The sequence below is a fragment of the Phoenix dactylifera genome, chromosome 1 (assembly GCF_009389715.1).
Source record: "Phoenix dactylifera cultivar Barhee BC4 chromosome 1, palm_55x_up_171113_PBpolish2nd_filt_p, whole genome shotgun sequence".
NCBI lineage: Eukaryota > Viridiplantae > Streptophyta > Magnoliopsida > Arecales > Arecaceae > Phoenix > Phoenix dactylifera.
Window position 1 is genome coordinate 39,623,115 of NC_052392.1, and position 55,407 is coordinate 39,678,521.

A 55,407-nucleotide genomic window follows, 5' to 3' on the forward strand; every position below is an offset into this window, starting at 1 on the left:
TCAATTATTTTCTGGCTGGAATCATATGATACATATCATCTTGAGCCATTCAAACCATATCTTTTGCATGCATTTAGGCATGTCAACCTTTGTGCGGTCATTGTTTTGTAGGATGCCCAATTAAGTCTCACAAGTTTACACACACATACACACAGACACACACACACACACACACATATATATATATATAGCTCCTCTGCACCTATATATAATATTGATCATATTTTCCATACTATATATACATGAAGGCTTGCTTTAGAAGATAAGAGTTGTGAGGGATGAAATGAAGAGAGAAAAGATGGCATGCAAGCCTCATGTTCTTGTGCTACCCTACCCTCGGCAAGGCCACATCAACCCAATGCTCCAATTTGCGAAGCTCTTATCCCACCGGGGCCTTAAGACCACCCTTGTGCTCACCGTCGGCATAACCAAGTCCATGCACGGAGAAGTCGGCTCGGTCGGTATCGAGACCATCTCCGATGGCTACGACGACGAACACGCGAGGGAAAAGGACACCATAGAAGCCATCCTCCAACGGCTCCAGTCTGTGGGCTCCCGGACCTTAGCTGAGCTGATTGAGAGGATGAAAGCCTCAGGCCATCCGGTGAGCTGCATCGTGTATGATGCGATCCTTCCTTGGCCATTGGACGTCGCCAGAGATCTCGGCGTGCTCGGAGCTGCATTCTTGACTCAGCCGTGCATCGTCGACGCCGTCTACTACCATGCGTACCGTGGATCGCTGGCGGTGCCGCCGGTGGGCTCTACATTTCAGCTGACGGGGTTGCCGGAGCTCGGAGATTCCGATCTGCCATCTTTTGTTTCGGTCCCCGGGTACAGTCCAACTCACTTGAAACTACTGGTGAACCAGTTCTCCAACATGGAGACTGCCGACTGGGTCCTTTGCAACACTTTCCAGGAGCTGGAGAATGAGGTGGGTGCTGTATGCCCATGAAAGATCCATATATTTTGCCAAAATTTTAGTTTATAACATGGTTATGGATTCATAGCCGGGTTTTGGGTCTTTCTTGAGGTATGGGATCATATTTTGTGAATATTCATATGAGGTAGACTCGATTTTACTTGGTTGATAATATATATTTGATCACGCTTAACGCACTCAAATCTAGGATTCCTTGGAGGTTTTGGAGTCCAAATCATTATTCTTACATCTCAACTTTTACATGAATATGATCTTATTTTGCGGGAGGCATTTGTTGCTGAAAAAGAAAAGAAAAACGAGGAAGCTGGTAAAGAATAGGGCGGGCGAAGGGGGAAAGTGGACTTGGAAATTCTACTCAAAGCCTATGATTTTCCTTTAACTATTTACGTAACTTTTTATAGTCTTGCTGAGGCCATAAATTACTTTGTTAAATTTTGTGCAAAAGCACAAACAAGTGAAGATTTTACACTAGATCCAACCTTAGGTTAAGTACGGAGGAAAAAAATAGTTAATATATAAAATACTAGAAGCTAATTAAGAGAAAAGAAAGGGAGCGTTCATCATGATTTTGAGTCGTTAGACACACACACACACTCATACATATATATGTATGTATATGTTGAAAAGAAAGATTTCATTGAGACATCAATGAACGGGAATACAGCTCTCTCCTTAGAGGAGCGGGATATAGAAAAGATACAAAGGAGAAATTGATTACAAAAGGATTAAGAGGGAGGTGGTGAATCGTTAACTTTTTATCAAAAATTTAACAGAAAATGTAGAAGAAATCTCTCTCTCTCTCTCTCTCTCTCTCTCTCTCTCTCTCTCTCTCTCTCTCTCTCTCTATCTATCTATCTATCTATCTATATTTTGAGCAAAGCAGTATGTGAAAATTTCTTAGAAAATAAAAACTCAACATTCGGTAACTCTTTTTCTCTTTCATTAGATCAACTGATTCAAATAATAGGGAAAGCATGCATATTTACTAGCTTTGTTTTGATGAAACATGTATATTTACTAGCTGTTTCAGCAAAGAAAGGCTTCCGAGCATGTGTCTATATGGTTTGCTGCATTGAGATTATATCTTTTCATAAAGTTCCTACAATGCAAAAATTGTTTTCAGGCGATCAATTGGATGGCAAATTATATGCCAATGAAAGCGATTGGGCCAATGGTCCCATCCATATACATAAATGCACACTTGGATGGAGACAAAAACTATGGTGTTGATCTATGGAAGGCAGATGGTGCTGTCATGAACTGGCTTGACAAAAGAGAACCTCACTCGGTTGTGTACGTATCCTTTGGAAGCATTTCAAAAGTAGGGCCAGAGCAAATGGAGGAATTGGCATGGGGGTTAGGCAAGAGCAGTCACTACTTTTTGTTGGTAGTGCGAACAAGGGAGAAGGATAAGATTCCAATGAAATTTATGGAAGAGACAAAGGAGAAAGGATTGGTGGTGCCATGGTGCCCACAACCAGAGGTATTAGCCCATAAGGCAATTGGATGTTTCGTGACGCATTGCGGGTGGAATTCAACCTTGGAGGCGATAAGCCTCGGAGTGCCGATGGTTGCGGTGCCGCTGTGGACGGACCAACCGACGAATGCCAAATGTGTGAAGGATATTTGGAGAGTAGGAGTGCGAGCAGGAGTAGATGAGAATGGGATTGTGAGGAGGGATGAGATAGAAAGATGCATAAAAATGGTGATGGAAGGAGAGAAGGCAATAGAAATCAATGGGAGTGCAAGGAAGTGGAGGGAACTGGCTATGAAGGCATTGATGGAAGATGGACCTTCTAACAAGAACATCAATGATTTTGTAGCTAGACTAGCAACTAAGAAGGATCTGAAGAGCATAACTTCAGCTTCATGAAAAATTTTGGAAGCTTTTTTTTATTTTTTGTTTGATGAAAATAACTTGTTGGAAGCTGCCTGTCATGAAGAAAAAGGTTTTACAATGCTCTGTGTTTACTAGTCTATAATGAAGTCAGTTGACTTCCCTTCACTGTTATTGCTTGCGATTCTAAAATCGCGAAGGGGTTTAACTCCATTCAATCTTGAATGATGCTATTGCAATTATGTTGGAACCAGATGATAAAAAAATAAAAAGGGCAAGAATAAGCGTAGGTTGTTTATTCTAGAACAGGCGAACATCAACCTGTTGACTGTTGTTGCCTTGTTCTTGTCACATCCTCAGCTTGTTCGATGGAACCGTCTGTGACTCTGCGTTTGGTTGAAAAATGGACACTAAATAGTGCTAATTCTGCTACTCCATGCTGCGGATGTACCACCATCCATGCTTAGCATGATGAGAAAAATCTATCTAAACAAGGAGAAGATTTGATACTCTTTGCCAACGTAAGATGCCATCATTCAAGATTTTTCTTGGGTTGCACCATAAACCCCTCCACATTTTGGAGCCTAAGAATATAATTAGGGGTGGCAATCGTGTCAGATCAGGTTATATACGGGTTGGGTTGGATATAAGTCGGATTAAAAATTCATCAACCCAAATTCACCTTGTTTATTAAACAATTCAAAATTTCAAATCTGAATCTGGCCTATTTATAAATAGATAATCTGATCCGACCTACATAACCTATTTATTAAACAGATTAAATGGGTTAGACGGATTTTAAATAGGTTAAATGTTTTTAAATAGGTTAAACAGATTAAGCGAGTTAGGTTAAATAGGTTAGAAATAGATTAAATAGGTTCCAAATAGGTTAAACAGATTTTAAACAATTAAACGGGTCGGGTTATAACCCAATTCAATTATTAAACGGGTCAAAATGGATTAAACGGGTCAAAAGTTTAAATCTAAATCTAACCTATTTAATAAATAGGTTTAGATGGGTTGACCTATTTACAACTTAAATCCGTTTATGTCAAATCCAAACCTAGTTGAAGTGGATTGTTCATAAGTTAGATTGATGGGTCGGATCATAAATTATAAGCTCTAAATACAATACATTCCATAGGCTCTAAAAATGTGGAGAACCACCACTTTACATTGTCCAACCAGTTAGACGCAACTCACCTATCGAAGTTATATCTTCCTGAATCATTCTTTCTAAGGAAGAATTAGTAGGGATCCGAGTCTGATTAAAAGATATAGTTGGGGGATGACCTTTGCATGCAAAGAATCACTCAACTGTATGAGAGCCATAAAATAAACATAGCGAAATCCGCTTCTCAAGCTACTGCACTTGTTAACTAAGGCAAAGCTAAGGTCTAGTACCATATATTGTGTCTTTTCTTAATGGTTTTGGCAGCCAACAGCCATGCACAGAAAGTTTCATTCTATACTGCCAAGGCCAGAAACCTTGAAATCATAATTCAGGAAACATGTTTTTTCTGGGAGGAGAAGTATGACTCAAAAATCTCACTAGTTCCACCTTTCCGACTGATTTATGAAACCTCCGCAAAAAAAAAGAAAGACAAAGAAGAACACATCAGTTGAGCAACATCTTCAAGTATTTGAGCTACTTACAATCAAATTGACTACTTCGTTTTATCACCTCCACCAACAGTAACTAAGGTATAAAGGTTTCTGATGCATGTGTCAAATATTTTTTTGCTGGGTAACTATTTTGTCTATTTGGGATGTTGTTCATTCTAGATGTTTTCTTTTTTCTCTTTTTCTGATCTTTCCACTTGGGAAGTGTCCCATAGAAATTTGAAAGTTAAATGTGCCTTGGAATCAAGGTGGAGGATATTCTGAGCATGATCAGCCCACCCCATTAACCATGTTATCTATTGAGTTTAGATCCTCTCTGTTTAGGATTACACCAATCACCAGCCTCCATGCAGTGAGGAACAACTAGTGATTGAGTAGGACAAGTATTAGTGTAGGACATGTACCTTGGTAGCCCTGCTCATCCTTTTTTATAATAGTTGCACTCCTTTAATGTCTCTCTCTCCAAGTGTCCCTAGATGGTATACAAATCACACATTTATATCCAAACTTTAATTTCTTACAAAATTTCGCAAATTAGCAAAGTCTTTCCATTGAAGAATGATGATTTGTTACATAAAACCCTTCTGGCCTAGACGAGCAACTCAACTTGAGGGCATGTCTCTTTATCGTATGATTTCCAAACTTAGAGCTGCAACGCTCTAAACATAGAGGTTATATGATTTTAGTAAACAAAACACATCCATATACAAAAAAAAATAAAAAATACGCCTAGGATTAGCACACTATATATTAGGTATTTAGCACCTAAGCACGATTCTAATTATTAAATATTTAACTTAAGCAAGCAACGGGAATGCTAGAGTCCAATAATTTACACAACAATGTTGGATGCGTCAAATTTAGTGCTCGACTAACAACGGAATCACAATGTTTGGCCAGGGATTGTGGCTGCACCATAGGTGTAGCATGCAACTATTACATTTCCCTTCAAGACTAGACAAGGAAATTGCACTAGCATTATTTTTTTTAAAAAAAAAGAAAAAAAAATTCTATTGCGGGCCTTGGTTCCATTGGAGGCCCACACGTATGGGTAGGATGCAGTGGGCCCAAACCCCGCTTGCGTCCTTTTCTCGCAGATCCCTGTTCCCGCCGACCACCCGTGCCATGGCTAACTCCTTGCGTGTCGCTCACCCATTGGTTCGTCCGCTCCTTAGGACACGTGAAGGTCGGCTGGTTCCCACTCGGCCACCCGTTTTTGTTCTGCTGCCGTTTTCTCCACCGCTCTCTTTTTGGGAAAGAACGGAAGCCGGGGCTCCCCTGCATCCCTGCTCTCTCTGTCTCTCTTTAGTTCTTTGTTTCTTTTTTCTCTCCTCTTCTTTTTATCTTGCATCTTCCTTTCCTGTTAATCGAATCTTCTACGGGAACGAGCTCTGGCAAGGAAAAGAATGGAGCCACGGTTTCGATGCATCTAAATATTCTCGCATAGGGTCGAGGTACGTCCGTTTTGATGGGAAAACTCGAAGTTTTGATACGAATTTAGATGTTAGAGTGTTGAATTGTCTGCTTGTTATGAAATAGATGTCTAAGAACTGAAGCTTATTGTTGCAGGATTTGATTGATCATGGAGACAAAAGTTGCTTTTACTTTCGATGAATAGGCTGCTATTTGGTGCATATATTGTTCAATTTTAATTTTTGAGAGAGCTCTGAGATGATACGGTCATGTATATGATCTTGTGATCATCCAGGTCTAGTGATTTTGATTCAGGTACACCATACCGTGCTGAACCGGAGGGCAGGGGACATACCGTACTGTACCAGTATGAAGGAACCGGCCCCTGCATTGGGTGTACTGATATAGTAACAGAGTGGCATCATACGGTGATACGGCGGCTCGGTACTTAATTTTGATAGATGTGGATAGAAAGATCTTGGCTGAATTCTTATTATATTTAAATGCCTGTAGGTTTTTTTAAGTATATTATGGTCGATTCTGATTTCTGGTAGCTTATATTAATGTATGTAGGGTTTGAAAGAATTACAAACTTGTGCGCATGTTTGGATTTTTTTTTCCTTACAAAAATGCATATGTATGGTAGGTATCGGATATGAAAGCCACCTTAGCATAAATAAGGCGTGTTTACATTTTTTTTTCACAATATATAAGATTTATGAAACCCAGGAAAGGGTTGTTTTGGTAGTGCCATAGATATTTTCAAGACCAAGCTTCGCTGTCTCGACACTGGATCTCGTACTGATGTCACATTAGCATAATGTCGGTACGGTATGATATAGAATTTTTTGGCATACCGGATATTGGTACGCCACCTATACTGAGTACGGGTACCGAATTGGTACGGTACGCCCCATACTGTCCGATTCAAGCCGGTACGGCCTATCATGTTCAGGACAAACGACAAGTAACAAGCTACTTATGGAGAGATGGAGATGTTATTTGAGGCAACAATTCTTGGGCTAGAGTCGTAGTTTTAAATAACGGCATTATAACTGTTATAATGGCCATTATAAGAGTCTCGGCCAACTCCATTACATTATTAAAATAAATAATACGGAAAAATATAGCAGCCATTTTTTTTCATTATTTCCTGTTACAATGGACCTTTATAACACAAATAATAGCCATTATTTTGCCTTGTACTTTTTCTCATAAAATAATATCTATTTCAAATTTCTTTTTTTTTCAAAATTTCCTCCAAAAGTTATTGTATGGTCTAAAAAGTATATTGTTTATCTAATAACAAACAAAGGAAAAGATAACACTTCAATATCTGGACTTGGAAACTCATAATATCTAAGAACATAGTTTTTCTCTCAGGAAATTTCTTCTTTTAAATTCTCATTTTTAGCAGCAAACGTAAGAAATAAGTCATATTGATTTATTCTGCAAAAGAGCATGGAATTTTATTTATGGAAGTTAATGCACCCTAGTCCCACAACTGATTTTTAAGTCTACCAACAATAAAAAGGTTTATAATTGATGGTTTTTTCATTTAAAAGATCTAAGGTTTATGAACAGCAGTTTTGTTTTTTTTTTTTCTATGAAAAACATCTCAAAAGAAAATTTATATACAAAAACATCAGCATGTAGTAGCAAATTTGTGTAGCACTCAATCTACATGAATACATTACAATATTAGAAACCAAACAAACTGAACCGATCAACCTAGACAATTCAAGTAGTGCGAAGAAATATAAAGATCTTGTGCTATTACATCGGCATGAAAAGAGAAAGTAAGCAAGGAAAAGGAACAAGCTACAGACTATACATGGTCCACTCATTATAGGGCTACCCATACAGTCAAGCTGAGGAGGAATGTATCACTTTAGAAACAATATGTATATGGAATCTTATATCTGAATACAAAGTAATACTGCCCAATGACCCTGCCCTTTACTCCAACAATAAATCTCAATAACTGTTGCCTAAAGTAGAAGCCTTTAGTATCTTATTAAATACTTAACCTCTAGTAGAAGGTTTTAGTACGAGCTATCCCCTTCCTCTAGGATGTGGAAAATGGTTGTTTTGTTGTATATTCATATAAGTAAAGGAAAATGGATGTATAACAATCATTCACTCTGGCACTTTTTGCAAGTGAACTGATGAATTTGATGGTAATTAAGAAAAACAAAAACAGCTCAACTTGGGGTCAGATGCATGGATGTTATTTTGCCATTTGTTCCTTACTAAAGCTGGGTCTTTAAAATATAAATTTAGGTGTGTCTATATAATTCTTCACTTTCTTCATTGGATTTTGTTTGGTCTCATCTGGTATTCATTTCTTAGAGTATTGACTATCTGCACCAGGCATTTGAATGCAAGCAAATTATTTTTATTATCTTTATCAAATATATGTCATAAAATTTCACATAATTTTCTAAAAGCGAGATATTAGATTCAAGTGGAGAAAATCTTTTTACATTATAAAAAGAGTGAAATTTCTAAACACACAGATAATAAAGGCGTTCTCTTGAAATGTTTTGCCATCACTCAAGATTTGATAAAATTGAAGGAAATCATATCATTAATGCAGATACTTTGTTTTTTGTCTGATTCAGAAACTTGTATGTCAGCTTTTTTCTGAGAAGATCTATCTTAAGCACTCTGAAACCAGAAAGGGATGCTGTTATTTATGGAAAAATAATAATATCAGTTCTGTGTTTCATTGCAGCGAAGATTTGAGAAAAAGTAGTTGATGGCATGCCTGGAGCTGGATTCTCCACAACTTTTTTCAAATTTCCTATCGTATGATGGTCCCTTCAACCTGCATCTAGACGGAAGCATTTCTGCTGAACTTTTATCTGTGTCGGATGCTTGCACATCTTCTCAATCCCATTGTAGTAACATTCCCAAACCACCTCCACTCCCAGGAGCATCTTATAGCAGAAACAAATTATACAAAAAGCTACAGGGTTACAGTATTATTCCTGATGAAACGAAGCATGCATGGGACAGACTTTTTTATGAAGGATATGAAGCTGATGTCCATGTTCTTACAGATGATAAGGGCATAATTCTGGCACATTCAAGTGTTCTTGTAAGTACGTCGCAATCCTTTACATCAGTCATGTGCATGGTGTGCCCTACTTCTTGATATCACAATGTGCACTGTGCACCACATGATTGTAGGAAATGGAATAATTAGGAATTTTATTGGAGCTGATATATGGCCATACAATGTCTTGGAATGGCCAATCCTTTCTAACAAAGTCCTATGTTGTCTTTGATATTAGTTTTGAATAAAAAAAATATCCACATAATTTTGTAGGCTACAAACCAATGTAGCCTTCTAAAGAAGTCTTTCTTGCCATGAGGTCTATAATGTTTCTACTGGAGATCTCTAAGGTAGTGCAACTTACATGTTCCAAATAGGTTAATGATTGATCTGATGTTATAAATTACCTCAGTATAGGTGAAACAAGGAAATTGCCAGTAAACTTGTAATTAGTAGCAGATATTTCAAAATATAAAGATATGCATATGTTTTCTGTCATGCATCCATGGCATCTATCAAATGCTTTTAAATATTGAAATTTAACAGGTGCGCTATCTCATGATTAAGGACTAATCAAAATATTGTCTTCAATATTCTTGAAGTTTGTCTGTTCTTTCCTGTTAATTGGACTTTTACTAGTTTCTGCCCAGTGCTCTAGATATCTGTGAAGATTTCCAATATAGAAACCCACTTAAAGAGGCTATGACATTGTGCAGGAGAAGTGAAATCATAAGCTAATTTGCTGAATTTATGTTAGTCCCTTTCTTTTAGTTTTTTTGTTTTAGTTTTTTTTTTTCCGGGTTGGATTCTAGGTATCTCCAGCATTCCTCCAAGATTGTATATGCTAAAATGAGCTGAAGATAAGTGAACACCATTTATTCTTTTTTCCCTTTTCTATCCATTTTTGAAAAAAAAAAATCTTATAAAGGCTTGATTAATCCTTGGATTTACCTAGTGCACTTAAATTTTCTTTAGTCTTGAAGCCCAACATCTATCAACTGATTTTTCACTGAAGAATAAAATTTGGCATATCTCTGAACAGGGTATTACATCTCCAGTGCTGAGAAGCATGTTAGAACTAGCAAGAGTAAAAGGGGGTTTTCGATGTATTAAAATTCCTGGTGTGCCTTCAGAAGCTGCCCGTGCATTTATCCGATTTCTTTACTCGTCATGGTATGCCTTCATTTCCTCCTTTCTTTGCTGCAGTTTCTTGGGAATTTTAATGTTATCAATAAGGTTAATGGTTTAAAATTCACTGGTGCCATGGGTGTGTGGAAGGCATTTTGTAAATTTAATTCGTGCATCCAAAAATCTGAACATTGGACATGGAAAAGCTGATTTGACTCTGTAGAAGCACTATCTCTACTATCTTAATGAGAGAAGCCTTGATGACTGACGCTGCATCGCCCTAATGTAGCCTGACTTTTAGAGTGCCAATGCCACAATTCTTATAGATTTTCTATTTCAAAAGATCACCACCTTTGCTCCACATTTAGTAACTTAGACTTTCTGAAAATTTAATAAGAAAAACCTGTGCTCAGGTCTACATCTTTCCTCTTTTTCCTCCTCTTATCCATGTGCATTACTGGTGTCCTTTGTTAGTAAAATTTAATGGACAATGAAAGACTTGCTAAATATGTTTGCATCCCTGCCAAAGAATTCATTCACATGAGAATTGGTTTTTCTGAGAATTGTTCAATTAACATGTGCATGAAGCTAGAGTTTTGGATATGAAGTTGCATTAGTTGATTTGACTTGAAGAAATCGGTAACATGGCATTAATACATGGAGAACGCTGACCAACATGTTGTGTATTATGCTCTAAAATTCATTTAGACAATCTTGCCTAGAAATTGTTGATGTGGCATCTTGTGGTATGCCTAATAGTCCACAGAGATGCAGGGGTTGGAAGGTTTAAATCTGAGCTTCCAATTCCGCAATCCATGTTTTGTTCCATTGGAATATATTCCATTATTAAAGCTAGTAGTCTTGACGGAGAGTGGGACTCCGCCCCTATTGTGATGCGTGTCCAGATATGATGGAGCCTATCGGGCATGTCCTTTTCCATTGCCCGAGAGTAGTTCAGATGTGGCAGCAGGCTAGTTTTGACTAGTGCTTCCTACGATCCTTGAGCCCGGTGGCAGCTTTCCTTGAGTATTTGAAAGGTTCATTTGATGAGAACCTCCACTGACAGTGGGGGTGTCAGGTTTGCTTACACTGCTTATTATATATGGGTGGACAGGAACTCCAGAATTTTTGAGAGGCGACGTCAGAACTGTCCATGCTGATTAGTTCTTAGCTGAGCGGCTTCTTGGAGGACCTGAGGCTGCGAGGCATATCTGGGCTTCTCACAGTTTTTGAAGCACCTCGAATAATATTCGTCGCCTAGGAGGCTCCACCCCCAAACTTTCTCAAGATAAATTTTGACTAAAGTGTGTCTGATGATGGGAGGATGGGAGGGGCTGGTTTTGTGATCAGAGATGCTGATTCCAGATTGGTCACTGCTGGAGGTTGTCGGCTTTATGACACCTTCGTTCCTGAAGCTGAACTCAGAGCCGCTTTGGAAGGCATTACCTACATGCGGCTCACTTTGAGGGTGGACTAGAATCACTTGGAAGGCGACGGTGATTGGATGGATCCAGGGCCATGCCAGGTCTGGCGACAAGCACCCGTTGCTGTAGGACATCCGCAACCTGTTGAGGGAATGTGTGGCTACCCAGGTCACCCATATATATCACGAGGTGAATGGGGCTGTTGATTGGGTTGCATTGTTTGTTGCACAACACTCTGGTGCCTGGAGTTGTAATGGCTATGAAACTTCACCTCTCCCCCTTCGCGACTACCTCTTTTTTGACTTTTTTGGATGTATCCATACTAGGACGGCATGATCTATCTAGTTTACCAAAAAAAAAAAAAAAGCTAATAGACTTCTCTACTCATAGGAGGGGCTGACACTGAGCCCACCTGAGTTTATTAGAGTGTGGACTAGACTTGAACTAGGGCCACTAGTAGCCAATGCCTAGAGAGTAGTGACTTACCAACTTAGTCGCCGGCACGTTCAAATCTCAGAAACTTCTTATCTGGGATTCTTTCGCTAAAGATATTTATCAAGCTACATCCATTCGAGGCCTGGACAATGGACTTATTTATTTTGTTATGGTTGTGAAACTTGTTATGGTGATAAAGACCTGATCTTATTGAATTGGTATTAGACACTACTCAGCAGTGCATAAGGACTCAATTGGGTGATTTGCTGGGTAAGAGTTTATAAAAAGTTATATAGTTAAAGGTGTATTGATCTTTCTTTCAATTTCCAATGCAGCTATGAATTGGATGCAATGAAGAAATTCGTTCTTCACTTGCTTGTCATGTCACACACATTTTCAGTCCCTTCACTGAAAAGGGCTTGTATCAAAGAACTGGAAACGACATTGCTGACCAAGGAGAATGTGGTTGATGTGCTTCAGTTAGCCAGAGAATGTGATGCACCACGCCTTTCCTTTTTATGTACTTCTTTGATCATTAAAGAGTTCAAGGCCGTCTCAGTGTCAGAAGGGTGGAAAGTAATGAAGCAAGCAAACCCCCATCTCGAGCAGGAGCTTCTCGAGACTCTAGTGGAGGCAGATTCTGTAAGTTCAGTTCTTCTCGTGTTACAACTTGCAAGGTTCTATTACAGGTATTTATCTAATGTTTGCTTATTTTTCAGATATTGTTATGCGAAATTTGCAGTGGCACCGATTTTTATTTTCTGTTGCAAACCATAATTATGTTTCCTACTGGAACATGTGACTAGAAACACCCTTTGTTGATTTGGTACTTACCGCAATGCAGAACTGTAGGCACCCAATCCTTGTAAATTTGCTGCAGAGAACGGTTTGAAACTTGAGATCTTCTACATAAATTAAACAGTGAGGGTAATATAACATGCTTGTTCAATACATGCGTCCATACTTATTTACTGTTCTGTCTTTTCTGAATAAACTATCTTTTAATTTTCTGAGTAACTATCTTTTACTTTTTTTCTCCTCTTCTTTCTTCCTTCCTTCCTTTCTTTTTTTTTTTTCTTTTTTTGAAGAAAAAGAAGCCAATACAATTCAAACCCTCAGACTACCTAAATTGGTCCCTTCCTTTTTGCTCCCGGATATTTAGAACTAATTATATTCTGTGAGAGGTAATGATTGATAGGGAAAATCCTAAATTTGCGTATCTGCAGCGACGAACAGATAATAAGAGGCAATAAATTACATCGCCTATCCCTTATACCTTGTTCTAATTTTTATTTGTTGTGCATGTAGTCATTGGACCTGATCGACATCAGTCTTGGCACTGATGCAGAAAAAGCAGGAGAGGGCAAAAAAGATGGAAGAAAGAAAGGTGTACATGCAGCTGTTTGAAGCAATGGAGGCTCTTTTGCACATATGCAGAGATGGGTGTCGGACCATTGGTCCCCGTGACAAGATGCTCAAAGACAACCAAGCCGCATGCAACTTCTCAGCTTGCAAGGGGCTGGAGTTGCTGGTCCGCCATTTCTCAGGCTGCAAGACTCGTGTTCCAGGTGGTTGTGCACATTGCAAACGGATGTGGCAGCTTCTTGAGCTCCATTCCTGCATGTGTTATGAAACAGACTCTTGCAAGGTCCCCTTGTGCAGGTTTGTCACTCATTAGCTTGCTTTGATGGCAAATGCAGAATAACAAATTGGCATCAACTAGATGCTTCTTGCTGCGAGTTCAATGCTTTCTGCCTGTGATTATGAAGACTTCACCTTCCACTCTTGCAGTCATTTCAAGGATAAGATGCGGCACCTAAGCAAGAAGGAAGAACTGAAATGGAAGCTGTTGGTGAGCAAAGTGATGGCAGCGGAAGGCACCATCAGCTCCATCTCCGCCCGGAGACCCTTGGTAACATAAAACTTTACTGCAAGCAACAGGGGGAGGATCAGAAGTATGTCTACAAGAATAAGTGCTACAAGTACCGTCCACTTATCTGTATTAAAATAAGCATTGCATGCACTCATATTAGGTTGCCAAAGCTTGTTGCACTATTGACATGGTGCCGCCATATGTAAAGAAATTATATCAGAAGTAGCTATACAGTAACTTAAAATTTCAGTGCTAGCTTATTATATGTCATTTTATCCATCTTTTCCCTGGGGTGATCATGCCTGGATTTTGTGGTCTGGTGATTGTAAAAATAGTGCAGTGGTGGAATTGAACAAAATTTTGTATCACTGTGCATTCTGTGCCTTTTCCTATAATTAATATAAACTCATGTCCTTTGGATGTATTGTGGTGTTATTAATTCTACTGGTGAAAAGAACTGGGCATGGATTTTGTTACTTGAGAATTGAGTTGGAAGAACACAGATTAGGTTTATCAAGAGCATAGTTATGAATCGCCGTCATGCTGGCTTCAAATCGATGGCGGCGTGGCTCGAACCTATAGGTTGTTTTGTCCATCCTTATCGAAGTCTTTCTTGATAAAAATGTTCATTTTCCTTGGCAAGGCAGCTCCACCACTGGTGAGCAAAAATGAGGTAACGAGATTCTGCTACTCTGCATTTTCAGTTTCTACAATTGGCTCATATTTATCATCTGGTTTCATATTTTTAGATTTTTAGCATTCAGTCTAAATAAGCAAAAATATTTCGACTGGTGTTTCAGATCAACAAAAATATTTGTGTGGAAGTTATGGGAGTGGCATGGAACGGCCAGGACCACCGAACTCCCACTTAGGCTTGGTCCCCTGCCACACATTGATTGCTTTGAGAAGAGCGGTCTTCAACGGGATTATTGCAGATGAGGCGGGCTTATGCCATGGCAAATGATGCAGGTTGGATAGAGGATTTGTTTGATTAGATCCAATTCGTATAGATTCAATATATAAATCAAACCAAGTCTAGCTATTTGTTAGATTGGATCAGCTTCTTTTGAGAGAATGGGAGGAAGAACCGCCACTTGTTCTATTAACTGTCCAAGTCTTGACTTTTTAGGATGGCAATTTGAACCTTTGGTTGCTAAGAGAGAGATGATAATCGGAGCAAGCCTTAGTGCACAATTGGCTTGGGTCAAATTAAGTTGACATTTTCTTTTTTCCTTCAAATCTGACAAACATAAATGGATTGAAAGACCCGACTTTCATCTTCCTATTTTAGATAAAGTTATATTGTACACTTTATTCACCAATATCATCGTGCATCATTCTAGCCAGTGCATCTTCTTCCTGTAGGCTTCATTCATCATGCACTTGTTTTGCTGATTAGCCCATAGAAGGAGGTACGGTGAAAGGCATGGTACACAACCACATAGTATATGATGTAATTTCTCCTATTTTAAGGTTCGATTAGAGTTTGGGATAATTTGATAGTAAAAAATCTTCTAAATATTATTAGTTCTCATTAGTTAGACATTGTTAAAATTCTCACGGGCAACCAAAACTCACAATCTATGCATTATTACTAGCTATCTAGAAAATTTCATGAACGTATTGTGTGTTTCAGCAGGTCTAGATTTAGGCCCCGTCTATGATTTTCTATGGGTTAGGTTGACTCAAGGCTCATTGGCTTGTTGTCCAAACCAATCCATTGGACGCATCTGGTGACCAGCCATGCATGAAAGATCAAAGAACACAAATCACTGCATCTTCTTTCTGTAGGCTTCATTCATCATGCACTTGTTTTGGTGATTGGCCCACAGAAGGAGATATGGTGAAAGGCATGGTACACAACCACATAGTATATGATGTGATTTCTCCTTTTTTTAGGTTCAATTAGAGTTTGGGATAATTTGATGGTAAAAATCCTTCCAAATATTATTAGTTCTCATTAGTTGGACATTGTTAAAATTCTCGTGGGGAACCAAAACTCACTATTTATGCATTATTACCAGCTATCTAGAAAACTTCACGAAAGTATTGTGTATTTCAGCAGGCCTAGATTTAGACCCCGTCTATGATTTTGTATGGGTTATGTTGACTCAAGGCTTTGTCCGAACCAATCCACTGGACGCATCTGATGACCGTCCATGCACAGAAGAAATCCGAATCTTAAATCACTCTATGATGCACCGTTCTAATCTCATTTATCAGACGAACAAAAAAGGAAAAATTAGGCAACAATAAAGAAGGGAAACGAAGCCAGGTAAGACACCAGCTATTGTTTCTAGTTACTTATAGGAGCATGGATCATATTTAATATGAATATCTTAATTATTAATTGTGAACTCGGTGTCATCATTTTGCCTTTCCTCTTTCATCTAATAATTTCCAGCTTTAACAACAGGGGATTCGCTCCCTGCTCCTACTCCATTTAGGTCAACGCGTTGCCATTGACACTTGGACGAGGGCATTCTTGGAATTAAACAGAGGCCTTCACACGTTTCCCTACCGTGGCTTCTTCGTATTGGATGCAAACATAATCCTAAGGTTAGGATTTTTAAATTGACGAAAATATCCCCACTAGCCGAACGTAATCTAACCCGGCAAGGGATATTCCTCCGACGTCGACGATGTTATCATCCCACATCGCGGGATTGCGCAGCCCCGAAATTGGACGGTGGCCATTAGATCTCCACGGCTTGAGAGCAACGTGATGAGAAATGAACGGTTTGGATGCGGGTAAGAGGGAATGGATGGCCGACTCGAAAGTCGAAAATATTTACTTCTTCCCCCCCAAAAATCTCGCCTTTATTTTTTTTTCTTTCTAATTCTCTCTTTCTCACTCTCTCTTCCCCTCTCCTCTTCCTCTCGAGTTCAATTCTTCCGACCTCGAGCTATACGGATCTCTCGTTTCATCACTCGAATTTCACCATTCAAGGGTGTATAGGCGGTCCGAAATCGAGATTAGGGTTTCGGGTGGCTGGAATTTCGGTGGGTTCTCCGGCCGCCGCCGCCGCCGCCGCCGCCTTTTGTGGGGACTTGGTTTTCTGGAGCTGGTGCTTGATTCAGTCAGTGGAGTTGCTGAAAGTCGGCATTTTTGGTAGCCCACCGGCGCTGAGTGAGCTGGGGTTTGGCAAGTTTAGATCTTGGGACTTGTTTCAGGGGGAATTTCGGAAGTTAGGGTTTTGAGGGTGGTTGACTTGGGGCAGGTTTTGGGGGAGGAGGGGTTTGGATGGGCTTCTAGGGTTTGCGGGGGTGTTGAGAAAGGAGTAAGATGTTCTACTCTCAGTTTATTTTGGCCAAGAAAGGGCCACTTGGAACGATATGGATCGCAGCTCACCTGGAGCGGAAGCTGAGGAAGAATCAGGTCGCGGATACTGATATTGGTGTCTCAGTAGGTTGGTATCCAGTAATTCATCAGCTATTCTAACCTTCTCCTTCTTCGCCTTCTTGTCTGCTGTGTTCGTCGTTTTCTTGCCCTGTTACCCTTTTTGCTCATAGCTAACCACCATTTTGATTCATCCTAATCTTCTAATTTAAGCTGAGTATGCTAAAACATCGATTAAATGCATTTCTTTTTAGCATCTGCTTTTAAAATGTCAGTCTTTGGGAATTGCAAATTTGATGTACCTGCTGCTTAGATGTGTCAAAATTTTAATTTGATCACCATGCTCAGGTGTGTCAAATTTTTAATTTGATCACTACAACATTTTTGGTTTTCGGCTATAGACCACATAGAGTTTGGTTCTGGTGAATTCAATGAATTTAACTCCTGGTGTAAAATTTTCTCCACATTTAATATTATGTAAAATTTTTCTTTTCTGTTTATCCATTATAGGACTGTAGCTGAGCAAAAGTTCGGTTACAATTGCATCCATTGTTATCTGTGTCTGATTTATGAATGCTCTACCACTTGTAGTTAATTTCAATACACGAGGCTTTCTCCAATCCTCTTTACCCTTCCATCCAAGCCTTTCACTCTAAGGTTCGCCGAACTGGTACCAGAGGGCATACCAGCTAGTGACCGGTTTAGCACGGTATGGGTTTGTTCCATGCCGTTCTGGGGTGTCTAGACAAAGGGAGAGGGAGAGGGAGGGGGAGGGGGAGGGGGAGGGAGGAGGGGGAGGGAGAGGGAAAGAGAGGGAGAGGGAGAGGAAGGGAAGAAGAGAGAGGGGGAGGGAGGGGGGGGGAGAGAGAGGCTGAGAGAGAGAGAGGGTTAGAGATGGCTCGGAAGCCCTAATCGAAATAGGGATCCCTATTTTGATTAGGGATTTTGAGCCCGGAGAGCTCCCTCTTGGCCTCTCCACCTCTCCCTCTCCTGCTCCCTCCCTCCTCTCTCTTTTCCTCTTTCTCCTTTTTCCTCTCCCTTTGTTTTGAACCGAAGCTATGAACTGTGCCAATAGTTGACTGGTCCGGTTTGGTACACCCCGAATCAGCTGATTTAGCACAGTTCGGTGAACCTTATTTCACTCTTTTTCTCCTCTTCACACAATGATTGATAGAGACTCTCTTCCTTATAGTGATCATATCAAAATTTTCTGCACATTATCGGAATTCTCTATCAATTTATCCTTGATGTGATTGCCAGTTAGTTCCTTGATAAAATATCCAATTCAAAAAGAAATCCAAACAACATATGGCTTCCTTACCCTGACCTATGACCATATTAGACTTAATCAAAACAAAACCTACACAATATAGGACTACTATGGAAGCCATTTGACTCACTATAGATAAAAAATTGTGTTCTCAAGTAACAATAATTTTCTAATTTACATAAGAGTGAATTGGTATTAGGGTTTTGTTGCACCTAATTTCTTGGACAGGATTCATCGCCATACACGTCCTTGGAATGATAATGGTGTTGCTCCGGCAAGATGATTGGAGGAAATTGTGTATGGGTGAGATCAAGAACGCAAGCGAACTGAGTTACATAAATGACATGCTGAATAGTACAGCATGCATTGCATAAATGGGAATGTTGGTTTGTGGCAAGACTTTGAGAGTAGGATGCATTCAAAGAAGCTTTGGAGTTGCACTAGCATAGGCAACAATAAATGAAACCTATTGATATCATGTTGCATGCTGCATAAAAGATAGATATACTGTTTTACATGTAAGGACAGGGATTTCATGTAATGGTCCATGTATGGGAGAGGACTTGAGATAAGCTGAACAGAAGCTGTAGAAAGGATTTGCAAAACTATGCTGATTGTTGATGTATACGTTATAGTCTAGATAATTTTAAAAATCCAGCCACAGATATGTTGGATTATGAAATTGTGCTTAATCTCTGTTATGTGTATGGCAAGTATTATTAGTCCTATTACAACAAGAATTTGATAAATAAAGGGGTAGGTTGGCATGCTCTGGTTTGATAGCTATGATGAGATTTATGTTGTGATTAGTTGCATCACCAAGTAAAATATGTCAGGTACGGATAAGACAAAAACTGATAGATTTGAGTCAAGTCAGTTGACCATAAGTAGGCCTGAAATTTGGCAACTTGCTGTGTCAAAGGAGCCATAACTCTGTTGGTATTATTTTTTCGCACGTGTTCTACTAGTTCTATGTAGAAGAAGGCTCCACAAGGGTAAGGGGTTTAAAGGTAGACAACTTGTTCATCTACAGTTGCTGGTTACCACTCTTTCTTCCTGCAAATTAATAAATTGCATGTGATGTTGTAACTTTTTTCTTTTTGGGAATTTTGGAAAACTAAATGACTTTTCTGTGAGTGAATATGACTACAAGATGGATTTTATGGAGGCAGGGGATTGAGAAAGCTGTATAATTTCTATTAAGAGGACGCACAACTACAGATACTTTTCACTTGGAAAGATTTAAATTTCAATCTTTTTTATTCTTGTGCACAAGCACTTTTCAGACGATAAAAGTGTTAGATCCAGATTTTCCAATGAGGATGTTGTTTTAGTATCAGAGTGATTCTTTAATTATAATGTGCTTGTAGTTTTAAACAGTAATGCATATTTGTTTCCTCATTGATAAACTTGTCCAGCTGTTATGGTGAGACACATTATTGCAGTTTGTTAAAGGTTCTAATACATGCCTTTTATGGATATGTTATCTTATATTGACCAACATATTGCACTCTTAATGTTCTAATACATGCCTTTTATGAATATGTTATCTTATATTGACTAACGTATTGCACTTTTAATATTTTCCATTTGGGCATGTATGATTTTGTGTTGTCACTGTCAAGGTTTTAAATACATGCCCAAATAGGACTCGCCTTTACTGACATATGGTACAGTTCCAGTCAGGCACAGCAGCTGTATCATGTGTCTAGCGGTATACCGAGCCCTGGTACCATACCAGTACTGTACTGACTCGTATGCCCCGCATGGGCCGGTACTTAAAACCTTGATTATCATTTAGAAGCTTAAAGTAATTTAGTCCCTCTGTTGTCTTTCCTATCTCATTTTTCTCTAATTTTTTCAATGCAGATTCTATTCTTTTCCCTGAAGTCCCAATTGCACTGCGATTGTCTAGCCATCTTCTGCTAGGTGTGGTTAGGATATATTCCCGGAAGGTCAATTATCTTTTCCATGACTGCAGCGAGGCTCTGCTCAAGATAAAACAGGCATTTCGGTCAACTGCAGTTGATCTCCCCCCTGAAGAATCTACTGCACCCTATCATTCCATTACTCTTCCAGAGACCTTTCATCTGGATGATTTTGAGCTGCCCGATAGCGCGTATGAGGGGTCAGTTTTGGATTCTTCCTCTCGGTGTTCAATTGTTCATGCAATATATTATATCAATTTCTAATCATGCATTTCTACAGTAGGCTACATGTATGAACGGGGTTGTGGTGGTTTCATTTTGCTGTAACTGCTGAGATTTATTCCTTAAATGCAGTGACTTTGTCGACCGCCATGTCAGTTCGAAAGAGCAGATTACACTTCAAGATACTATGAATGGTACAGGATATTCAACATCGCAATTTGGACTGGATGGTCGGTATTCAGTTATAAAGCGTGATGCATTTAATACAATTTGGTTACTGATATCTTGTCCATGATAAATTAAGTTGTGTGTGCTGAATTTGTTTGTACAGAAAGATTTGGCGATGGAAATGCTTCACAGATTGGCTTAGACCTTGATGAGGTAAATGCTAATGCATGTGTGCATCTACACATATATGCACGTGCAGGCCTGTGCATAGTGTTCTTCCTTGTTTTTTGCCATGTACCATTTGATGGAAATTCTTCATTTAGTTTTTTCCCCATAATAATTCATTTCTGATTGCCGATGAATATATTGTGTCAAGGCTATCGTTATGTCCATTTCAATTTGCTAATGATTACAATTGAGGTAACTTCAACTTGTGTTAGCATTGAAGTGAAGTCATGCAATTGATCCTTAAATTTCATAATAGATTTTGAATCAAAAGGTCATAAAGGTCTGCAAAATAGACTTTATAGGGTATATCCATGAGCTAGGTCCTTGGTTGGTTGACGTTACCTAAGAATTGGATGATTTGAATATATCTTATCTTACTTTCAGTCATTATTGGTTAATGCCAGGCCCGCATAATTGTTTTGGGGATCTATGATGGCCTAGTAAGCCTCATATTGTATGTTTTTTTCTCCCTTTTGTATGGGCATGTGCATTCGCCTGTGCTAGAAACAAATCACCACCGAAAAAAGAAGAAGAAATCTTTTCTGGAGAGAGACACAAATGAAGTTCACCTTTTAAGGGAAAAGAGGGTATTATTATTGTTCTGATTTCTTACTTTTTATATTTTTGATTTGACCACTGACAGGACTTATTCTTGGACAAGCATCCCTCACCTCAGCATGCATCAACTCCACTGGGCTCAGATAAGTGGTAAACTCTTCTGTTTCATTCTTTGGCTTCCTTTAGTGTTAATAAAAATCTTTCTTTTCAGTTTTTTTAGTTGATTTGTTCTTTTTCCCTTAGTCTTTCTCTGATGTTCCGGCCTCCTTTATGCCCCTAAGTTTGATGATTATCTGAGAAATAAGGATTATGCAAATTCTTTTTTCTCTCATAAAAATTCATTTTTATCCCAGCATTTAGTTAATGGTGCTTTATGTTGATATATCATCTATTCTTGGCAACCTCAAGAAGCCTTTAGGGAGTTACTATTTGAGTCTTCTAGTTGTCTTTGAGGTTCGACGTAGCTTGACTGTTTAATAAATTGCCATAATGGAGATTGCATATTTATGCATGCTCATCAATGTGGTTTCGTTAAATATTCCGATTTTCCTTGTTATTTGAACTTCAGAATATCAAATTATACTCATTGCACTGTATTAAATGTTTTTTTACCAGTGTACTATATAAGCTATTCTCGTTGGAATTTTGCCGTGTGTTATTAACGACAACCTTAGGAACATCTGAGTTGTTTGTAACTTTAACATGTTTCCCCTCAGTGCTATGCATCAGGGTCCGTCCTTGTTTTCTCTTGCTGACATGGAAATTGATGAAGGTGAAAGTGGGTTTAATAAGGATAAGTGTGTTGAAACTCCAAATGATTTGTCTGAACAGTCTAATAATCCTGACAAGCATATATTTCCAAGAAATGATGGCACTTCACAGTCTCATGGGTACAATATTCAAACTCCTGATCTTAATGAAGTATTTTTTCCAAATGATCATATTGAAGGCCCCACTGCAGTACCCAGTCAAATTGATTTTGTTGGCACTGCTGATGAAGCTGCATCCACAGAGTTGGTTGAATGTGCTCAGGCTCCATCTACTCCTGGTTTAATGGAAGAGACAATTTCAGCTGCTGCACAGGGAAGTCCTGCTTTGAGTCCACAAAGGAAAACTTCACCAGTAACTGGTGAAGAGGCTGTGAAGTCTGATAAACCTAGATCGCAATTGGAATGTCGAGATTCAACAACTGAAAGTGGTCCTATACAAGCAGAAATAATGGACTGCGAGCCGGTTAATGTTGTGCAACTGACCTCTTTGCCTACTTCAAGTGGGTTTGTAGCTGTAGCTGATCAATCTCATTCAGAATGTGGACATAAGAGTGCAGATAATCTACAAAATGATATTGTTTGTGAAGTGAAAGACATGATGGTTGGCAATCAGATTCATGATGATGGGGATGCCATGCTTCCTGAAGTAAATCCCTTGGATGGCCTGGTATCTGTGGCTAATACTGAAGTAACGATCATCACTTCTAAATTATCTACTGAAAGTATACTGGAATCAAGTGTGACTTTAACTACTAAAAGCACTTCACTTGAGGATAATGCTGAGCCATCAGTTCTCAATAAACAGGATTATAAAGAAGATATTGACCATTGTCCCAATAGCAATGCATATCCACTTAATATTGATAGCAATTTGCAACTGAATCAAGCCAGTTCATTGTCGGCAGAAGATGGGGTTTTAGTAGAAAGTATCCCTGAGTTTTCTCGACAAGACCTGAGAGCCCGTTCAGGAACTCCAGTGAGAGAGGAGGCACTCAATGTTAGTGAATCTTCTTTTGATTTGCAAGGTAGGTTTGACAACTTTGGATGTTTCTTACTTGCTATGACTGATTAAAAGTAAGACAGTGGATTCCTTAGCTGTTATTGCTTTTACAGGTGAAGACTTCAACATAGCTAATGCAACAAACACTGATCTCAAGATGCACCAACAGTCAGGACATGCATTATCAGAACCTGTACCAGGTGTTAGCAACCCAAATGAACCATCGACTGGTCCTATTTTGAAAGATACCCAACTAGATCATTTTAACTGTTCTTCAAGTTCTGAGTTTCCTGAACCTGAAAAAATGCTTTTAGCCCCAGCTGGCAATGTTGACCAGGTTAGCGAATTAGGACAGCTTACTGCAGAAAAGGGGGTAATAGAGTCTGATGGAAGTGTTAACAGGATCAGTTGCCTTTGTGGCAAAAAACGTCGATTAATGGAGAGCACACCAGTTTTGCAAAATGGGACTTCCACAAAGATGTCCGGCAAATCACGAATTAGACGAAACACTAATTATGTTCCTGATGATGATGATTTGTTGGCATCAATTTTAGGTACAAATTTATGTTGCGTTGTCCTAAAAGAGATTTGGCATATAAGAATTTCCTATATGATGAAAAGATACTGGACTTGCATATAGATACTTTACATCTTCCTTATTATCTGAGTTTTAATTAAATGCCTGATTGTGCCAGTTGGAAAAAGGACTCCAGTCTTGAGGATAGGTTCGACCCCGCCACCCCCCAAAGCAGCTTCTCTAAAACGTCCTAGGGTAACAACCAGACTGGCCATGCCCAAGAGGAAGGTTTTGCTGGATGATACTACAGTCTTACATGCTGAGTATGACCTGTTCCCAATGTTTCTTGCTCTTCATATTCCCATTTATCATACATACTGAGTATGACCTGTTCCACAATTTTTCTTGCTCTTCATATTCCTGTTTGTACGACATCTATGCACCAGTGGTCATTGTAAAGCCCATCGGAACTTTGGGGGCAAAATGTTTTGAATAATTTAAAACTTCTCGGATCAATCTTCATGATTATTCCCCAGATTTCTCTGACAATTTATTTTTTTATTTTTGATGATTTTATGCATGTTATTTGGAATCGTTTTTGGCAAAAACAATTTAGCAATTCTTGTGATGCATCTTGAGGAGATTTTTTCAATTTGATTTCCCCAGATTGGGGAAATGAGTGGGAAACATTAAAAAGCTTGCGGAATTAGTGATATCTTATTCTTATAACAAAAGGAAATTAGAAAATTACTGAAAAATGAATTTTGAATTGTCTGAAGTTCCAATCTTTGCAACAACTTTCTTGCATGTTTCTATTATTGCTTCCCATCTCCCACCTGGGGGACTTTTTGGACCCTTCTTCCCATTTATCTATCATTCCCCAAATCCATTTCTATCCTTTATTGAAATATCCTGTGGTTCTTCTGGCAATCATTTCATGTATTTTTATGAACATTTTTTTGTACAAATCTGCGTATTTATGAAGAAGTTTCTGGATTTGGCATAAGCGAATACAGACGAATTTTAACTGTCTAATGTTTTGATTGACGAGTATTTCCTAGGCATAATTTATTGCGAATCCTGAATCTGTGACTATGGTCAGAGGTGATATTTGTTGCTTTTCATTCTTTTAAACTTTTAAATGTGTTGTTTCAAATGGCTTTTTTATTCCCCTTTTCAGCGCAATTCGGCAACAACTGATAAATGCTCAAGACATACGCCGCATGCGAAAGAAGGCTCCATGTACTCGTCCTGAAATTTGGATGATTGAGAAAAGTTTATTAGAAGATGAAATATTCAATGAATCTATAATTACTGGTGAGTGAATATAATTATTTTAAAATTCTTCTTTTCTTGCGTAGTGTGACAGATTTTCATTCTTTCATTACCTAATCAACATGATAGCTAATTACCAAGTTCATTATTAACATGTTGATTGTCATTGATGTTGATTTTAGTATTTTCAAATGGCCAAAAGGTTTATTATTTGTTAAGTTGAGAGTAATAGCATTTATAAAATTGGGCATGTGTTGTCTTTTCATCTCCTATGAAAGAAATTTTGATGCCAAAGTCTAATAACTTGTTTGTGATTAGTTTGCCTTTCAATAAGAGAATCCACAAACAAGAAAGGACAATGACAATTCTCAGTTATTTGGAGACAACCACAAAAGCGACCTTGACTATTTTCAGTAATATGCATCAAGTGGATCACTCAGATCCTGTCAAGTCTAGATTGGACGATGGTTGTTTCATATCGATGATCTGAGCCGTTGGATGTGATCTACTACCTCTATACTGCTTACACACCAAAATCATGTGATTTGGAGAGCCCTAGCATATGCATCAAGTAGTCAAAAGATTAGATAGTTTAAATAACATGAAACAATGCATGTTTTTTTAAATACTTGATGCATAGTTTGGGGGTCTTCAGATTATATGACTTGTTGTGTGCAAGTAGTTTAAGGGTAATAGATCACACACACCACACACACACACATACACACACACACACAGAGTTTTCACTTCTGCATACATACATGCGCGCGCACACACATATGGCGTTTGAAACTTATATTGGAAAACAGTTTTATGACTTTGATGAGTTTGAACTTCTACATTTCATGACCCTATAATTTTTATGTGATATGTTTGTTCAGGTGTATCAGTAGAGCTGAACACCTTACACAATCGAAGATATGATTCTGAAGTTGATGAATCTCATTCTCGTGCTGACCCATCAAAAGAGGCTGAGCTTTCTAGAAGCTCAGAGTTTGTTAGAGAAACTAGTGGGAAAGAAATGGCTGAGTCCATTCCAGTTATGCCAAATAAAGCTGATGTTGAAACACAGGGACCATCAGGCACATCTGCATCGGTTGAGGCACTGTTTAACAAAGACTCCAGTGCTTATGATGCTCAAGAGCATTTAGGATCCCTAACTGATCTTCCTCAGCCGGATTTATCAAACGATAACCAAACACATGCAATTACAATGATGGAAAACAATATGCAGGATGAAAATGCTGAAGTTCACATGTCTACACCTGCAAAAGATTGTGGAGTTGAAGATACTGCGGTTCACAAAAATGAAGATACTGCTCCATCCTCTGAGAAGATTGATGATATACACATGCATTTGGAGCGGCAACCACTGCATGAGTCGAAACAACCTGCCAGTGAGCTCTCAGAGATGAACAATGAAGCATTACAGATAACTGAAGTCACTTCTGTTAGAGGCTTAGATGTTGCTGAGGATGAAACCAGAGGTAGGATAGTTGATGAAACTGCACTCTCTGTTGTAAATGATGATAATGTGTTCCACACTAACATGCCCGTATTGCTACAGATGCTTCTGTCATGGCAGGAAATGGGGGCATAGCAGTTGCAGTAAACATAAACTGCCCACATGATGCTCATGCTGATGTTGGCAAGAAGGGACACACAGAGACATTAGTCTCTATACAAGATAGCAGTTTTTTTGAAGTTGAGGTATGTTTACAAACACTTTCGAGTCTCGACTGCTATTAGACATTCAAACTCTTCTATGCCAGATGTGGCCATGAAGGTAGTGAAATAGCTGACCCAATTGCTGACTCCTTATCGGACTGTGCAGGGAAAGGATGATGGTTTAGATGCTAGAGTAGAAGATGGAGCTGTGATGCAGAAAAACTTGAATAATGAAGTGAACTCATTTCAAGCAAATACTGAAATCGAAAATGTTCCATCTGCAGTTGGAGAAAATTCTGGTTTGCAGGAACTTAATGTAGAGGGTGGTATGGATGTAGAAAGCGCTCCCGTGGATCTTGCTGCTGCAAAAGAATGTAGTGTAAGTTGTTGACTTATTTAATGAATGCATGTAAGAAGATGCCTGTTCAAGATCATGTGTTAAGTTGCAAATGTTAGTAGAGATTTATACTGCTACAGAGGTATATATGTACATATGCACATGCATCTATGATATCCACGCATGCACATAAATTCATGTCTTTGAATATTATTCTTACTGTAGGTCTGTGTGACAACTGCCACATTCTAAGTTGGTCATATTGTTTATTTTCATTTGACATAATTCACATCATCTAAATCTCTCTTTCATTTTCTCCATTAATAATTTTTTTACCATTGTGCAGGATTTTTGCAGTGCAGTCGATGGCAATGATACAGGTAATCTTCTAGTCATGATCTAGATCTGCATCTTCTCTCTGTTTTTTAGTATGAAAGGATTGTCATCTGAGAGATACCATAGACTTCAAGAGACCACACTTAGAGCTATAAAATACTTGCACTGGTGTGCCAATGGTTTGTCTAAGCCTTATTTCAGCCATAATCAATTAATCATTAGCTAACCATTAGGTTAATGTGTCTTTATGGAACCTTTTTAATATTCATCTCTATTAAGAATTACAATATCTCTCAAAGCAAGTTCTATGGAGCTCATGCTTGCCTCTTATTATCTGTATACTATGAGGCTGTTTAACCCTTCTATACTGACTCTGGAAAAATCTTAACCCCTTATTTGTCCTTAAAGTTTTGTTGTACATGCACATGCTGACCTTTTTCCTTCGTTTCTTGTGGTTCAATTGTTATTCTTCTCCAATGTATTTTTTTTACCTTTTTGATGCCAAATCTTCTGCACATCCATCTAATTTTTCTGAGGGATGGATCATTTCTTAAATTGCTGTAGGATCATAACCTACTATTTCTGAGACTAAAGTAATAAATATTTTTATTCTTTATTTTCTAGAGGAAAGGCGTAACCAACTGTTTATTAATTTAGCCTTCTACGTTGAAGGCTTGAGAAGTTGCGATGTATATTTTTGTCTCTATACATAGTTTTGTGTTCTTTTCCCTGTGGTATGAGTCATCTCCATTGATTGGAATTTGGTCCATCATAGTTTAAGAATTTGATCTAGTTTGATGTTAAGTTGTTAACACTTCATGAACTGGTGCTGATATCTTGACCAAGATAACTTCAGTAAGGGAGCTAGAACATGGAACAAATTAGCCGGAGGGGAAACCTGCCTCAGATTTTGCACAAAAATTAGGGAATAGCCATCCAGCTTTTTCCAAGACTTGAGATTATATGGAGTAAGGAATGGTTCAATATATGGGGAACATTTGGTGCTGCTTCAATACTTTTATCCCCTTTCAAATTCTTTGGATGACTTGAAGAGGAGCTATCATCAGCATGATCATTTCTTATATCGAATAGGTGCTGATCAGACACCACGAAGAAAGGGAAATAGTAGATATCTGATCTCAAATTGCTACTTGCATGGTAAGACCCTTATATGAGAATGAGAAAAGAGAGTGGACAAAAACAGTGTCCGTTCAATGAATTGGTGTTATAGGTGCTTTATTGTTATGTTAAGAGTCTAGGTTATGAACTAATGGCAATAGATTAAACCTGCATCCCTTTAAAGAAATTTTGGTCCACCATAATTCCTCTGCAATAGTTTGTGTCACAAAATCTCCTCAATGGAAGAGTTTGTGGGATAAGCGAAAAAGAAAACAAAAAAAGAACTTGAGGAATAAGAAGAGAGAATGAGAAACTATGGAGGGAAATGGGGCTAGAGGTAGAGTGTACAAACAGGCTTTCCGGGCTTTATGCCCCTCATTATATTAGAAACCTGATTTGTGGTGTTGCTTAAGTTAGGAAAATGATAAGTGTGCTTAAAAGAGGCCAAAATCCTTCACCTCAGAACTAATGGAATGGTAATCCAACTGATTGACGACTATATGTTGCTTAAGTTGGGAAAATAATAATTATACCTCCAAAAGGTGTTAGCTGGCTACTTATTTAACCTCATGCAGATTTGCACCCAACATGTGTTGAGACTCAAAAATATCTTATTGAGAATTAAGTGACAATAAAAACAGCAATTTGAACTCTAAATTAACATTGCTTTTCGGTGAGTTTTCTGCGTCATCTCTCATTCATCTTCCTATCCTGTTTATGAAGTTCTCACCTTTTATTCAGATCAATAAAGTTCTTTCCTTGGAAGCAATACTTTTGTCCATTGGATTGGTATATGTGTCTTTATATATATATGGTCAGGATCAAGTTACACCTGGAATAACTTTTATAGAGTTACTTTTTTTTTTTCTTTTCAAATTGGATGATAGAAGTTCTACATTGATGATCCAAGCCATTGGATGTGATCTACTATCTCAAAACTTCTCACACCCAAAAAGTCATATGATTTGAAAACCTCTAGCCTATGCATCAAGCAGTCAATTTTTTTCACATTATTTAAATTGGTCCAATTTTTGACCACTTGATGCATCAGGTTCTCTAAATCATCTAATTTTTGGTGGATGAGCAGTTTAGAGATAGTAGATCACAACTAATGCTTGGATCATTGATGTATGGCCTCTATCATCTAATTCAAAAAAAGGTGTAACTCTATAAAAGTTTCACTAGGTGTAATTTGAACCCCACCCATCATATATATAAACGTACTACTTATTTTCTTTTTTTTTTTCCTTTTTTTTTGAAAAATGAACTAGTTCAACCTTTTCCTTTATAACATCCTACCAAGATGCGAACAATCGCAAAACTCTTAGTCAGCAATTTTTTTCTGCTTCCGTCCATGTCAAAGGTCTGTTTGACAAAAAGAACCAGCTGTTTATGGTCATCAAAGCATGCTCGTGATACTATTTTATAGGCTCAAGGAACAAAGTGTTCTAGGAGATTAGTTGCATCATAGCTACATTGTGAAAGCTAATTGAAAAGGCCATGTGATAATAATTGTGCCCTAAAAGTGAGTTGGAGGATTCACGTGGTAGACAAAGGCATGTTTCTGCCTTTGGCAATTGATTGATTTAGCACTTGATTTTTGTGTAAATGCTAGTACAGTCTTTGCTTTGGCATCTATGCAAATATATGGGAAGTTGGTTTTCATTTTCATAACCTTACTTTTTTTGCTGTTTTGGGTATCAGAGTTTCTTAATGTAGATGATGAAGCAGACTATGATGACGCAGCAGACCATGACATGCCAAATCCCGAAGAGGCCCAGTCACTTGAAAACAGCGGTTGGTCTTCTCGGACTAGGTAACCTCATAAACTGGTTGTTTCATTTATTTGTCTCTATTTTATGTTTCTTTTGCTTGGGACTTTGTGAACATACATTGAATTGTTTGTGCCAATATTATAGGGGTGTTGCAAGGTATTTAAAAGTTTTGTTCGATGAAGAATCTGGACGTGGCAGAAAAAATGTTGCCATGGATCACCTTTTAGCTGGTAAAACTCGCAAAGAAGCATCAAGAATGTTCTTTGAGACTTTGGTATGCCAATCTTCTCAGATTTTCTTACTGGCTGTTTAAACTCGATCTGTTTTCTTTCAGTTAAATGTTCTTATGCGCAACAAAAAAAAATGAGTTAAATATCTCATAATCATATGCTGTATTATACAGACACAACAAAGTTATATCAAGTACATTTGTCCATACGTGCATGCGCACATACATACGTATGGATACAAAATATAGGTTAGAAGACAAAATCCACATGCTTTACATGGGCATAGGTTGATGCACAGACACATTTTGATTTCCTTATCATTGTAGTTATCTAATTTCTTTGGAGAGGAAGGCCAACATGCTGCAGTGTGTATTAACTGTTAGCAATGCGTAACATGGGTGGGCTCTCATCTTCCTAAGAGTTGCAACTCCTGCTTCTTGATGAGTTGAAACACAGACACATGCACATATCTGTCTGGAGAATTAAAATCTCAATTCTTGAAGTGCAAAAAGAATTATAGAAATTTATAATTGAGGATCCCCCATGCTGATCATTATCTGCTATACTTTAAATACCTAGAAATATATAATTATATATTTTAGAGGTGTTTTATGCATTCAGTTGCCAACAAATGGAGAACGCCAACAGAGCCAGCATGCTGGAATATGTTTATATAGAATCTGCATGTTGTTTATACATTCTAGAACATGTATTCCGAGGGTTTTTTTTTTTAGATTTGGTGTTTTTGAGCCATAACTTAATCAAATCATTGTATCGTGTTATTGAAATTGCAAATTTTGTGACCATGGACGCATAAATAGGATAAATTGGTTTCAGTCCTACTAGTAGGAAGCAGTCTCTCTCTCTCTCTCTCTTTGTGTGTGTGTGTGTGTGTGTTGGTGGGTGTGCACGGGCATGTGCGCTTGCATGATCTATTGTTGCTGTCATTTTTTGAATATTAGCAAAATTCATATTTTCAACCCCCCACCCCTCCCCCCTTCTTTCTTCTCTTTTGCATTGATATGTGCTCTTTTGCAGGTTCTGAAAACAAGGGATTACATTAATGTTGAACAGGAAAACCCTTTAGAATGCATCAATATCAAGCCTACAATAAAGCTTCTGAAGTCAGAGTTCTAATGCAAGAGGCACACAATAATATAAATAACCTTGTATTTCTAATTTATGGTGATGCTTGCTCCACCCTTTTTGTTGCTCAGTCACCTCATTTTGATTTCCACAAAGTCATGTCTTTTATTATTTCCTTTTATTGTACTGATCTCCTAGCTTGGGGTGGAGTGGAGTTGGTGCATGTGTTTGTACACGAATTACATACTCTGTATATATATTTGTAAATTAAATCATTTAGTGTTGGTATTCTATAAAGTTAACTGGTCTTCCTGTTTAATTAAGAAGTTTTTTTGGACCTTTGGTAACTTCTTAACTGGTGGCTTAGGGATGCAAGTGTATCTGGTTGATGATATTTCAATACCCATACCACCTCCCTTGCTGCAATGGATGCAGCCTAGGGGTGGTGTGGATATTAATAAATTAAGTTCTTGTCCATTCTTATGATTTTCCAAACCAAAACGGTTGAGCTAGACCCAGTTCTGGTGCAGCTGCTCCAAGGATTTTGGAAAATGATAGCCTAGCATGTTTTTCAAAGTTGATCAAAGTTAACATCATGTAACATCGAAGGGAGTGGGTGAACTTTTGAGGTCTATATTATTTAAACTATCGATTGATGTTTCTAACCAAGATTATTATTTTCAACTTGATCAAGATGTGAGTTTTGAGTCAATTTTTGACAATTGGTGCTGCATTCTCGATGTGCATGTGTATGTGTATATGTTTGTATATATCATCTCGTGTTTACTAGGTTTAAGAGGTTGCTATAACTCAAAATGAGAGTTTTATTTGTTTGTCTATGAGTTTTTACGAGTAATGAATAAAATGATTTCTGCTTTTGTTTGATTTAGTATTCTTCAGGTAAGATGATTGCCATAAATTAGTATCTTGGGTTCTGGAAAACACTCTCATCTTTATGTACAATCTAATATCTGCACGTAAGATGCTTGATGGAATGTCTATCAAAAATTCATGCATGCATCATCTCTTGCTTATTAGGTTTAAGGCAAACTATAGCACAAAATGAGATTTTTATTAGTTTGTTATATACGAGTTTTTAATATCAATAAATAAAATGATTTCTACTCTTGTCTAGGCAAGATGTTTGCCATAAACTGGTATCTTTGGTTCTCTAAAATAACTTCATCTTTATGTCTAGTGCTCCAACTTAATATCTGCTCTTAAGATGCTTGATGTAATGTCTATGACAAATATCTTTCTTTTTTTTTTCAAACTCTTTTCCAAATGTTAAGTACTAAGCTTTTTTTTTTTTTAAAGCCAACTATTGCAATTAAATTGCAAAAGGGCTCGAATTATAATGCAACTTCATCTACGAGCTCGCAAATCATTTCATAGCCGAGTCATGTCACGAGAAATATGATGAATTTAATTATTACGCCATGGTTGGGATTTCATAGATCTCGGTCAAGTAAGGACAGAGTAGATATCGGCACGCTCGACTGTTTGAGGATCCACTTCTACGAAGAATCCCAAACCACGAAGCTGTTAGCTGCATCGGTGAGTCAACAGAAAGATGATCTCAGCAGCAAGAAACTCCACGCTCGTTCTTCGTTGTTGACAGGCACCATCAAAATTCGCGTTCAATTCTAGAAATGTTTTATTTTTCCTTAAAAAAAACAAAGAGAGAGTTGGCCACACCTAATCCAGAGAAAAAATATTTTTCACATTAATAATTTTGCAGGATTTTTTTTATATGAATACTCTTTTAAAAATTTAAATTTAGGTAAATACCTTCTTTAAATTTTATTTATTTATGTACTCTCATAAAAGTTAAAATATAGTTTTCTAATATAACGGATCTTCTAACACCGGTCATAAAAACTATATTTATTTTATTTAAAAATAAAATAAAAATTTGAAATTATTTTTTTGTCCTCCACTGCGATCGTTTTATAAATATTATTTTTGCATATCTACCCATTAAGAATATTTTAGTTATTTTAATTTGAAACCATTAATTTTTTAACGATATTAGATGATATGGGTACATATCCAAAAATAAGAATAAAAAAGGGTAGAATAGCAAAGCAAATGTTTGATGCAGATATACATCCAAATATCAATTTTGAAAAAATATTCATGCAAAATTTAATATTTAAGAGGGTATTGATGCGCAAAAAAAAAAAAAAAACTCTCACTTTTATAGCCATAATAACAACCGTTATTTGCTCAGTCCAATTTATGATCGGACTAGTTTGGAATAAAATACTGACTTTTATAAGAATTGACATTAGCAATTATAACATAAAATAATGATGATAATGATAGAAAAACAAAATAGCATGGTTTTAAAATTAAACTAGTATTAAGATTTAAATTTACAATAAAAATTTTTTGCATGAATAACAAAACCTAAATTCCTGACAAATAACTATAACAACCACTATAACAAGATTAAGTCATTATAATCATCATTCAAATGCTAGTTACGTGTACAATGTAACGACCGTGCATGAAACGGCGATGCTAATTCTAGGCTTGGTCAATGATAGTGATAGCCAGAAAGGCAGAAAGAAGTGGAATGGACGGTCGGATCACGCCTCTTGGGCCTTGGCACCGGGTCCATATATCCTACTACTAAATATAAATATAAAAAGGAGAGAGGGGTCCTTTTGTGTGTGAGATATTTTAGCAATTTCTTTTTCTACAGGTATCGCCATCCTCCATTCCACAACTTATGGAGACCAACTAACTCCAACAACAAACCCTCCCATGGCTCCAAAATTAGCATCCTCTCTCTCTCATTAACGCCATGAAGCCACCTCTTAAAAGCCCTTCCTCCCTCGTCTCCATCACCAGACCCCTCCCTTCCCCAAATTCCCACCTCCAAACCCTCCCTCCAGAGCCGGCTCGCACCTTCTCTTCTCCAAATCCCGCCACCCTCCCTTCATCCACAGCGCCAAAAAAACCCTACCTTTTACCTCCCACCCTCGAAAACCCTCCTCCGACACCACCGAAAACCCAGCTTTCTTCCGTTGTAATCCCTAAAACCAGGTCCTCCTCCTCTTTTCGCCAGAACGCACGTCGGGGACCGACAGAATTCATCCAAGATCGAATCTTTTCTCTCCGAAGCCCGCCTCGGAATCCGCCGGAATTCATCAAAAGATTGAATCTTTTTGCTCCAAAGCCAGCACATTTATCCACCCGAATTAGGCCCCTCTCCTCTTTTAGCCAAGACCGACCTCAGAAACCACCAGAAACCATTCAAGGATCGAAATTTTTGGCCTCAAACCAACCCAATTCATCCCCCCGAACCAGACCCTTCTCTTCCTTTGGCCTAAAACCATCTCAGGAATCACCTCCGGACTCTATGGATCCTGGCTCTCCTCCTATCCGGGTGGTTTCGACATTTGCCTCACCATTTGATAGCTCTCCTCCGCACATCGATGCGAGCTCGTCAATTAGGAAGCCGCTCAGCTTGTGGCCCGGCATGTATCACTCCCCAGTGACCAATGCCCTCTGGGAGGCCCGGTCGAGCATTTTTGAAAGGCTGCTTGACCCTTCCAAGGACGGCCCTCCACAGTCTGAATTGCTCACAAGGACGCCATCGCAGAGCCGGATAAGCATTATATACAACTTTTCTAGTGATTATATCCTCAGGGAGCAGTACCGGGATCCATGGAATGAGGTCAGAATCGGGAAGCTGCTCGAGGATCTCGATGCGCTTGCTGGAACCATCGCTGTGAAGGTATCCCTGTGACTGCATTTTATTTCTGGAAAATATGCTGCAATATGATTGATTAATAGGCAATGTTACTTTTGTGTAATTTGCTAAGGGTTCGTTAATCCAGTAACTTGGAGGTCTCCGACTTGTTTTATGATTTTAGTTTGACACTGCTGATGGCTTTCGGATATGTACATCTGGAACATAACTCCAATATGATGTGAAATTTTTTTGTGCTATATTGATAGATCCAAAACAAATCTTCTACTTGAAAAATCTATAACCATGTTTAATTTCCATAGATTCTGACATATGTTTGACTCTGATGGCTAGCATGGAATTTAATGTTCCCCTGAAAAATACAATTTCTGAAGATCTCTGTTGTGTGCCTTGTCTCCTTGTAGACTTGACTGCATATTCCACTAAGACATGCTTTTGGAGGAGTCTAGGAAGATATTTAAATGCTATTTTGCATGTTTTGCAATGAACTTATTAATAGCTAAAGCACTTCCACTTGTTTAAGTACTTTGGGAAAACAACAGATGCATTTAGAGAGAGATTCAAGAAGTACCAAAATAGATTTCGAAGCTAAGAGAAGTAAGGCAAAGAGGTAAGTCTTTGTTGAGCAATTACCAAATAATTATAGATGTTTATAAATAGGGGTTCTACAAGTATACGTACTGTAGCATATTTTATGTGTGCGCGCGCGCGCGCTTGTGTGTGTTGGGGGGTGGAAGTTGCCAGGCTTGGAACTTGAAAGGCTACATTGCAGATTACTTAACTATTTCTAGCACTTTTGTAGTTATCTTGAGTGATTAGTTAATGAAATCCTTTTATAAGTTGCCACCTCAAGGGATAACCTTATCCTTTTAATAGAATATATGTAGCAAGTTCCGTGTCTTGCTAAGAAAGCTTGAAAGATGAGGATGCTTGAAAGATCTTTTCAATGGAGAAAGTTAAGAGGTTGTATGGAGTTTTGGTTGAATAGAAGTCTTACAGACCGGGTAAGTAGCATGCATAATCCGGCCTTCAAGTAGTTCTGATGACCTTTTGATTGAAGGGAAGGACAGTCTATTGACACCATTTTCTTTTAACATTTAAATTCTAATTAAGTTGATATCATCTTTCTTTTAACATCTATGTTATAATTAAGGTGATAATGCAAGTTGGTTGTGCAATTTTATTGATCATCGAGATTCTGTTTTTCATGTGGATAATCATCTTCAACATAGTTGTTATTTATGTTGACCTAAAAAAAAGAAGATTCCCAAAGAATAAGAAAAAGCAGTAGGTTATATTTGGATGACTTACGGAGACTGTGGTTACTCTCTAATTCCAGATAAGATAGGAAGTTAAAATTATATTTCATAAATTATTCTTGCTGGGTACAACTGGTGCTGCTCTCCCACATCCTCTGGTCATGTGGTATAACCATGCTAAATGGCAAAGTCTGCTTTTGCCGAATATCTTGCTTGCTTTTGTTTTTTCGAATTTGTGGAATCTCTTATCTGTAATTGTCTTTTACAAATTCGGAGGTTGCAGGTGCTGCCAAAAAAAAAAATGATTATATGAAGCACCCTGCAGGAAAAGGTTCACGAAATAACCATGTTAAAATCTCTTATTTTTGTCACCTCGTTTGTCATAGAGTAGGTCTTAAATCAGTTGCATGGCAACTGGGAGATGAATATGCCAGGTCCTAAACCATCACGCATGCCTGAGCGTAAAGATCAACTTTTGGGAATCTGGAGTCTTAGCTTAAGTGACCAGGGTTGGCAGAACTCCTTAGACTGATATTCATTTTTTTCCCGGATTGAATTGGATGGATTTTAAGAGTGATAACATACCAACAGCAAGATTGTTTGAGGAACTTTAAGAGTAATCTTGCATAATCTCTAAAGTGATTTGGAGAATGAGCATGGAAATGTGGCAGCTCTTATGATTGATTTTGTGTTTATCTTACTATTAACTCTATAATCACTGCTCATGATTGTGATTGTAGGAGGACATGTTTAATAACTGGTGTTTCTCAATATCAATTTAGAGATCATTAATAAAATAATTACTCAACAACAGCCTACCTTCCTACTGTCAAATATATTATATGCTTAGCCCCATTTGAATTGTTGATGATGCAATGAGCTATTAATTCTTAGTGATAAGATTGAAGTGTACAATATGCTAGTGTATTATTTTTCTGAGAGGTGATACTAGTCATGCAGAAGTTAACAAAATTCAAAAATGAGACTGAAATATTATATCATCTAATTTTTCACTGTGTTGGATGTTATAGAACTGATCAGAATGGCAGTAATATCTAATATACTGTCATATCATGTTTCCTCGATCTGTGATTTTCTAATCATAAAATAAAAGAAGTTTTCAGATATTAGAGTGCATCATATGTCTGATCATTGAGGAAGAGGTCGTGCTTATTTATTAGCCTTTCTGTGCCAGCACTGCGCCGATGATGATAGCACAACAAGGCCTCTTTTGTTGGTTACTGCTTCTGTAGACAAGATGGTTTTAAAGAAGCCATTGCGTGTAGACACGGATCTGAAAATAGCGGGTGCTGTCATATGGGTTGGTCGTTCGTCCATTGAGATACAGATAGAAGTTACTCAGTTTCAACAAGGTATTCCAAGCGATATAAATGTTATTTATATATGAAATTTGAATTTATCTGACCGTCGACATTGTGTCCATTACATGGCAGATAACTCTATACCATCAGAATCCGTAGCTTTGACTGCAAATTTCACATTTGTCGCACGTGATTCGAAGACTGGTAGATCTGCTCCTGTAAACCGCCTGTTACCGGAGACTGAACCAGAAAAGTTGCTTTACAAGGAAGGAGAAGCAAGGGATAAATGGAGGAAAAGGAAGAGAGAAGAACAGAGAAGAGAAACTGAGAATGGTGGGCACAGATTGCATGGGGAGCAACTAAAGGTTTTGTTGGCGGAGGGGCTTGTCTTCTGTGATTTACCTGCTTTAGCAGATAGAGACAGCATTCTGATAAGGGATACCAGCCTCGAGAATTCTCTGATTTGTCAACCTCAGCAGAGGAACCTCCATGGACGAATCTTTGGGGGCTTTTTGATGAACCTAGCATTTGAGCTAGCTTTTTCGACTGCATATGCCTTCGTCGGACAGATGCCTTGCTTTCTTGAAGTTGATCATGTTGATTTCTTAAAACCTGTGAGTAACCAACTCCTACTTCATTATCAGTGAAGTAATACCTCCTATGGCTCCTAATTTGGTGTCATCTTAGTTGATGAGGAATTGGTTACATTGTCACCATATGACTGGTATTTCTAGAGAATTTGAGTACAAATGTAACCGTTCATTATACATTCTTAGGTGGATGTGGGAGATTTCTTACGTTTGAAGTCATGCGTTCTGTACACACAACTGGAGAATCCAGAGCAGCCTCTGATTAATATTGAAGTTGTCGCTCATGTAACAAGGCCTGAGCTCCGAACCAGTGAGGTAAGCATTTGAAGGAAGCTTGGAGGTAGAAGTTAAACTATAAATTATTCAGTTCACCATGGATGGTCATTGCATCAGCCCATCAAATTTCATGGATAATTGTTCTCTTTTTTTTCCTACGAGCAGGTATCAAACACATTCTACTTCACCTTTACTGTCAATCCCAATGCTTTGAAGAACGGACTGAGAATTCGCAATGTTGTTCCAGCTACAGAAGAAGAAGCACGCCGGGTACTTGAGCGCATGGATGCTGAAAAATGTTTAGTTAATTCATAATCTAGCTATCTTCATCAGTGAAAGGATAGATGGTAGTCCCAAAACTTGTGATACTTAATTTTGAATAATGTAGCAGTAAATAAGGAACATCATGTGCTTTGAGAAATCAAAGAAGGATTCATCTTATCATTTCAACTCGATGCTATACTATTCTGATGAGAAAGATTTACTGAAGCCCGCCATTTTAAATGTTACTACCAGCCTCTTTCATTTGTGCTCTTGCCCCTGGATTCTGTTCTTCTCTGTGAAAGCATTGGTTAGTGACTAAATGCCTTGCATTACCTCTGCTTAATTTTGTTTGTACCAGGATTTATGACCTGATTGTTAGTTAGTTGCATGCAGTAAATCATTCTTCGTGCAATCAAGCATATTTATACTTTTTTTTTTTTTGCTAAAAATGAGAGTATTATATATAACGTGTACGAATACAACTAAGAAAATCAAAAAGCAGTACATCACGGAGTGCATAGGGCAACTCCGCCTCTTCCACCCAGAGGTGGTTTTCCGAGTGGTTGGCAACAAAAGAAGCCATCTAATCTGCGGCCCCATTGGTCTCTCTAAACACGTGCTTCGCTTGGAGTACTATTTTACCACATTTCATGGCCAGGATATCTCTCAGCAACGGATAGTAATTATCGATCCTACGAAAATCTGTTAGATCCACCCAATGACCGTCGCAGAGTCACTTTCCAGAAGGACCTCTCTCTCTTGCAAGGCACGCCGAACGTAGCACAATCCAACCCAGGCTGCTCTTAGCTCCGCCTCTGGCACCGAGGTGTTAAACAAGTGGCAGTTCCCAGCAACAATCGCCCTGAAATTTGGGCCCCTACTCGAATATATCGATGAATCTCAAAAATATAGTTTTAATTAATGGCAGTCGAAATTAATACTTTTTTCAATATTAAGTAAACCATAAAAATAATAATAAAGCTTTCAGGCAAAATCCTTTTTTTTTTTTTTTGCGTTGAGCCTCAACAGGAAATATTCCTGGAAAGGGGCTGATCCTTGGGATTGAACCCCCGACCTCTCGCCAATGGTACCATCAGAGCTATTGTTCAGTGGTAAATCAAAATTTACTTGAAAATGGGATTGGAAACTAAGAAATTTCAAATGCCACTTGACCTCTATACATGTCAAAATTTAATACATCCAAAGCATACTGTCAGAACTCTTATACATGCCCTTCATCAATTGGCTAATAACTTTCTGCATAGCCATTATGATTTTGCACCCATGTAGTTCATTTGAGTTTTATTCTTTCAAAGGAAAAAAAAAAATATTTTCAAACTAATCTTGTGCATTTAAGATCACTTTGTATTGCTCGAAGTACCTCCTGAGTTCCTGCAGCCTTTAGGCTCCATTGAAAAAAATAAGAAGAAAAAGGGAAGATGAGGAAAAATGTTGGGAGTTAAAAACAAGAGAGAAAGCAATCGTTTCTATTCACCTGTCAAAGTCATAGAAAATGAATTGGTCTTGCTCTAAATTATCTTCTCCATTACAATTTTTAGATATTTAGAAGCACCAAAAACTCTCTCTCCCACTCTTGTGGTTGAGAAACATCTGAAGTTGCTTCCTTGTACTGGTCTTGTTTGTGTTCCTCCTATCAATTCCTTTTCTTTTCCAGAGAGCGGAGGCCAGGTGATGATGAATCGTGGTACCTCGAAAAACATTACTCATGTCAAGCCAGGAAATGATATATAGTTCGAATAAGTCTCAAAACTCAAAATGTTTATTCAAAAGCGTGCTCGAGATTCTCCCTGCGATCTATAGTATGTATGGCCATGCAAAGGTCATGCCCACAAAGCAATCCATACACAGGTGTGCAGCTCACTTCATCTTAGATCACCATATACTCTCATTTCTAAGCTCAATACTTGCAGATTCATTGATTTTTTAGGTTCCCCCTTGGTAAAATTTCTATTTGCAGCCTTTCTATGAGGCTTGCTTTCTTTTTGCCTTTGCACTTTGTTGCAGTCTCATAAACCACCCCATTCTACTTCAGCCAATGCCAGTCCAGACCTAGAAAACTCATGAAATTTAGTTTAAAAGATCTTCAAAAGATATAATTATAGAAAGGACATAATGTCTGATTCATAGGTTGATATCAAATGATATAATTATAGAAAGAACATAATGTCTGCTTCATAGGTTCGTATCACCTATCCTGTGAGTTGCCACTCCTAATGAGCTGTACAACTGAAACTTTGATCTGAATACTGCACATTGATCTTTTGAGAAGAAAAGCTTTCAACAGATGCACATAATCTGAGTCAAAGAAGCCAGTTTCCCCACATTTTTCTTTCATCTAGATTTCCTCCTGTATATATATAGGCATAAAAATTCCAAGAATCTTTTACATTAATATTCTACAAGTACAAAAATTATATATAAATAAGTGGCATTTGATTCCATTTGGCACTGCACTTCTCGGCTGATAGCCAGCAAAAACTTCTACTCAAAAGAGGCATCAACCAGGAGCACTAAGCATCAAGCCTTACGATGACAATGAACTTTCGTCATCAGAGCTTTCAGGCCTCAATGCCTGAAACCTTGGGAATACCTGTGGTAGTGTTGGATTCACAGGTACTGGGAACTGGCGTGATGAGCTGACAATGGTGTGATCATTTATCCTTCCAACCTCTTTGCAGACCTGATCAAGGACGGCTAGAAAATCCCTGACTACCATGAAGATTCTGAAAGGGTGAGCTTCTTCTCTCGCTGAGTTACCATGGAAATACTCAGTTATTTCCTTGACCAAAGACAGTGCAACGCTCTCTTGGGCCTGAACCTTTATGATCTCATCCTCTGCCTTCTTTAAGAACCCACTCATAGCATCGTGATATTGCTGGCTATTTTCCTTTGAACTCAAGGTTTCATTCAATCTTAAAACCTCAGTTATTTTACCAATCCCTCCAGCAAGTTTAGACACATAGCTGCTGAGCACCTCAGAATCCATTGTGGCTGCTTTCTTCACATTGCAGAGCTCACCCCCGAGACCAGCGACAACTTGGAGGCCAAGCTTTCTGCACTCAAGGTCATCTCGTAGAGTATTTGCCTGTATTTTGGCAGATGATGGGGTGGCAGAAGAAAGGCGGGAGCCTTCAGATCTGATGATTTCCTGGACAACAAAATGCAGAAGAGTAGTCCTGCCATCGGTGCCTTTGACATCAACTAGCTTCAGTAGTGTGTCAAGCTTAAAGGCATGCGCATCACCACGGTTGGTACCAACATTCATGCGGTTCCCGGTCTTTAGAACGGCCTCTAGAAGCTTCAGAAACAGTCTGCTGTTTCTCAGATCATCACAGGCTGCCTGTGCATTGCAATACAAGCAGTTTGTTAGTCCAAAGAATGACTGCAACCCAAAGATAACTCAAAAATAACCATTGCCTGTCATAGAGTCTGTCTGATCTGTCCATTTACCTCTGCGACTAGCTTCTTTATATAAGTTCTGACTGAATTTTAATGATGACAAATACAAAATTTAACTTCACTAGACCTAAGTTTCCATGCGGTTTAATACACCCAGGAAACTGATTGATAATGAAGCAGTTCTTTCCTCAACATGGAGTAGAAATGGAATGTGCGAGCTAGATGAATCTAGGAGGACATGGAAAGTTGGAAACGATAACTATAGAGTGAAAAACAACTTCTAATTATTAAGTGTTACATAATAACACACACAAAAGTTCATTTGTAATTCAAATAGGATATCGTGAAGCTATTCTCACAATCAAGGGTAAAGTTGTTGATATTCTTTTTTATGTGGTGTGCATGAGCACAAGATGGAGAACTCTCAATTTGCTACTAGGTACATTTAGTCACCAGATATATGCTCTCTTCTAGTTTGTTTTTGTGATGATGGGATGCATCCAATTTGTGGTTCCCTAAATTTTCACATTTTCCACTCAATTTCAACATGATGTGATAAAGTATTTTCAGTGTTGATGATTATCATGCATGAATTATGATTGAGAAAGATCTTTGTTTATGCAGATATCTTGACAAAGAAAGTTTCTAAAAAAGAAACCAAAACTCCGGCATATTTAGAAGACCACAATTCAATTGACAAGTAAGTTTTCAAACTCTCCATATTTGACAACTCAATTTTATAACAAACCAAGATATGAAATAGTATCGATCTATTCATAAGATAATGATTTCCTGTAGCCCATACCATTAGAAAGGCCAAACCTTAAGTGCCCTGCTTCAGCTGGGTAAGTATAAGATTTCATATTAAGATGCCAAATCGAATGCTTGCACACCGATTCATATTGGCCAGAGTATTATCGTACATATTAGTAGATAAGATGGATTTGAATGTTTGGTAGAGGAAGATAAGTTATTAAATTTTGGTTCAACTGGGGGCAAAGGGAAGGATCAAGAGATGAGGCAGTAGCAGCAAACTCTACATGGGAAAGATACTAACTTGAGATGAAAAACAATTAATGAGGCCATAATCATCATAATGAGTGCTAGTCCTTTTAAGGTCAGAGTGTCAGACTATACTCAAATGTACTTGAACTTTTTGTCAATTGCTCAAATGTATGAAAGAAAGACTAAAAGCTTATATTGTTGTAAACAATTTATGCTTCATGTATGGGAAAATAATTAGTCAGTACAGAGGTTAACATGAGCATTATTTTGTTAATCTGAACTCTCAAGACTATCTCTTCTGTACCTTTAGTAAATAAGCCATGAATACTGTATGACATATGACATTACTTCATTACAAAGATTTGCTGGATTGTAAAAGAATCAAAAGCAGCTGGTCACATATAAGAATTGCAAAGAATATAAATAAATAAAAATTTGCCATAGTATCATAGCTTCTGGATGTTTTAGCTGCTCTGGACAGAACATTGCATGCAACCCTGATCATGAATCATGATTCACAGGTCACAAACTGATTACTAAAGCAGAAAAAGATCCTAAATTTGCTTACTGATAAACCAACCAAATTCTTTTAACCGCTGCTTTATCTATTACTTTACTAGTGATTGACATGCAATAGTTCATTTTTTTTCCTATCCAGAATAAAATTATGGAAAACAGTAAAAGCATTAGATTTACCTCAAGAGTTTCAAAGGACTTCTTAAGATAATTGACCTCTGAATCAAAATTAGCAATGTAAAGCATCGCATCCACTCTCTTAAAAGCAAATGGAATATCAAGCACTGCCTTGAGAAACTTTTCTGCTGGACCAAGCTTGATCGGGGAGTCATCTTTGTACTCTTTTAATTTAATCTCTTCTTCTTTGCTTGGAGCCATCTTTAGCAAAGTCTCCAGTAGCTCAGTTCCTAAGCTATCTGTATTACCTGCAATTACTCCGCAAAACATATATAAGTAAATAATCGAGCACAAAAATATCCAAAAGACCACTGCATCTAAGTTAAAATTGATATACGGAAGACTTCAACAAATGAAGGGCTAAAGCAAATGGTTCAGAAAATATTCAGTGATACATCCATCTTACAGCATCAAATAAGGTGGAAAGTTGTGGTCTTCCCTAGACAGGTAAAGGTCAAAGAAGAGAACAAGGATAGGATCATCAAATTCATATACTTGATATTACATTTCATTTATGCATGACAAAAAGGGAAAGATTGAACAGCCACAATTGATACATGACAGAAAAGTTTTAGCATGATGCAGTCATCATTCTTCCAGCCTGACTATAAATTTCAAGTATCTTAACTAAATTAGTTTGTTCATTTGTCAACTAATATCTAGGTTAAACAATATGATGCCAAGATGATGGAGCAAATCATCATTTTGAAAGATCCATGAGGTTTTAAATAAGTTGGATATATTAATGAAACAATTTATGATATGCTGAGTTGACTTACAGGCAACCGGTATCAGCAAACACATTGCTACCAAGCAGCTTTTTGATTTTACCAGCATTTTGACTTCCATTTCCAAACAGCCATCGATCTCTTCATGAATGGTGTGCTAATTAATGGAACTAGGTATCATTCATGGGAGTTACTTCAATAACTCGTAGTGTTCCTGCAATTCGTAATTCCTATAGGAAACTTAATGATTGAAGAGAAAGATGTCTTTTGCAATATACATATTCTGGTTTTCTGCTTGGAAACTGTCAAACTATTGGCATGTTGGCAAATACAGAAAAGGGAGCCTATTTGAAGGGGTGCTTCAATCAGATGCCTCAAATCAGTAACATTCCATTGTCCAAATGTTTATGCTCTTGACCCAAGAATATGACATTATAACTCCTAATTTCCACAACAAAACTCTAGTTAATGTCTTGCTGCTATTAGCGATTAGGAAGCTTGCCGAAACAAAAGAAGCAAACTGATGTTCTCTAACAATGATATAATCATTGAGGAAAATGTGATCACTTAGGCCAACAAAGAAAGAACACCTAACCCTCGACTAAAATATAGGGCAATGTCTTTTTGGAGGCAAGTGGGAAAGGGGACAGATGGCTACATGCAAACTCCAAAGCACCATATCTCAACATCTCTTGGTCAGCTCAGTCTTCTCTAAAAGCATTATGTTGTTCTTTTTCTTTTTCCTGGCAATAGCAGCTTGCAAAATTTAAACCAAGAAATTAGCTGATATATATTCCAACATACACCGAGATTGAGAGAGAGCGTATACTCGAATAGGTGGATGAAAAATAAAATCTATATTTTTGAACAGTACTTTTCTCAGTGCCTTCATATTCCAAATGCTGGAACAAAGACTGGCAGAAACTATTCATAAAGGTGATCAAATCTAATTAGTAAAAAGAAGACTGGCCTAGAACATGTCAGTGCAATTAAATGCGGACGAGACACAGATCAAATGGCTAAGGAGGCTCAGTGTCTCACCTTCTAATAGGGCTTCACAGACTTCCTCCTTGGTCACATTCAGTGCCCTCAGTAGAATAGCAATGTTCTGAGACTTCTTCGGATCAAGCACCCTGTTATCTTCATTCGGAGTAGGAAGCACTTGTCGCCTGTTCGTCTCCTTTGGGGCTGTGTTTGTTGCATTGCAAACAAACAAAGTCTCAATCATCTCCTCATTTACTCTGTCAATAGATCAGGCAAGAGTTCAAAAAAGGAAGCATTTTTATCACAATATTTGTGATAAAGTTCAGAAAAAGGAGGAGATCTAAAGTTCAAAATCTCACTGGAATGAGCTCGTTTTCAATTGATCCCACACCATTGCTCTATCGGAGCTCGCCCGGACCTTATCCCAGTGCAAAGGCTTCAACTTTGGGCGAGGGGTGTCCTCACTCTTCTCCACTGCATCCGAATTCACCGGCAATTCTGTTGGGAAAATCGCTGCTGAAGAATTCTTCGTTCCAGTAGGTCTTGGAGGAGTGAGAACTGGAGGCTGGCTAGCTTGGGGCTTTCGGACCCGACTCTCCCAGTAACCAACCGGTGGCGGTGGCGGTGGCGGAGGAGGTGGTGGTGGCGGCCGTGGCGGTGCGGCTTGCCTCGACGGCGGCGGTGGAGCTTGCCTCAGTGGCGGCGGCGGGAGCGGCGGGGCTTGCCTCTGCGGGGAGCGAACAACAAATGGGTTCCCCGAGAAGTCCCCAATTCTCTGCGGCGATCGCAAATTTGCTCTGGAGAAGTCCGAGATACTTGAGTTTCTTTCCTGATCCTTATCCACCGGTGAAGAAGGTGGGGAGGGCGAAGGGGGTTTCCTCTTTGGAGGCGAAGGAGTCAGCGGCCTGAGCGGCAGCGGGGGCGCAGGCGGCGGCGGTGGCGGGACACCGAGATCGATAAACTCAGCATTCTCAGATCTAGATTTCAGAGATTTGACGCTGGATCGCGCCGGGCTTGATCCGAGCGGCGGTGACGAAGCCGCCGGCGACGACGGACTCGGAGAAGACACCGAATTGGACGACGGGTACGAAGGCGTGCTAAGCGTGGAGCTCCGGGACCCACATTTCTCCATCACGGCGGCAGCGGCCGGGAAAGTCCGCTGGGAGGGGGACATCCGGCCGCCAGCGAGCCCCCTGGAGCTCTCCTTGTCGCCGGAAGATCCTTTCGGAGAGTAAAACTCCTCCTCCGAGGAGCACCCACCGTCGGCATTCCCGTACCCGCGGGAGGCGTGGCGAGATAAGGGAGGGAGGGGCTGGAGCTCCGGCGAGCCCAGCTTCTGGTAGGGAGAGATGTTGGGCCGGGGGGCGGAAGCGGCGGGGGAGGGCTCGGCGGCGGAGACGGTGGCGCAGGAGTTCACAAGGGTGCCGAGGTAGAGGAAGTCGGAGGTCGGGGGCTTGGGGGCGCTGGAGGCAGTCGAGCCTCGGGGGAACAGGCGGATGCTGTCGGAGCGGGCGGTCTTGTCGTCATGGGACGGAGGCCGGCGTCGTCGGCGGCGGAAGAACGCGAGGGAGAGGGCGAGAAGGGCGACGGCGAGGAGGGGGAGGGCGACGGCCGGGACGAGCTTTGCGGCGGAGTGGCGCCGGGGAGGGGCAGAATGGGAATTGGGGAAGATGAGGGAGGAGATGTTGGCGGGGAGGGAGGAGCCGGCAGCGGGGGAGGAGGGGACAGAGGGGGCAGGCGGGAAGGGTAGGATGGGAAGAATGGCTTGGGGTTGGAGGAGGAGGGGTATTTCGGGAAGGACGGAGATGGGGGCTGGGCTGGCGGTGGGGTGGCCACGGGGAAGAAGGGTAGGTGGAGGGCCCGCCGGGGAATGGGCGTGGCGGATGAGATCGCCGGGTTGGAGAATAACAGCAGGAAGAGGAGGAAGAAGAAGGAAGGGGCTGGCATTGCGAAACAAACGAATCAGAGAGACAGAGAGGTGGCTCCTTGCTTTCTTACTGGCCTAATGGGAGAGGAAGAGCACAACAACGGTATGATCTTCTTTTCTTTCCTTTTCCTTTTCCCTTTTTTTTGCCTCCTCTACCTCCGCTTCAGTAGGAGGAAGGAAGGAGACGGGAAGATAGTTATAGAGCAAGAACAGAGAGGTATTTTCCCTTTTCTACTAAAAAAATCTTCTTCATAAATATTTATTTATTTAGGAGGGTTGTGATGTCTGAGATAGGTGTAGGTGTGCGTGAGATAAGATAGTGTGAGAAGGAATGGTGGGGGAAAGAGAGAGAGGAGTATTGTTTGGAATTATTTAGGCATAAGCAGTGGGGGACAGATGGGAACGGAGCAGAGGAGGTTGGCTTGGTGGGGGAAGGTGTGAAGAAGGGGAGGTGAGATGGAAGGAAGGGAAGATAAAAAAAATACAGGCTACGGAGCAATGCAGTAACTTCATACAGAAGGATGAAGAGGAAGATATGGGGAGGTGTCCTGTATCTTTCTACCCTTCCTTTTCTCTTCTAGGATTGGAGACTGAAAAGATGGCTGAATTGGCTGGACTTGCAGGAGAGAGAACCTAAGAACCAATGAATATGGTACTTTGTCTTGGGAATAGTTTGATTCGGTACGTATATTTATACAACCAAAAATACCCATTTGATGAATACAGTACATCATCTTCCATCAGGAGTTACTCTTATTAGACATTAAGAATTAAATGGGAGTGTGTATGTATCTATCTTCCACCAAGAACCACGTGGAACGAGGGCCATGCAGGCTCGTAGAAATAAATAGTATTACGCTACTGGAAAAACAAAGGTGGTTTGAGAGGTGGGGGCGGCTGCTGCCCGATTAATACGGCAGTGGACGGCGATTTATTTGTTGGTTTATTATGTAACTTGGATGCCGAGTGGGACGTAGATTCGTAGCAGATCTGGCACTGAAAGAGACGTTGGAAGAAGAATAATGATAGATAAATAAAGTAGCAGTACAGTACTATAAAGTTGCACTCCATTTTTAGTAGATGTACTCCAATCGAAAGTTATCCCCATGAGGGGAGAGAGAGAGAGACAGAGAGGTAAAAAAAAATAAAAAAATAAAAGGGGTCAAAAATTTTGCAGGGAGAAGGACGAGGAGGAATTTGGCTTCTGACAGGGACGTTGTCATCGCCACGTCAAGGGGAGCTTGGGATCCCATAGATGACGAGGACGCCTGGTACGAGATAACGTGTCAGGAATATTATTTTTGGGTTACCTTTTTCACGTCTGTGAGTTTCCCCAAATTGTTTCTGCTGTTAATTTACAGTCCGGAGACCAACCATAGTGAATTCCAGAAATGAAAAAAAAATGAAGAAGCAATTATCGAGGTTGATAGTGGCAGATGGGCTAACTCTGATTTAAGACATAAAGAGGACTGTGGTGCTTTTAGAACTGTTGATTGGATGGCTTTCTATTTGGAGCATCACTATGTGGATTTTCTTTGAATGAATCAGACAGACATTTTAGACTAGCTTAGGCAGTTTTTTTTTTTGATTTTATTAATTGTACTCATATTCGTTTGGTGTGATGAGCCGATATATCTTAAAAAAAATATAGATAATAGAGGTCTGCTCCTGAATTAGTTGCTATTTATGTTTGATTTATGCTAATTAGAAGTTCTACATCTGATCATTGATTAATTATATACAAAATAATAGTAAAAACAATTAATTATATACAAAATGCGTGATTTTCAAGAAAGAAGGAAGAGGGAAACATATGAGGCGAGGCATAATAAGGATCAAGGGAGAAAAAGTTAATTAACACATAAATATTGTCGCATCTTTTCAAATTTACATTTTTGTTAAATTATTCCAAACTAAAATTTTTTTGTATTCATCTGCAGTATGACTAGTTTTATAAGTACTAACTCTTTATTTACTCATTATTACCTTATCTACCGAACAGTATTTCGAGCTATCACAATAATAACTACTCGTTAGAAACAAATAAAAGTCAAATTGAAGTCCAATCCAATTAACTCATAATTAACAATATTATGGAAGAATATTAATGTATCAAAAGTAATTATCTCTACGTTTTCCATATTGCAATCAAATGCAGCTTGGATCATAATTGTGGTTAGTGATGCATGCGTGGATGTGCATTCATCACCTCCTTTATTCAGTGTCACACAAAAGTGGAATCGCACAGCTCATACAAACTTTAGTTTATGAGTCAACAATTAGTACTCGACATCATATCACAAATCATCGATGCATATATAAAAAGAAAGAAGCATGTCACCTACATATAACTTTCATGAAAAATGACATTTTTATGTTGACATAGCATTTCTTAGCAAAATACTAGCCTCAGAATTGGATGAAAAGATGTAAAATTGGTAGTAGATTCAACAAGCTATGGAAAAACGTATTATGTAAATAATAAAATTTTGCTTGTTTCCTGCAATGTGCCGAGCAAACATCTATTGCTACGCACCATAATACGTTCGGCATGAACATGGGAATGATCATCTCCCAAACATAGATCTCAAACTCCATTAGAAAGAAATGGACCTGAATGAGGAGATTCAGCTCTGAAGACGGTGCTGGTAAGGATCGAGCGGCTTCTTAGGGGTTTTCTCTGGGGATCGCTCGGTGAGGGCCGTGGGCTGCACCTTGTGGCTTGGGAGTCGATCTGTCTGCCAACTCGCTCCGACAGTCTGGGAGTGCAGTCTCTCGTGATGTGGAGAGAGGCTTTGATCACCCGGCATGCGGCCAGATTCGTCCTAGAGCTCCAGTACTTTTGGAGTCAGGTGATGGCAGCCCGGTATAATCTGATTCAGTCAGGTGAGCTGGTGATTAGGGGTTGGCGCTGCTCCCCCTTGTGGCAGAAAATTGGCAAGTATGTGCATCTTATTTTGTCTAATTGCAGGTGGCTTATTGGTGATGGACAGAACGTGGATGCGATGGATGATGCATGGGTGGACTCGTTGCCATCTCAGTGTCGACGCCCCAGGAGGACTGCAGGTCTGCGACCTCCTCCTTCCCGAAGGGGCATGGTAGGATGTTACTCGCATGGTCCAACTATTTGGAGGTTAGCTTGTTGCCATGGTCCCATCCGAGATCTGGGGTGATACATCTTCATTCCCGCAAAAGGTCAATCGATGGGCATCTGCCCCACGATCCAAGTAGGCGACTACTGTGCTGACCTATATAGCATACCAAATCTGGCTATCCAGAAATGCTTGGACGTTTGGTAAGAGCTCCCCCCCGACCCCACCAAGGTTCGTCGTCGAAAAGGCCTGGAGCACGCAGCTGAGATAACTCAGTCACATATGTTGGATGGTACCTTGACAGTTCGAGACATCTAGGGCTCTTATCATGCTCCTGGAGCGTCTCGCCCGGTGTTCTTCACATGGGAGCCCCTATCTCCAAACTTTCTCAAGGTTAATTTCGACGGATGTATACTAGATGGCGATAGTAGGGGAGGAGCGGGCTTCATCATTAGAGGTCCAGACTTCAAGATAATTGCGGCTAGTGATTGCCAGATTTTTAATACCTCTATCCTAGAGGCGGAGTTGAGAGCTGCCTGGACCAGCCTTAAGTATGCTTGACATGTATTGCAGGCCAATACCTTAGTGCTTGAGGGTGACTCGGCTACTGTCATTGGTTGGATCTAGTAGAGTGTAGGAGGGGTGGGTGGTTACCATCCTCTCTTAAAAATATTCGAAAGATGGTGAGGGGTGGGATGGCCCGTAGACCAAGCATGCGTAGCGAGAGGCCAACGGGGCAGCAAATTGGGTAGCTTCCTATGTGGCTAACCACTTTGGGGAGACTCTATAGTTGGAAGAGAGGGGACTACCTGATGCACTTCGAGACTTGTTATCTTTTGATTTTTTGATTATATGGTACATCTATTTCAGTAAAAAAAAAAAAAAAGAAGAAAGAAAGAAAAGAAAGAAGGGAGATTCAAGGGATAGAGAAAAGCATGAAGAGCATGCGTAATTAGAGTAGCTTAAAAATATGGAGGGTGTTTTTGGAAGAAAGGGGACGGACATGGCAGCACGACTCCTCCAAGCCAACAAGTGTCCGAATCCGATCCAGCTGTGTCCAGCCGCGCTCGCGTCGTGAAATGCCCGCAAAAGACCGAGAAACGACCGTCGGCCAGAGGGAACAAAAATGTGGCCGAGAAAAAAAAGTTTTTAAGTTCATAACGCTTTATGACTAAAGTTTAAAAAACTCAACAACAATATTCCCTTATATTATTATTTTTCTCTAAAAAAGCCGGGGAACAAAAAGACTTTTTTAATTGTTTTCGGGTCGGCTTTACCGATTGGACCCCTCGTGTCTTGCTGCTGCTTGGAGCAAGGTGGGGAAACGACCAGCGAAACGTGAAACGGGAAACGTGGAGGACCACGATTCCCTTGCATGCATGTATGCTTCCCAACCGGACTGGCAGCTTGGACTCTTTGGGAAGTTCCAGAGGAGTGACGTCAGCGGGTCTGCGAGCTAATGGTCACGAATCGTGCACGTGATGACTGCTCCTAATGGGCCCGCATATGGCTCTTTTCAGTGAGTTGGGGCATTCATCAAGCGCAAACACAAAACCTATATAATTTTTAATTTACAAAATTATTTTTATGAAAAAAAAATGTATCGAGCTTCTCAGGAGATGATAACGAAGGTACCAATGTTTTAGTTACGTACAGAATGAAAAGGATTGACGTATGCGACGAAACATCTGAAGACTTCTCATAATGTTCACGATAACTTTTTGGTAGCGGCGAGATTGAATGGTAGCTTGTGCAGCGAATTATATGAAAATTATGTTGTAGGCTGCTGTGTCTGATATTTCTCTTGAATTTTGTATATTTTATTTTTTAATTTCTGCATGCATTTTCATTAGATTGGTATAATAAGCATATCTTACCAAAAAATTCATCAAGCACCGTTCAATTCTCCTCTCTGCTCCTTAATCTAAGGTGCTCGATGAATGGCTTAACCTCCATGTTGCATCTTGCACCAAACCCTGGCATCAAGTAGGATCAAAAATTGAGCCACGAAGGGAGAGGTGTTCGCGTTTCGATACTTTTTCATATTATAGTGCTATTTTCGATAACTATACCAAATATTTAAACATCTCCAGAAAACTTTATGTTTAGAGATCACATGATGTCAAGATAGTCGGCGGCAATTTATATATAGTGTCCCCTGCCGGCCATAGCTGGCCTTAGAATGATTGTTCTCGCCTTAACAACCTCAGTCAAGAGAGAAGTTGATGATGGTTGAGTATTTTTGTTTTCTATTTTGAGCAAATACAGGATCTAAAAGGATGTCTAAGCGACTGAGACTGAAATATTCATGAGTAACATTTGATAGAAAAGCTCACTAGCTAGATATAAAGGATAACTTTCATAGAAAGAATTCTTTTTGAAAAAGACTTGGTCAAGCACAATAGCTTTAATAATTTGAACCGACTCCTTGGCTTCAACAATTTTGTCCTAGCCCTAGTTAAAAATCACACACACAATGTGTGGTCTTCTCCGTATCTGACAACGGAGTTGGTGGGGCAGTCGTCATCTTTGAAAGGCACATGTGAAAGCTTCTTGACCCTTAAACTGCACTACCTTGTGATGACTCCAAAGAGCTCTCAGCTCAAAGGTTTTTATAATTTTATGCCCCCAGGGAAAAATGGTGGAACTCCATCCAGCATCCACAGTTCTGAAAATCCCAGTAGAAACATCTGACAAAACCGTTCATAGTATAAGATTGGCCATATATAATATCATCTAATCTGCAGCACTGTTTGCCTCTCTATTTTACTTTTATAATTTCTTAATTTCATATGATTCTTTCAAGATTTTGGATTTTTAAGACAGTTAAAGGCCCTAAAGGTATTGGTTATGATGAACTTTTTTGTAAGAAAAAGATTTACATGGACTAACTAACTTCATATGCATATTATAATAATTACTAGGTGAATTCAACAAAAATTAACATCATTTTTTGATAATAGCACTTACATACAAACCCTGCTGCTCCTTGTATTATTATTTTCTTTGTTGAAAGCGTGAAATTTTTGCTTATAGAAGTTCTAAAAATTCTATCAACAGTTTAAAAAGAAGACAAGAAGGTTCCATCAAACATATTTTCTTCTAGTCCAGCTTATTTTTCTTCATCAACTTTTAAAACTAAAACTAAAAATAAAAATAAAAATTATATCAAGTAAGCCTTAAATCCAAACTTCATTATGATGTTGGATTTTAGTTTAACGATATTCAAACCTCGATAAGAATCCCATCTGCTCTCTCCGAAGTCTCTTATTTAATTACATCGAGTCTACTTGCAATCCCTATGCTTGGGAAATGTATCATTTTTATATATATCAGTAGTAGTAATCTATTTGTTTGCGTGTTTGTTTAATTAATCTTTTATGAACCACCAATAAAAGCACACAAAAGCACGTGCCCATTTAGGTTGATGCACTTCTCCTTGCTTAGAGCCTCTAAGACTACTGCAAATGCGTTGAGTTGACTTATAATTCGATCCGATGCGCTCTGGTTAGATCCGATCCGGACCTGAATTGAAGACCCATGGGGCATTAATATAATTACAATGCAAGAGAAGACGTGGCAATGACGGAGACACGCTAACTATTTTTGTTCTTCGTGCCCAACTTATAAAAAAACACTGTTCATGATTAGACTATTATGTTACAACATTTGACGAATGTCATCCAAGAGGCATGTATTGTCCGAGTCTCAAGCAACAAATACCTTTTAAATACTTAGTTACTACTGAAATTATTAAAATACCCATATGGATGCATGATAAAACTAAAAGAATAAACTATTACCATCATCATCCTTATCATTATTTAAGTAATATAAATAGATTAATATTGGAGAATTATATGTAAAAATGAGAGCTTTTATCGATCTTCAAGTTGTTGGAAGCAGAGCAGGGGGCATAAAAATCTCCTTTTTTTTTTTTGCAAAGTTAATCTACTTTTTTGTATGTTACTTGTAGTGCCATCTAGTTATATGTTAAAATTGCTATCTATATCTCTCAGGGTACCACTCCTATGTCTAAAATTTAGCCTCTTGTTCAATGTGTGTCATTTGCATTTGCTCCTTGACCATAGTCCTATGACAACTAAATATAAATATTTTTTACCAGCAAAATTTTGCTAACCTTCGTACATGGAAACACTAAATAGAGCCTTTAATAGATGGAATACATGGGCAAACTTTATTCTTATGATTATTGATAACAACATGTCGATGATAATGAGGGCTGGTGGATGACAAAAAGTTCTGTAGGACGGACTGTATATAAAAAGAGACGATGCTAAAATTAGGATTAAAATACAGACATTATTTTCAGAATTCTTAAAAAAAAAAATCATTGAAGTTAAGTTTGAGGAGAAGTGCCCTTATGATTTCAATGCATGCACACACACAAGCAATTTATCTTTAAAGTTATCCATTCGCAGATGTGTGTTTCTATGGGCAACAAATATTGCAGATGTCTTGTACATCTATGAACATGTATGTAAGGGTGGACGCAAAATACTATGATTTTACAATGCTCTCATATTAATAAAAGCATAAAA

General features: G+C 39.0%; 5 protein-coding genes across 10 annotated transcripts; 4 read left to right on the top strand and 1 right to left on the bottom strand.

Annotated features, from left to right (window-relative positions):
• Positions 1 to 207: 207 nt before the first annotated feature.
• On the top strand, positions 208 to 2,990 carry LOC103706016 (UDP-glycosyltransferase 74F2-like). Its single transcript, XM_039134524.1, has 2 exons — positions 208 to 931; positions 2,064 to 2,990. Exons 1-2 carry the CDS (start codon positions 284 to 286, stop codon positions 2,811 to 2,813), a joined length of 1,398 nt encoding a protein of 465 aa, XP_038990452.1. The 5' UTR covers positions 208 to 283; the 3' UTR covers positions 2,814 to 2,990.
• A 2,618-nt stretch (positions 2,991 to 5,608) lies between these two features.
• On the top strand, positions 5,609 to 14,143 carry LOC103706014 (BTB/POZ and TAZ domain-containing protein 3). Of its 6 annotated transcripts, none has more exons than XM_008789946.3 (8): positions 5,638 to 5,854; positions 5,970 to 6,029; positions 6,129 to 6,257; positions 8,556 to 8,916; positions 9,917 to 10,047; positions 12,197 to 12,503; positions 13,210 to 13,523; positions 13,653 to 14,143. In XM_008789946.3, exons 4-8 carry the CDS (start codon positions 8,575 to 8,577, stop codon positions 13,780 to 13,782), a joined length of 1,224 nt encoding a protein of 407 aa, XP_008788168.2. In that variant the 5' UTR covers positions 5,638 to 5,854; positions 5,970 to 6,029; positions 6,129 to 6,257; positions 8,556 to 8,574; the 3' UTR covers positions 13,783 to 14,143. The 6 variants fall into 6 exon arrangements, 5 of the variants coding, with proteins under 5 accessions (XP_008788169.2, XP_008788170.2, XP_008788168.2 ...); XM_008789945.3 differs by having other exon boundaries at positions 5,639 to 5,854; positions 8,551 to 8,916; XR_603894.3 differs by having other exon boundaries at positions 5,633 to 5,854; positions 5,970 to 6,257; positions 8,551 to 8,916; positions 13,170 to 13,523.
• A 2,410-nt stretch (positions 14,144 to 16,553) lies between these two features.
• LOC103706013 (sister chromatid cohesion 1 protein 4-like) lies at positions 16,554 to 31,880 on the top strand. The gene is made up of 16 exons (XM_008789942.4): positions 16,554 to 17,144; positions 20,214 to 20,472; positions 20,627 to 20,724; positions 20,826 to 20,875; positions 21,534 to 21,598; positions 22,165 to 23,243; positions 23,332 to 23,772; positions 23,914 to 24,058; positions 24,916 to 25,052; positions 25,892 to 26,497; positions 26,578 to 26,720; positions 26,845 to 27,057; positions 27,362 to 27,395; positions 30,175 to 30,286; positions 30,390 to 30,519; positions 31,514 to 31,880. The coding sequence occupies exons 1-16, from the start codon at positions 17,021 to 17,023 to the stop codon at positions 31,610 to 31,612; spliced, it is 3,735 nt and encodes a 1,244-aa protein (XP_008788164.2). The 5' UTR covers positions 16,554 to 17,020; the 3' UTR covers positions 31,613 to 31,880.
• Positions 31,881 to 34,264: 2,384 nt separating this feature from the next.
• Positions 34,265 to 39,241, top strand: LOC103706012 (acyl-coenzyme A thioesterase 9, mitochondrial). The gene is made up of 5 exons (XM_008789941.4): positions 34,265 to 35,309; positions 37,740 to 37,917; positions 37,999 to 38,480; positions 38,643 to 38,771; positions 38,898 to 39,241. Exons 1-5 carry the CDS (start codon positions 34,374 to 34,376, stop codon positions 39,045 to 39,047), a joined length of 1,875 nt encoding a protein of 624 aa, XP_008788163.2. The 5' UTR covers positions 34,265 to 34,373; the 3' UTR covers positions 39,048 to 39,241.
• A 1,869-nt stretch (positions 39,242 to 41,110) lies between these two features.
• LOC103706011 (formin-like protein 1) lies at positions 41,111 to 48,199 on the bottom strand. The gene is given in 5 exon segments (XM_008789939.4): positions 41,111 to 42,357; positions 44,118 to 44,362; positions 45,884 to 46,083; positions 46,186 to 47,527; positions 47,530 to 48,199. Coding segments are annotated over 5 exon segments (2,847 nt in total). The 5' UTR covers positions 47,774 to 48,199; the 3' UTR covers positions 41,111 to 41,541.
• Between the last annotated feature and the right edge of the window lie 7,208 nt (positions 48,200 to 55,407).

Excerpts from the sequence above, each read along its gene's own strand:
- LOC103706016 (XM_039134524.1), top strand. The coding sequence starts at position 284 with ATGAAGAGAGAAAAGATGGCATGCAAGCCTCATGTTCTTGTGCTACCC. Across the intron at positions 932-2,063 it reads TCCAGGAGCTGGAGAATGAG|GCGATCAATTGGATGGCAAA; the intron begins GTGGGTGCTGTA and ends AATTGTTTTCAG.
- LOC103706014 (XM_008789947.3), top strand. The coding sequence starts at position 8,575 with ATGGCATGCCTGGAGCTGGATTCTCCACAACTTTTTTCAAATTTCCTA. Across the intron at positions 8,917-9,916 it reads TGGCACATTCAAGTGTTCTT|GGTATTACATCTCCAGTGCT; the intron begins GTAAGTACGTCG and ends ATCTCTGAACAG. Across the intron at positions 12,504-13,209 it reads CTCTAGTGGAGGCAGATTCT|AAAAAGCAGGAGAGGGCAAA; the intron begins GTAAGTTCAGTT and ends GCACTGATGCAG.
- LOC103706013 (XM_008789942.4), top strand. The coding sequence starts at position 17,021 with ATGTTCTACTCTCAGTTTATTTTGGCCAAGAAAGGGCCACTTGGAACG. Across the intron at positions 20,473-20,626 it reads CCCGATAGCGCGTATGAGGG|TGACTTTGTCGACCGCCATG; the intron begins GTCAGTTTTGGA and ends CCTTAAATGCAG. Across the intron at positions 25,053-25,891 it reads CAATGAATCTATAATTACTG|GTGTATCAGTAGAGCTGAAC; the intron begins GTGAGTGAATAT and ends ATGTTTGTTCAG.
- LOC103706012 (XM_008789941.4), top strand. The coding sequence starts at position 34,374 with ATGAAGCCACCTCTTAAAAGCCCTTCCTCCCTCGTCTCCATCACCAGA. Across the intron at positions 35,310-37,739 it reads CTGGAACCATCGCTGTGAAG|CACTGCGCCGATGATGATAG; the intron begins GTATCCCTGTGA and ends TTTCTGTGCCAG. Across the intron at positions 37,918-37,998 it reads AGTTACTCAGTTTCAACAAG|ATAACTCTATACCATCAGAA; the intron begins GTATTCCAAGCG and ends ATTACATGGCAG.